This window comes from Peromyscus maniculatus, chromosome 7, assembly GCF_049852395.1.
Source record: "Peromyscus maniculatus bairdii isolate BWxNUB_F1_BW_parent chromosome 7, HU_Pman_BW_mat_3.1, whole genome shotgun sequence".
NCBI classification, from domain to species: domain Eukaryota; kingdom Metazoa; phylum Chordata; class Mammalia; order Rodentia; family Cricetidae; genus Peromyscus; species Peromyscus maniculatus.
The window spans coordinates 6,308,611-6,380,699 of record NC_134858.1 but is presented as its reverse complement, the minus strand read 5'-3'; the positions used below and the strand labels follow the sequence as shown (position 1 = coordinate 6,380,699).

The 72,089-nt window shown below is 44.0% G+C and overlaps 1 protein-coding gene and 2 long non-coding RNA genes across 7 annotated transcripts in view; all 3 read left to right on the top strand.

The window, feature by feature from the left end:
- Nucleotides 1–26,148: 26,148 nt before the first annotated feature.
- Nucleotides 26,149–46,094, top strand: LOC143274177 (uncharacterized). 3 transcript variants are annotated; one of them, XR_013052602.1, is made up of 5 exons: nucleotides 36,819–37,262; nucleotides 38,413–38,622; nucleotides 43,924–44,099; nucleotides 45,205–45,436; nucleotides 45,530–46,094. It is a non-coding gene; the product is annotated as an uncharacterized LOC143274177 (long non-coding RNA). The 3 variants fall into 3 exon arrangements; XR_013052604.1 differs by lacking the exons at nucleotides 36,819–37,262; nucleotides 38,413–38,622 and adding an exon at nucleotides 26,149–26,266; XR_013052603.1 differs by lacking the exon at nucleotides 38,413–38,622.
- Nucleotides 46,095–59,226: 13,132 nt separating this feature from the next.
- The window catches only part of Arhgap42 (Rho GTPase activating protein 42), a 219,443-nt gene continuing 206,580 nt past the window's right edge, over nucleotides 59,227–72,089 (top strand). For 2 of the 3 annotated variants that reach the window (XM_042280384.2, XM_006983781.4), the window contains exon 1: nucleotides 59,227–59,747. In XM_042280384.2, coding sequence (XP_042136318.1) covers nucleotides 59,594–59,747 — 154 coding nt within the window. In that variant the 5' untranslated portion in view covers nucleotides 59,227–59,593. The remainder of the gene's footprint in view (nucleotides 59,748–72,089) is intronic. The other variant, XM_042280385.2, reaches the window with a different exon arrangement.
- LOC143274176 (uncharacterized) lies at nucleotides 60,851–70,872 on the top strand. The gene is made up of 2 exons (XR_013052601.1): nucleotides 60,851–65,817; nucleotides 65,994–70,872. It is a non-coding gene; the product is annotated as an uncharacterized LOC143274176 (long non-coding RNA).

Below are 72,089 nucleotides of genomic sequence, written 5' to 3'. Positions count from 1 at the left end.
GTTCAAATCCAATATTTTAACTAAGCTTAAAGTTCTAGTAATCCATCATCCATGGGGAGACATATATGCATAAGTATCTGTTTCTCCTAGTGCAAAATTGGGAAAACCTGAATATTATCTAATTGAGACCTTGATTAATGAAACATACACAGCCATTCAATGGATATATTAGGATCTGAGGATGCTGGTCAGTTGGTAGACTATGTAGCATGCATAAAGCCCTGGGTTTGATCCCTAGCACCTCATAAACTAGCATGGTAGTGCATGCCTGTAATCCCAGCTACTGGGAGGCAGAAGCAGGAGAGTATCTCTGAGTTTGAAGTCAACTTGTCTATATAAGTCAGTTATAGGCTAGCCAGGGCTGCATAGTGAGAACCTATCTCAAAAGTAGAAAAAATAAAACTCACGCTCTAGCTGGTGAGATGACGTCTTAGAGTTGTAATACTATGAAGAGACACCATGACCACAACAACTCTTATAAAAGGAATCATTTAATTGGGGCTGTGCTGTGGATGATTGATTGATAAATAAAACACTGATTGGCCAGTAGCCAGGCAGGAAGTATAGGTAGGACTAGCAGAGAGGAGAATTAAGAGAACAGGAAGGTGGAGAGGAGGAGATGCCAGCCTGCTGTCCAGGTAGCATGTAAAGGCAGCAGGTAAAGCCACAGAACACGTGGTGACATATAGATTAACAGAAATGGGCTGAGTATAAGAGTAAGAGCTAGACAATGGTAGGCCTGAGCTAATGGCCGAGAAGTTTAAATAATATAAGCATCTGTATGTTTATTTTATAAGTGGGCTACAGGACTGCCAGGGCTTGGCGGGACCTGGAGAGAAAAACTAAAGCTACAGGGCTAGCTTACAGTTTCAGAGATTTAGTCCATTATCATCATGATGGGAAACACATGGTGCTGAAGAAGGAGCTGAGAGTTCTACATCTTTATCTGCAGGTAGAAGGAGTGAGACACATTAGGCCTAGCTTGAGTAAATGACATCTCAAAGCCCGCCTCCACGGTGACACACTTCCTCCAACAAGGCCACACCTCCTAATAGTGCCACTCCCTCTGGGCCAAGTATCTGACACATGAGTCTATAGGGCCATTCCTATTCAAACCAGCACAGATGGTTCAATGGGGAAAAGTGCTTGTCGCTGATCCTGACATCTTATTTCTGGAACCCATGGTAGAAGGAGAAAATTGATTTCCAAAGTTGTCTTTTGACCTCCAAATGTATGCCCACACTCACACATACAACATATGTACACACAAACAACATTAATAAAAATAAAATATTCATATCATATTGTTACATTGAAATATGGTTTATATATTTTAATTTTATAGTTATAAAATATGTATTGAATATGAAGTAGCATCATGCATTGATAAAAGGCTGACTGGTATACACAAATAACACATACATGTAAGCACAGAATGGAAAAATAAAGGGGAGTGATTTGTGTGAAGAGCCAAGTGGAAGGTGGGGGAGGAGACCAGGGAAGGTAACGGGGGCTGACTGTGAGCACAGCACAACAAAGTGCCTGCATCAACAAGTCATAAAGAAACCCAATGTCTTGTACACACAAGAAAAGCCTGTCAGTAATGAATAGTCAAGAGCAACAAGAAATTATAACTGTATCCTGTGCATTCAGAGAAGGACTGGTTAACTTAACATGTGAGTGTGATACACAGTTGTGTTATGTGGATTGTATTTATACCTAAGGAAAATGTTCTTTCATTCATACATACATCAACAATGCATACACAGAATATTTGGGCTGAGATTGGCCAACAGGTTACAGTGCTGTCTCTGGGAAGTGGAATTTCAGAGTTTGTTTTGGGCCTTCTTGTTTGGTTGGCTTAGTGTTCCCTCTATGTTGTGGAATCCACATCTAACCCACCAACCATAGACCAAAATTACTTGAGAAAAGACTGCAGCTCTCTTAACATGCACAGACACTATAACAACCACTCACAGGGCATTTGTACTGAATTAAGTACTTTAAATAACAGAGGATATTTGTAAATACAGGAAGACATGTGGGTTGTATGAAAATATACCATTTTACATAATTAACTTTATATTTAATTTTTAGTTTTTAAAAGTTGTTTCTCTCCCCACCCCACACCCTATGTATGTTGCATGCAGGTATGTGAGTCCCACCATGGATATGTGGGTGTCAGGGAACAGCTTTCGGGAGCCGTCTTTATCGTGTGTTCCTGAGACCAAACTCAGGGCATCGTTCTTGCGTAGCAAACACCCACTGAACCACTTGACCACTTAAGACACTTTATCAATCAGAGATTTTGGAATCATCATACAAGGTGAAGATCTTGGGAAAAGTTTCCCCAGGGAATCTGAGAAATAAAAAACATTTTTAAAGTCAGGCAATGGTGGCACACACCCTCAATCCCAGCATTCAGGAAACAGAGGTGGGCAGATCTCTGAGTTTGAAGCCAAAACAAAACAAGAACATTTTTAAAATGCATTTTAAGAAAAATGAAGATTATGATACATAACCTTTATGGTCATTTATGGAGAAGAAGGGGATGCTGAGATGAAACCATATATACATAGCCAAGAAGAATGGACAGCTGAATTAAAAAAAACGTCAACAATTTCCAGAATTTAAAATCCTGAATCATGACAGGACACTAGTGGAATTCAAATTCAGGTGTTTCTGGTACATGGACTGCTCTCACCCAATGTGAGGTTGAACTGTTGACCTTGCATACATCCTACTTCACAAATGAGTCTGTCAGATACGCTAAGCCTATAGGCTGAAGATGATGCCCCAACACTGCAGAGAAACCTCAGGTGACTGTCCAGGCAGCTGGCTGTTTCTGTCAACTCACAAATTTTTTGGAAGTTGCTTGCATGCACTTTCTCTTTTTATTTTTGTTAGCTAATATTATTTCTTTCTTGGGTCTCTGAGGAAGTTGAAGCTTAGTTAGTTATAGTTGAAGATTAATTAGGATAGAAAGTGAATTAGATACATTTTGGACTTACCAAAATAGGATAGATAATGGAATTATTCTCTGATTTGTCAAATACAAATGGACTAGACATTGTTTAGGTATTTGTTACTTGTATATTGTATATACAATTGTATATAGTAATTGTACTTTTGTATATAGTTTTTCTCATGTTAGTTATAACCTTTTGCTTTTTTTTCTTTTTATTAAAATAGAAAAGGGGAAATATGGTGGCATTTTATTTGTACTGAAATGTGATTTTAATTGTATGTTAATGAATAAAGTTGCCCAGGGGTCAGAGCTATTAGAGCCATAAAAAGAACGTGGCAGTGGTGGCGCACACCTTTAATCCCATAGATCTCTGTGTGTTCAGGGATATAGCCAGCATTGGAGACATACACCTTTAAGACCTGGAGGGCTGTACTTAAAGGCAGTGATGAGGCAGTTATGTGTTTGGGTTTACAACCAATGAGAAGGCAGAACAGAAAGACTATTTAAAGACATACACATAGAAAGTAGGTCTCTTTCAGGGAGCTAGGAGCACTGCAGGAGGAAGGGTAAGATTTTAACTCTGAGCTCTGACCTCTCAGCTTTCTCTTTTACATTGGTTCTGTGTTTCTTGTTTAATAAGACCGGTTGGTTACATCTACACATTTGGAAACAGGATCCTGGATGTTAAAACTAGAGCTGAAGGAATAAGAATGGCAATAAGGACTGTGCCCTAGACACTGAGGAAGAAGCATGGCCCTGCTCAGTGCCATTATGGACTGAGTGGGACAGAGATTTACATGCAGGCCCTGGGAACTCTGTCTTGGGCACAGAGGAGGAAACAGGGGCCGGCTAGTGCCTGGTGGTGGCACCGGCAGAGGGGCACTATTATGGTGAGAAAACATATGGTGGTGTATGGGAGAGAGAGAGAGACAATGGTTCTGTCCTTTGGACAGAGGAATGTCTGAAGAGGAGAGAGCAGTGAGGAGTGGGCTGAGGTGCGTGGCTTGATTGCCACCCAGGGCCATGTTGATGTCTGGGCCTGGGCTACTGCTGGGGCCCATGTCTGGGTTCATGACCCTGATGCTGCCTTGGTCTATGCTGATGTCCGAGGCTCCTGATATCACTGAAGGTGGAGAGAAAACTACAGAGTTGGCCCCACCCCTCACTGGCTACAACACTAGGGAGAGTGGGTCCTACACCCCATCTGGGTAGCACATTAGAGCTGACCCTGTTCACAGGGGCATGGGTGAGCTGGCCCTGAGGGCATGAGAATGGGTGAGTGGGTCCCACCATCCTCATCTGCCATGCAGTGGTGTGGGTAAGGGGAAGATGCCCTCCTCCCCATTGCTCCTCACCACCTGCAGCTGGCAGGGAACTGACCCAACCCCTCACCAGCTGCAGCACTAAGCAGAACGGGCCCAGCACCTCGCCCAGGCAGTACCTCGCCAAGGCTGCACCTCTACACAGGAGAGCTGACCTGTAGACTGGGGTTTAGGTGAGCAGGCCCTGAGGGTGTGAGAGTGGAATTGCCACCACCACCCACTCCATCTGAGGTGTGGTGGTGAGGGCAGGGGAACAATTCCCTCCTGTCCCCTCCTTCATCCCAGCCACCTGCAGCAGACAAGGGGGACCCTTCCCTTCACCAGCTGCTGCACTCGGGAAAATGGCCTCCATCAGCAACACAGCAGAGCTGCTGAACTTGCTGACAGGAATGTGGGTGAGCCAGCCCTGAGAATGTGAGTGTGGGAGATCTAGTCCCACCCCTCATCTGCCATCTGGTGGGAGGTAGAGATGCACCCTCTTACCCCACGGTAGTAGGGAGAGCTGGCAGTGAGGTCATAAGAGCAGGAGAGCTGTCCCTGCCCCTCAGTAGCTACAGCATTCAGGAGAGTAACCCCTGCACCTTGCCTGAGCAACACAGTAGAGCTGGTCCTAGTGATGTAGGTGTGGGTGAGCCAGCTCTGAGGGCATTAAAAAAGAGAACCAGCCCCACCCCTTGCTCCATGCTGCATAGGATGAACTAGTAGGGGCAATGCTGGAGAACTCATCTTGGTGGTGAAGTTGGGGGAGAGCTGGTGGGCTGAACAACCCTTCAGCCACCCAGGCCCAGAACCAGGGTTATGAGTTGGCCCACCCCAGCATCCACCCATCTATGATCTGCTGGAGCATGTGAAAGGGCAAGTCCTGCAGACCCAAAGCTGCAGGATCTCCACGACACAGGGCAACAGCAGGTGACTCCTTGCAATGAACACTTGTAAGTAAAGATATTTGATAGAAGAGTATACTATGTGACTCACTATGTCACATTACAGCTTGCATTATGAGATTTTTCTTTTTTTTTTTTCTTTTCTTAAATTTTATTTTGGCCAGGATGTTGTAAGGGCAGAGGGCAGATATGAAGGGAAATGAATGGGATCTAAATGTATGATGTGAAAGACACAAAAAGAATAAATAAAAAGAAAGTTAAAAATGGAAATAAGGATGAAATGTGACAGACACAGAACTTAGATGTCAGAAAATGTGAAAAATCAGTTGGAGCATAAGCATTGGCTTAAGGGTAATTAATGCAGTACATTGGCTTCTGAACATAGTGGGTTTGTTTTGTGTGTGTGTGTGTGTGTGTGTGTGTGTGTGTGTGTGCGTGCGCGCGCGCGCGCTTTGTTTTTGTTTTTATGACAGAATCCAGAGGAAATGCATAAAAGGTAATTTGGTCAAATGCTGTAGACTGGAGATGCAGCTCACAAATATTAAAAATAATATGTCAATAAAGATTAATAATAGACACCCAAGATAGAGCTGAAAAAGCTGGGTACTAGGGAGTGGCCTAATGTATGAAGGTTTACAGAGTTCTCAGCCTGTGGGTCACAAACCCTTTGGGGGTCACAATACAGATATCCTGAAAATCAGATATTTACTTTATGATTCATAACAGTAGCAAAATTACAGTTATGAAGTAACAATGAAATAATTTTGTGGTTGGGAGTCACCACAACATATGGAACTGTATTAAAGGATTGCAGCAATTGGAAGGTTGAGAACTACTTGTTTTGAAGCTATTAGGAGCAAAGGATTGGTGGGTAAGTGAGTTAATTCATAAAGCAGTAACCCAGAGCAGGGGAAAGTTCAGTGTTTGGCATGTGGTACGCCAGAGAAATGTCACTGTCTCCAGCATCATAGTCTATGATCAGGTGAGACGCACTTTGGCTGTTGGCCACTCCCTCTACCTTTAAACTTGGCATCGAGGGTAAACTTTGTGAAGCATCAGGACTTACATGACATCTGTTCTCAGGAATGTCATGCTGGTTGGCTTGGGATCAAGGATGATGTATTTATACCACAGAAATTGTTGTATGACCTCAGACAGGGTTGTTTATGTCTTAAGTCTGGTTAAACATTTAGTGACATACTGCTCTCCTGTGCATGGAAATTAATTGCATGTCGACCTCAAGGGTAGCAGATCTTTGGTGTGGCCACTGATCCACTGGCTCACAAGCACTAAGGATGAGTCCAGTGAGTCATGCAAAGGCCTCATGGCTTGGACAGAACTCAAGAGTCTGCCTTGATGACTCAGCCTTACCATGGTCTCCTGTGAGCAAAGGTGACCCTGGGGGCTAGGGAGACAGCTTCACTGATAAAGTTGTTGCCTCACAAGCACAAAGTCCTGAGTTCTGTCCCCCAGAATTCACTGAAAAAGGCCAGATATAGTGTTGAAGCCCACTAGGTTTCCTAGTGGTTGTACCCAGCAGGACTGTATGGGAGGTTGATTGGACCACCGGCCTGGGTACCCAGTGTTTGTAAGGGTCTAACCAGCAAGGGGGAGGTCTTTTGCTCCACCTCTTGGCATTGTTATAAATAGACCTTTGGAGTGAAGTTCTGGGCCCACCCGATCTATCCTGTGTTTTCTCTCTCCTTATTTCTAAGTCTCTTATCCCTCATTCCTCAAGAGTTCCTGGAATAAATAAGTGTAGGGCTGGTTTCCCACACTGTAATGGCATATTTGCAGTCCTAGCACTGAGGAGAAAGCTCTAGCCCATTAAAAGACCCTGTCTCAAAAAATAAAGTGCATGGGCCAGACATGGTGTGACCCATTCCATTCCTAGCACTCTAGAGGTAGAAGTAGATAGATCAAAGGCAACCTATGAAACAAGTTTGGTGGGAAGGCAAGGCTTAAAGAGAGTTCTTTCTTTCTTTCTTCCTTCCTTCCTTCCTTCCTTCCTTCCTTCCTTCCTTCCTTCCTTCCTCCCTTCCTTCCTTCCTTCTTTTCTTCCTTCCTTCCTTCCTCTTCCTTTCTCTCTTTCTTTCTTTCCTTCTTTCTTTCTTCTCATCACCATCACCATGTGTGCACACATGTGTGAATGCCAATGCATGCACCCATTTGCATCTCATTTCAAATTTGGAGGTCAGAGTACAACTTTGTGGGCATTGGTTCCACCTTTACATGGGTCCCAGGTTGGAACTCAGGTCTTCAGACTTGATGTCAAGTGTCTTTAATGGCTAAGCCAACTCATCAGTCTCTGCAAAGAATCTTTTAAGAAAAAGGGAAAGGTCTCAAGCCAGGAGAAGGGAGATGAGAGCAGATTAAGCAGCATGGATGACTATGTAGACGTGGGGCTTCACTTTACTGTGCAAACTGCCAGTACACAAAGCTCCTACAGAAGGATGAAGACACTCTAGTTAGGAAGGACTGGGCTGGGCATAGCCATGAATGCACCAAACATCACGGTCAGGAGTGGAGGACCACTAGGGATGCTGTTGTTTAAGTAGTGACTACATAAACTACGTTTTTTGTTTCTATGACAAGACACAATTTAAAGGGGGATTTATTTGACTTTCAGTTTGAAGGTAGAATCCATCATGGTGGTGGTTTTTGGGAGCATGTAGGAAAGGACATGAGGCCACATTTTACATTTCCTGTACAGCCAGGAAGCAGAGAGTGAACAAGAATGGGGGTGGGGGGCGGGGAGATAGGTTCCTAACCTCAAGGCCTTCCCCTTTCCTCTGGCAAAGTTCCACTTTCCAAGAATTCCAGCAGCCCAAACTATTATGAGTGGGGCCATTCCTAGGCTTGTGGTCCTGGGTTCTATAAGAAAGTAGGCTGTACAAGCCATAGGGAGCAAGCCAGTAGGCAGCACCCTTCCATGGCCTCTGCATCAGCTCCTGCCTCCAAGTTTCTTCCCCATTGGAGTTCCTGTTGTGATTGCCTTCAGTGATGAACATGTGATGTAAAAGTATAAGCCAAATAAGTCATTTTGTCTCCAAGTTGTTGTGGGTCATGGTGTTTAGTCACAGCAGTAGAAAAGTAACTACAATAAATTGGTACTGGGAGTGGCGCATTGCTGTGACAGACCTGACTGTGTTGGTTTGGGAGGATTGTGGAAGGACTTTGGAACAATGGCTAGAAAAGCCATTGAGTGTTCAAAGCCTGGTGAGCTGTTCTATAGGGGATTGGAAGATAAGAGAGCTGGCTTGAGACATTCCAGAGGGAAATTTAAGTCATTTAAAAACTCTATCAGGGACTTCATATATTTTAGTAAAGATCTGTGTTTCTGGTTAGCTGGGACTAAAAAATCGGCAGTAATCAACAAGATACCAAAACCACTAAGTGAAAACTTAGCTTTGCTGGGACACTTAATGCTGGTCAACTGGAGCTGAGAAATTAGTGGTGATTCAGAAGAGGCCCAACACTACTAAAGTTAAATCTGGGAAGTGTTTCATCAGAAGCAGCACACAGAAGCCATGTTCCAGAGGCCATTAAGGTTGTATCTCATACTGGCAGCCAGGCCTGGTCATGTGCAAGCATCACCCAGGTAGTACTGGTTTTAAAGGCATGAAGGGGTCATGGAGAACAGCTGAGGTTTGGCACTGTAAGAACCCAGGAGAGCCATTGCAGAAGTCGCAGGCCCAGTAGCAGTTGAAGCCGCAGTACCGAAGAGGTCATGAACAGAATTTGAGGCTTGGTGCTGTGAAGAGAGCCCAGAGAAGCTACCGGTGAAAGTGCAGTCAGGTAGCAGCAGAGACCCCGGCATTTTGGAGTTATCAGTACCGTGTGGTGACCCAAGAGAACAGGAGCCGTGGAGGAGTGGAGGCTGCCCAAGATTAGAAGACAAGCTGTGTGTGCTGCAGAGGGCAGAGGTGGAGAAGTGACCCCAGCCCCGTGGAGAAGCGCAGAAGATCGTGAGTGAATCTCCGATGTTGGGCATTGGCTTATTTACACTGTTGGGAGTTTGGTTTTGCTTTGTTTGGGGTATGACTATGCCCTGGTTTTTCTCTTAAAATAAGAAAGTATTTAATTGATTTTTTTATTTTATAGGGGCCCATAGTTGAAAAACTTTAAACTTTTAAAAAGGAGATTTTTGGAGTTTTACAGAGACTTTGGATCTTAAAAGAGGCTGGATATTTTTAAATTTCTTTAAAAATTTAAAACACTCTAATGTTTGCATTTGTAAGGATGTGGGACCTTTTAAATTTGTAAAAAGTTTTATGTTATGATGTGGCTATTAATGTATAATCTTGGGGATGAACAAGAAAGGAAAGTTTATAGCTTAACAGTGATGTGTTTGTGTGTCAAGTTGACAAGGGGTCAATTATGCTGGCTAATTTTATGTCAACTTGACACAAGCTAAAGTCATCTGAGAGGAGGGCACATCAGTTGAGAAAATGCCCCCATCAGATCTAGATGTAGCCACGCCTATAGTGTATTTTCTTAGTTAATAGTTGAGGGGGGAGGCCCAGACCACTGTGGGTGGTACCACCTCTGGGCTGGTGGTCCTGGGATCTTTAAAAAAGCAGAGCCTGGCAGTGGCAATGCACACCTTAATCCCAGCACTCAGGAGGCAGAGACAGAGGGATCTCTGTGAGTTCAAAGCCAGCCTAGTCTGCAGAGCAAGTTCCAGGACAGGCTCCAAAGCTACACAGAGAAACCCTGTCTCGAAGGAAGAAAGAAAGAAAGAAAGAAAGAAAGAAAGAAAGAAAGAAAGAAAGAAAGAAAGAAAGAAAGAAGGAAGGAAGGAAGGAAGGAAGGAAGGAAGGAAGGAAGGAAGGAAGGAAGGAAGGAAGGAAGGAAGGAAGGAAGGAAAGAAGGAGGGAGGGAGGGAGGGAGGGAGGGAGGAAGGAAGGAAGGAAGGAAGGAAGGAAGGAAGGAAGGAAGGAAGGAAGGAAGGAAGGAAGGAAGGAAGGAAAGAAGGAAGGAAGGAAGGAAGGAAGGAAGGAGGCTTGAGAAAGGGGAACAAGCCAGTAAGCAGCTCTTTCCATGGCCTCTGCATCAGCTCCTGCCTCCAGGTTCCTACCCTGTTGGAGTTCCTGTCCTGACTTCCTTCAGTGATCAACAGTGATGTGGAAGTATAAGCCAAATAAGCCCTTTCCTCTCCAGGTTGCTTTAGTCATGGTGCTTAATCGCATCAGTAGAAAAGTAACCAAGACAGTAGGGAACGGAGACAACAAGCAACAAGAAAAAAAGAGCATGTGAGTGTAACCAGGCAATGGCCTCTATAAGTAACAGGTAAGGCATACAGAAACCCCACACAGAAAATCACCAGTCACCTTTGAGTTAAGGGCCACAGATGTGTTCTGAGTAAGACCATGGCTAACCCACTACCCCAACCCTCCCTCTGATAGTCCCTAATTGCTGCAGTCCTCCAGGGTACCTCTTTCTATTCATCTCATGACTAAATGAACATCTCCTGGCTGTTGCCCAGAATTCTCCCCTTTCCGGGCTATTTTCACCCATCTGGAGCAGCAGAGTTCCAAGAGATTTGTAACGGGGACAGGCAGGCTGGGAACAGTCTCCAGCAGGTGTTCCAGCAGGTGGTTGAGCCTGGGCAATGGATCCGAAGAGGGTGACATATCATTGTGTCCCACACAATAAACTCTGAGCAGAACTTTAAGAATGAGCCAATTTTCATCAGCAGTGAGCAAAGTTGGGAGTGCTTAGAGAGCTTTCAGAAGGCGTGGGAAGAATCATTTAAAACCAGCACACGCCAGCCAATAGCAAAGCTAACCAATGTGAGTTTCCCCTGGTTCCTTCTTTTATTCATGCACACACTCTGTGAACATTTATTGAATATTAAATGCCACCCCCAGAACACAAGTCATATAGAATAACTAAAATTAGAGTGCTGCCGGAAGCTGTACTCCTCCGACTTCCTTCTGGCAGGGAGAAATCATAAATCATAAACCTATTTGTAAAGTCTCTCATATATTCCAAGGATTGCATCCCTGTTGAGATACATGGAGGATGTAATGAATGTTAAAATATAAAGTGCATTTCAACAGACTGACAGCATTTGGTGATGCGGTCAGGTGGTGCAGTCATCTGCAGCTGCTGCATGAAGTCTGCTGTGAGTGAGTTAGGAACAGCGCAGCCTGTGAAACCGTGGGAAATTTCTAGGAGAGGAAGTTGTATGTCCTGATGAACATAAAAGGTTCAAGATGCAGATTCAAAACAGAACAAAAAATGAGTCACAGCACTGGACTCTCTGCTGCTTTGTAAGGGACAGCCTAACTTTTTAGACAGTGAGTTCTCTTGTACATGCTCAGTCTTCAGATTTGTCAAGTAAACCAAGCAAGGAAATATCAGTGCATCCCATGACATAAATCTTAAGGAGCTCGTTTGCAACTGAGGAAAAAGAAACAACTAGAACTCTAAACTGATCAAGTTGATTACTAGAGACAATTAGGCTTTCAATATTAGATGTGTGTGTGTGTGTGTGTGTGTGTGTGTGTGTGTGTGTGTGTGTGTGTGTGTGTTTGGGCATAAACAAAATGGCTTAGTGGGTAAAAAGTGTGTCACCAAGCCTGGCAACCTGACTTCAGTCCCCAAGAACTACATGGTGGAAGGAGACACTGAACTCTGAAAGTGGTCCTTTGACCTAAACACATACACACACACACACACACACACACAAATAAATGTAATTTTTAACATTGATTGTATTTCTCCGTGTCCTGACTTGTGGGACTGATCTTCACAGACATTTTAACCTGCTACAATACTTTTGTATATTAATATATATATATATATGGCTTCCTTTTTTTCCTTTTTGGTTTTTTGAGACAAGGTATAATATAGCCCGGGCTAGCCTTGAGTTCACCACATATCCAAGGATGATCCTGAATTCCTGACCTCCTATCTCCCCCTCCCAAATGCTCCCTCATGGCTGGTGCTCCCTCATGGCTAGTGCTCCCACATGGCTAGTGCTCCTGTGTACAGTTCAGCTGGTCTTCATGGAAGCTCTGCAAGGAAGAGTGGCAGGTGTTTTCATTACGACTATTTGAGAGAAAACAGACCAAAGCTGAAGATTCTACAGAGGCCAAACCCAGAACTCTGTCCACTCTCCTAGTTAGCCCCTACTTTTCCTCTTCTTGGCCACCTCCTCCGGAACCCCCTCAGCTCCCCCTCTGGGTCTCTGCGTGCTTTGCTTTATTTTGGCTCCTTACCAAGGGTCCCTCTGTTGTAAATGTAAGAAGTCATATCTGTGAGCCACTTTGGAACCTTAGGGTCACAGCCCAAAGGGAGGGCAGGATGCACTAGGGCACTGGGGGCTGGAGAAGCACTAAACCTAACTGTGGGCACTAACGACAGAGTGAACTGTCCTTGGTTCTATCTGCTGTCTGTGTCCACGGAGACTCATTCTGGCGTGTAGACCAGAATGGTGGCAGCATCTCCAGGAGAGGGTGGATGGAAGCCACACCAGCTGCAGCAGCAGACTTTCTAAGTGCTGTCTGCTGGAAGCGGGCACCCAGCCAGAGCCAGAAACCAGGAATATGCAGACTCTAAACCAGCCATGGAGGAGAGCTGGCAGAGCTTGGCATGCTGTCAGACTCAGATGAATGAAAAGGTATTCAGAATAGTGTGCCAGCCAAACCTGGTACAAAGGAGAAAACAAAGGATGGGACTGTGCCCACTCAGTGAGTGCCTGAAGCCAACGGCCACTCCAGGAACACACGACACAGAAACCAGGTTCCAACATGTACAAGAGTTGATTAAAATACACAGGAAAAAGGGAAACAGAACAAATACTGAAAAGATAGGGAATTCAGATGAGCAAAACATAAGGCAAGAGCTCTTGTGCCAAAAAAGGAGTAATTAAGGGCTTTGAATGGGCTTTTTGATAGAGTGATAGCCTAGCATGTGCACAGCCCTGGGTTCATTTCCCAACACTGCAGAAAGAAGGAGGGAGGTGAGGAAGGAGAAAAGGAGGGAGGGGAGGGGAGAGGAAGGGAGATCTAAGCTCAAGGTCAGCCTAGCCTAAATACCAATCCCAAAGTTCCAAGCAAGCTGGAGATACACAGTGAGATCCTATTTGAGAAGGAGCCGGTGGGGGAGGGAGAGGGAGGAAAGACAAGTGCTCATTTAGACATACAAAGTTGAATCCCAGAAGAAAACAAAAAGCAGCTACCTCAACGGAGTGGAACTGGACGATGGAAAGGTACTTTCAGGCCAGTGTGATGGTTTAGGAGGCAAAGCGTTTGCCTTTGGGGGCCTGGGGACCTGAGTTCCAATCCCAGATGGAAGGTGGAAGAAAAATCCCAGTTCCCCAGAGTTTTCCCCTGAGCAACACATATATACCACTGCATGCATACGACTGCGTGTACACACATGTGTAATGGTGGTGGTGGTGGTGATATAAATATTTAAAGGTACTTAGAAAACTGCTAGGTTTTATGTATTATGTTCTTATGGAACTATTTTTGGTAGTAATAACATTTGAGGAACTAACTATAGCATAAAATTTTCCCACGATCACTGTGTTTAAGTGTCCAGCTGAGTATGAAAAGCATATTTACAATATTTTTGAAATACAGCTTCGTTCAGCCCAGGCTTGTCTCACTTTCACCAAGTCACCTAGTATGACTTTGAACTTCTGATCCTCCTGCCTCCACATCCCAAATGCTGGGATTACAGGCTAGCACCAACATATTCAATTTTATATGGTGCTAGGGAGCAAAGCCAGGGGTTCCTGCATGCTAAGTCAGCATTCTGCAAACTGAACTGCACACCAGCCCACCGTCACAATCTTCTTTTAAAGCAGCTTTTAATTTTTATTTTTAAATGAGTGTGTGTGTGTGTGTGTGTGTGTGTGTGTGTGTGTGTGTGTGTGTGTGTCACAGGAGCGCAGTGCCTGAGAAGGCCAGAAGATGTCAGATCCCCTGGAGCTAGAGTTGTGCAGTCTTCTGGAAGACTAACAGAAACTCTCAGCTACTGAGCCTTCTCCCAAGCCAACAGTTACAATCCTGGATAACCTTTCATCACTGTATGTTTCTGAACTATGCTCATCATCTCAAACAAACTCAAAGCAAAACAAAATCAGCCTCCCCACCTCCTTCCCCAATCCCAGATAGCCTTCCACTTTCCATCTTTATCTCACCAGGAAACTGGAAGGACAGATGTTGGAGAAGAAACCTGGTATAAAGGCCGGCTTCGTTAGGGAGTCCAGAGGAAAGCCTTGGAGTGTGTTTCCCCTGCAGTGGGACTGAGGGTGCTCTGCACAATTGAGACGCAGACTCAAAGTGGACCCTGACAGAGGGCTGAAGAGGTAATGACACCAAGATTGCTGTAAAGCTGTAGAGCAGCCTCAGAAGACCTTATCAGTCACAGATGTCTGGGCTTCTGGGTGAGATGACTGACATATCAGAAACTGACTGATTACAGTCCGGGAATTAAAGAGACAAGGAATATTTTATCACCCCACCAGGTAGTTCTGCTCCAGAGTCAACTTGATCAACATTCCAACAAATTTCTTCTGCTATCAGGCCATGAACTCCCCTCGCATGGAAAAAGTCATAGGACGTCTGTGAATAGAGAGGCTAACAGGGAACTGCAACAGGTGTTCATGAGAGTGAAGGAAAGTCTCCAGCCACTGACAGCAACTGGGAAGCAAATAAAGGACCCTATAACATACATTGGGTGTGAGCATTGGATTCATTATTCACCTTTGCTGATGGTGAGCTGGAAGTCTCATTACTGAAGGTTGAGGATTAAGTGACTTAAGTCCCACCCCACATGCTCAATCTTGCATCTATTCCAGTCTTTCAAGACCTATCAATGCTGCTGACAAGGTCCCCAGTAACCTGTATCTCTAAGTGCTAGTTGACTGCACAGATCTTTTCATTATCCAAAGAAAGCTTCAATTCTTGATAAAGTGTGACTTTGCTTTCTGTGTACCAAAGCTTGATGGGGGTACTCTGGTCCCTTACCATAGCAAGCACTAAATGTGGGTTTTATTGATAATGCTATTTGGAGAGCCATGATAAAACATCACCAAACCCAGCTACAAATTCCAGACCTTTTCCTTCTTCCAAGGCACACATCACTAGGATTGTGTTTAGGTCACGATGGCATCAGATCACAGTCCCCTCAAGTGCCTTTGACTTCTCCCTCATCCTAGACTCCCACCAGCAGGCTATTCCCCGTCAGAGTCAGACTACCAAAGGTAATGCAGTGTGATTCGTCAATGCCCCCATCTCCATGAGCACTGCCGCATCTAGCAGAGTTTACATCTGCACATCCAGGGACCTTTTAGTTAACACATGATCAACAACTGCATTCTACCCTTCAGTGCCCAGAAAACCTGTTCACTGAGTAAATCATCCTCCTCCTCCTGGCCTCTTCAACCATTGGTATGTATATGTAGTTCTCTCCAGTCTATCGGTCAATCTCAGGTTTGGAGACTCTGCATCTGCATACCAAGCTGCAATGCCATGGCCTTCCTACAGAAAGATCTAGAAGAGGTCACAAGTAAGTGAGTGCCAAGGAAAAGCAGCAGCATAGGCCAGACAAGTGGGATGGGGGGATCTGTGGAGTATGACTGTCTCCCTGGGAGAGTCAGGGGGAAATCTGGGGGGATGACTGTCTCCCTGGGGGTGTCAGGGGAGAATCTGTGGAGGATGACTGTCTCCCTGGGGGTGTCAGGGGAGAATCTGGGAGGACGCTTGTCTCCTTGGGGGCGTCAGGGGAGAATCTGGGAGGACGCTTGTCTCCCTGGGGTTGTCAGGGGGGAATCTGGGAGGACACTTGTCTTCCTGGAGGTGTCAGGGGAGAATCTGTGGAGGATGCTTGTCTTCCTGGAGGTGTGGGAGGAGCTCTTTGCTATCTGCGGGTTTCTTAGAGTGTCTTGGGGTTCCTCTTGTGAAAAGAATTCAGAATTGTGAGCACCAAGCTAAAGAAGCAGTCTGGGTTGGGGGACCCACATGACTGGCGAGAACAGTTGCTAAACAGAAATGGGAAGACTCCAGGACAGCACTGAGCAAGCTGTGTGACTCCAGGCATGGCTCCTAGCTGCCTGGCTGGCAGACTGCTCTTGTTTAAAAAGGTCAGGCTTTGAAGTACATTGTCTATGAAGTCTCCTCAAGCCCGGAGTCCCTGGTGTCTCCAGGAACACTTTGGCCCCTTGAAGCTGAGTTCCCATGTGTATGCAAGGCTCCTCTTGCTCTGCCCTTGCCTCATCCCGTCCCCCACCTGACACCATCTGTTTTCTTACATGTCCTGATAGCCCAGGAATGTGCTTTTACATCGGAAGGTCCTCCTGTGTAAGACGAGGCTCTGCAAAGGAAAGATGCATTGATAATAAAACAACACAAATACATTCGTTCTATCCTGACATTTTTCTGCCAGCTGGGTCTTCATTTGGGGCCAGTTACATGGCTCAGAGGGTAGAGGTGCCTGCTGCAAAGCCTGAGGCGATGAGTTCTATCCCTCGAACCCACACTGTGGGAAAATAGCTGACTTCTGCCAACTGTTCTCTGACTTTCACACATACATTATGGTATAAGCACATGTTCTTACACACACACACACACAATAAATAAATAAGTAAAAATGTAATAAATTTTAATTTCAAATTATCTTTTTAAAGTATCCATGATATTAGAAATAAGTACATTTATCTATTTTAGAAAGGTTAAAAATTACCTGTAAATCCCCTCCCAAAACACTTTTTTTCTTTTTTCTTTTCTTTTATCTTTTTTTTTTTTTTTTTTTTTTTTTTTTTTTTTTTTTTTTTTGGTTTTTTGAGACAGGGTTTCTCTCTGTAGCTTTGTGCCTTTCCTCGATCTCGTTCTGTAGACCAGGCCAGCCTCGAACTCACAGAGTTCTGCATGGCTCTGCCTCCCGAGTGCTGGGATTAAAGGCGTGTACCACTACCACACGGCAGCAAAACACTTTTACATAAATCTCACTGAGTACTAGAAGAGTATCTTTTATTTTCTAATTTTTAAAAAATCTGTTGAGGCAATTGCATTCATTGTAAGATGTCTTGCATCTGAGAAGCAGTAAGAAGAGGTAAAAAGGAAAAAATAAATTGAGGCAAGGTCTTACTATGTAGCCCTGGTTGACCTGGAACTAGCTATTTAGAACAAGCTAACAAGTTAAATCATAGAGATCTACCTGCCTCTGCCTCTCAGCTGCTAGGATTAAAGGCGTGCACCCAGCTTTAAGAGAAAAGAATATATATATTGCAGTATGTACACGTAGATAGAAACGGTAATCTTTTATAAAATTGTTTCCCAAGTCAATACATCATATTTGGCCATAGAAACGTGTGCCTTGCATGGTTGTGAAAAACAAATGCAGACTTCACAGTCATTTTGCATACGCACCTGATCCTGTAAGGCACATGAAATTCAATGTAGAACCAATCTCATTGACCATCAGAACCTTGAGGAGCTGCCCAACCTGTTCACTTCATAGCATTTTATAGATCTCAAAGAGAAATCCAACATTCTATTCCCTTCATTGTTACCTCATGTTATCATAACTTCTGTGACTGCTACTGATGCATTCATAAGGACCAATTCCACCCCAGTCTCACAGAATCCAAGAGAGCTGTGTACATGTATGTCTGAGAAACTCCCAGTGCTTACAAGAGAGGTGTTAAGTAAACACATTCTTTAGTTGGGCCTGGAAATGTGTTTACATACAAACTTTCTACACAATCCTGACTGCCTCCCAGGGAGCAAGCTCCCTTCATCACAGCCAGGGCTCTCTGTAGGGCCTGCCCGCTCTTGTTTTCCAGGTCTCTAGACATGTGACTCGTTCCCTAGGAAGCTTGTTTATTTATGCTGTGATACATCATCTGTTTTCCCACTGCAAAGACTGTCTCCACTCTCATGTGAATCCAGGCTAGTTGAACTGCCCCTGACCTAGAGGTCCGTAGCTGCCCAATCCCCAGCATCTTCCAGCCACACATCTGCTTCTGCCATCTCTCATTTCCTGCCTCCCATCCTTCCCTATGTTCTAAATTCCCCGACTGCTTCTCTTGACTTTATTCCTACTATTAGTAAGTGCTTTCTTAGCACATATTAATTAATTATGGGTTTCGTTGGGACGTATTATACTGTATAACACACTTTGATCATATTCTCCCTAGATTCCTCCCTCTCTTGCCCCCTCCCACTCATGATTTCCTTCCTCTTCATTACTAATTCCCCTTTTAATTTCATGCCTTTTACTGTGAGATATTGAGTTTAATTAGGATTACTTACAGGCACATGGTGAGGGCTTATTTATAGGAGCATGAGCAACTTACCAGTGGATACATCATGAAGACAATGTCTCTCCACACCCTAAAAGCACTAACTGCCTGTACGTCCTTAGCGATGTGTGGCTCAGGTATATATTTGTGATGTTATTTTGACATATTTACATATATGAAATGGTTACTATAGCCAAACAAATTACATCCATCATCTCACAGTGAACCTTCCATCGTGTCTGAGATAAGAGTTCTTAAGATCTGTCCAGAAAATCAATGTCCAGTCCACACGTATACAGTCATCTGTAACTAGTCAGGGTCCTGAGACCACCCCTTCTTCGCTGTCAGTCAGAGAAACTCTCCCAGCCTCCCAAACCAAATGGAGAAACAAGATTGTTAAGGTCCTGCCACGGGGGGGGGGGGGGGGGGGGCACAGGAACAAAGAACAAGTCTTGCCCAATGCTCCCAGAAGCTCTCTCCATAGCCACTTGCAAGTACTGACTTTTAGGTTTAATTAGTTCTGGGACTGAGTTGGAGGCGTTGATTTGGCCGGACAATAAAGTTCACAATAAACTAGACAATACAGATTGCAATCTGGTCTCTACAGCTCTGCTCTTTCATTACAACATCACATTTGCATGCGATGAGCCATCTCTTGGACCCTGTTGCTGAGAACAGACTTACGTACACTAAGACAATCAAGAATGTGAAGTTCTTTCCTGGATTCACAATCCCCTGCTGGTTGATTATTTATGATACCCTTGATATCAAAAATATAGAACTGGGCATAGTGAAACATACCTGTGATCCCAACACCAAAGAAACTATGGCAGAAATACCACTGAGAGTTTGGAATCATCCTTGGCCATGTAATGAGATTTAGGCCAATTTGGGCTACAGAAAGAGACTCAGCCTCAAAAACATAAAAAACAAACCAAATTCTAAAATTATGATGAATTTTATCATTGGTACATGTATTTAATGGGAGAGTGTTGGATTTTCACCTCAGGCATTAGAAGTGGTTTACACAGATCACCAACACGGACTTTAGGCTTCAGGGCATCAAAGCCGAGCCTTCCTTCCCTCACGTTTCACTCCACACAAAGAAGAACAGTCATGAGCGAAGCACGGTAGTGCACACTTGTCATCCCGGCACTTGGGAGGGGGAGGCAGAAAGACAGAAATTCAGCATCATCCTCAGCTACATGGGGAGTGTGAGGCCAGAGTAGACTATAGGTGATGCTGAACATAATGAAGTAAATCTCTGCATTATGAGATATTCAAGGACACATTTTCTGCTTAGCGCTACCCGCTGTTTCAGCATTTTCTAACTTTCCAAAGTGTTTCTATATACTGAAGGAGACTTGCCAGGTCAAATTCTTTCTAAAGCTGCATTTAACATGCTATTTGAGTTAGGGGCTGAGCAGATACCAGCAGCAGCAAACTGACCTGCGAGGTTGAAACTAACTCAGCTCCAGTCCTTACCTTCTGCTTGTCATCTTCTAGAGCATCATTGAGATGACCAGCAGCCCAGAGTAAATGCAGTTGTGGAGGCTCCATCCCACCTCTTACTGATACGAAACAGCTATGTAGCGGCCAGAATCTTAAACATGGTGTCAGCGTTTTCCAGTGACTTTTCCTCTGTCTGAAGAAAGGCACATACTAAAAAGCATATATCTGGGCTGGAGAGATGTCTCAGTGATTAAGAGAGCTGGCTGCTCCTGCAGAGAACCTGGATTTGGTTCCCAGTACCCTCTTGCCTGTTGATTATTGCCTGTAAATCCAGTTCCAGGGGATCTGATAGCCTCTTCTGGTCTTTGCTGGCACTGTCTGCACATGGTGTACATACATACTCAGACATGGGCAGACACACACACACACACACACACACACACACACACACACAAGAGTATATAAATAAATATTTTAAGTTAAAAATAAAGATAATAAAAATGAATGAGTGAAAAGCAGCAATCGTCTAACACAAATCGTTGCTAAAGGATGACATGAAAATGAGAAAAGAGACATGACAGGAACTAAGCAAGAATCAATGCTGGGACATGAGGGAAATAAAGAGCACAAATCACTATTAATTAAAGCAAATTACCAAGGCAATGAAGTCATTCTTCATGGTGATGATTTGTGCTAAAGCTTTTAAAAATAGCTTTATTGAGCTGTATTACCCTTTTAAAGATGTATTTTTATTCTAATTATATGTATTCAGTTGATGCTGGTGGAATATGTGTACATGTTGGTACTCATGGAGTCTAGAAAAGGGCATTGGGTGGCGTGGAGCTGAAATTGCAGGTGGCTGAGTCACTGCATGAGTGCTGGGAATGAAATTGGGTTCCCTCCAAGAGCAGCAAGCACTCTTTGCTACCGAGCCTTCTTCTCTCCAGCCTGTTCTTTTCCTTTGAAAGTATAAACGTCAGTGATCTCAGTATATGCAGTTATGCGAGTTTCACCACTGTCTAATTTTAGAATAGTCTCATTGCCCCCCAAAGAAACCCAATATAAGAATCACTATCAATTCCCTCCCACTCCTGGAAACCACTCATTTATTTTCTGTCTCTGTGAATTAGTCTGTTTTGGACAGTTCATATAACATGTGGTCTTTTGTGACTAACTCATTTCATTAAGCATAATGTTTTCAGCATTTGTCTGTGGTAAGGCACATTCTTCACTTAACAATTCATTTCTTTTCATAGCTCCAGCAAACTTATGTCAATGTTGTGGCAAAACTGAAATTCCCAAACTTATTCCTGAGGCATTGTATTAAGTTTTTTAAATTCTGTCTAGGACAAAAATTTGGTAATTCACTGAAAAACCTTATAAAACTACAGAACTTGTCACTTGGAAATTCCATTTTCAAGAAATGATCTCAAAGAAGTAATCAGGGGAATGCTAATGAATTGGCTTTCAAGGATGGTGCTTGTAGTGTGGTACCTAATAATGAGACATTTGGAGCAAGGTGGTGCTCAGTTATCTAGGACATGTTATACAGACGATGCTGTGTCTTACTGTGGAATACTGTGCTTCCATTTGAAGTTATGTGGGAGAATGTTGTGCAGCACTTTCCTCCTAATTGAAGTGCCCCTAAGATTCTAAAGAGTCATGGTGACTCCGGAAGTAAACAACCTATAAGTCTCAGGATGTCCCTGAAATTTACCAGATGCCCAAAGCTCTTCCCTGCCCAAGTTATGTATGGAGTAAGGACTGCTGAGCAGAGGAGAGTGTCCAGGCTGGTGAGCATGTTGCGTGGAGAGCTCCAGGATGCAGGTTTCATTAGTTAACATACACCATTTCTTTGCCTATCCTTGGTCTCCACTCTTTAATGAGTATGTTAACACCACATCTCCCCAGGAAAACATACTGTAAAACTTGTACCCCTGCACTGGGGTCACAGGATTACCATAGTATGGACTATAGTCTCCTTTTCTAACAGATAATTATACACTTTCAAACTCAAATGCAAAATCTGACTACACAACAGATGTGTTTAAAAAAGTAATTCTCCAACAAATCTCACAGAGGAAAATTTAAAGTTTTGATCAGTCATGATACAGTATCTACTAACAAAAGCAACTTAGCACACAGTACATGAAATTGGATGTCAATTCCTTTAAGATCTATTTATGTGTATGTGTGTACGGACATGAGCTTATATGCACCATGCATGCTCAGGTGTCCTTGGAGGCCAGAAGATGTGGTCAGACTCCCTGGAATTGGAATTACAGGCAGTTGGGAGCTACCTGGTGTGGGTGCTGGAACCAAATCTTTGTCCACTGCAAGAGCAGCACATGCTTTTAACTGCTAAGCAATCTCTCAGCTCTGTTTCATTTTTAGAACTGAGTATTAAGAAAAAAATTTGTGTATGTAAAGAAACTGGGGAAATATATCAAGTATATGTTTATATTTAGTTTCTCTGTACTTTCTAGAACATGTTTATGATTTTAATTTTGATAAGAAAAAAATAGTACTTCAACTATTTTTTCAACTTTGTAATTCAAGAAGTGCACATTCTGCTTCTTTTAAAACCTCGTCTCTGGTCTGTAAATACAGCTTCCTAGAGAGTTAACTGTCCTTGGGATCTTTCCACTTAGAACTGACTAGCTGTACTTTTCTGTATTTCCATCCGGACTAGGCTTGTGGCTCAGCGGTAAAGGGCTTGTTTGACGTATGAGGTTCCTTCTCCCAAATGCATAAATTAAATAAAATTTTACACAGTGGGATTAAAAAACGAAAGACTCTTTTCCTCTGGGTCTCAAAAAAGTTAATACTCCCATCTTCCTAGGAGTTTGGATTTGCAGAACTTAGAGCTGTGACTTGTGGATTAACAAAATCTCATAAGTTTGTTTTATCTTTGAGTCATAGTCCCACTATGTTGGCCTCACATACATAACTCCTCTGCCTCGACCTCCCAAGTGCTGGATTACAGGCCTGAGCTACCACACCTAACCTTTTTAATCTTTTCTAAGAGTGAAGGCCTTCTAAAGCCATGCCTTCCTCTGAGAAGATGAAAGTTCAGGCATGTCTTATTTAAGCAGACAGACTGACTGCTCTGTTAAGGTAAAAACATGGGTTATAGTATTTTTCCCAGAAGATAAAGAGTTCAGCAGGATCTCGCTAAATATCATAGTATATGACTATTTTAGCCCTTTCTCTCACAGCAGGGCAACGAAGACCATTCATTAAATTATAGACTAATATCAACCACTGCAAACAGTTTGAAGAGAAGCAAGTGACTCCTTTCTATGGGACAGGACAGGTGGGGGTGGGGACGGGAGCTACACATACTTATAAAAACTCAAAATTATACTCATTCCAATTACAATTAAATGCAGTTTTTAAAAAAGATTTATTTGTTTTTATTTTATGTGCATGAGTGTTTGCCTGCATGTATAGCTGGTGGTATCCAGGAAGGCTAGAAGAGGGTGTCAGATCCCCTGGAACTATAGTTACAGGCAGTTCTGAGTCACCATGTAGATGACAGGAACCAAACTCTGGTCCTCTGGAAAAGCAGGCAGTGCTCTTAACCACTGAGCAATCTCTCCAGCACCTCAAGTCATAATTAAATAATAAATTGCCAGGCATGGTGGGCAATGCCTGTAATCTCAGCTGTGGCAAGAAGGATCTTGGCTTTCAAGGTTAAAGCGAGCCTGGGCTCCACATCAAGATCCTGTCCCAAAATAACAAAGAAATATGTAAATAAATAGAATACATTCCCTTCTTCTTCCAAAGCTTATACAAAGCAAATGTTTCCTACTGACATTTAGCTGAGAAAACCACAGTCAAGAGAGTTAAAACCAGAAAATGCATGTGGGTAATGGAAGTCAAAGACTTCAGACTCTGACTTGGGGATAAAAGCTGATGGATCTGGCCAGTAAGATGTCTCCGTGGATAAAGGCGCTTGCTCCCAAGCCTGATGACCAGAGTTTGATCCCGAGATCCACATGGTCTCTCACAAGTTGTCCTCTGGGACACATGCACACATGTGTGCAGACAGACACACTCTTAATTAATTTTAAATAGAGAAAGAGAGAGAAGTAGCTAGAGAGACGGCTCAGCGTTCCAGGGCACTTGCTGCTGGTCAAGAGGACCATAGTTCAGTTCCCAGAACCCACGTCAGTCAGCTCACAATCACCTCTAACTCCAGCTCCAGGGGATCTGACACCCCTTCTGGTCTCTGCAGTCACCCATACATGTGGCATACATTCACACAGATAATTACACATCAGTAAAAATAAATTAAATCTTTTTAAAATTAGTTCATGGATTTGAATCTATAATTCTTACTGCTGGTGTCCGGTGCTGCTGCAGCACTGTTTACAAGAATCCGCTGTGCAGTCTGAGCGTACACCATCTACAGACAAGAAAAAGCGCAATGTCTCGTCCACACAGAGATCACTTTTAAAGACAACGGCAATTATTTATAAAAACCTCTGTGAAATTATGTCTGTTTTGGGGTGACACTTTTTTTAGGGGGTTAAGTTATTGTGACTCTTTGATTTAGGCAGTAAATTACCAAAAGCAGATACACAATATAATGTGTTTTTAATGATTATACAAATGGAAAGTTCAATGACATTCAAGGAGATTATTGTGAACTCTTTCTTTCCCATTTCTTTTCTTAGCACTGAGAACTTAGCTGAGCTGCTTGAAAATACAAGCACTCAGAAGGCATGCCATCATGTGTCTACCCATCACGTGACTGTTATGAATGACACAGCCCAATGCTTCACACCAACACAGACATGAGGATAACGTCTAGTGCTAGGGAGTTTAGCATTTATCAAGGAGGTAAAGGTCCATCCAGAGTCCACACAGGCAGAGCTCGATGTACTGTGGTAGTAACTCTAAGAACGACAGGCACAGTGCTATGAGAATTAAGAGCAGGGCTTCCTGTTGTCTGTGAAGGTCAGGGGTGGCTTCCTGGAAGAGGTGATGTTTGATCTGATGTGGGAAAACAGAAAGGATGAAATTAGTCTGAGGGCCGCAATGTCGAGAAGAAGCCATGGTCCTAAGAGATGGAACAGCGTGTTTTATGGATGTTGGATCAAAGACACAGAGGAAAACAGATGAAGCTGAGAAATATTTGAGAGTGAAATCCAGAGGAGGAAGTCATGGATCAGATCAGCATGAAAAACAAAAATAAACTGTCAAAGGGTGAGTCCTTACATCCAGCAGACACCAAAGTCAGTCTCATCCACAGGGAAGTGATTGACAGCACACGATACACTGAGAGCAGAACGTTTCTTCTGTGATATTCCTCTCAGAATCTAACCAAGAGGAAAATATCAAAAACTGTAGTCAACTTGAGAAATGACTTCAAGTGGGAAGCCTCACACTTCCAAATTCCAAAACACTACAAAAGCAGCAGTTGATGAAACGGAGCGGAAGTTCCGTGTGGTGCTAAAAGGAAAACTGTAGAGAACTGCAACAGACTAGAGAGCCAGAAAGAAACCTGTGTGTGTGATCACGTGTGTTTCTATTTCCTTCCCACTTCCCCTCCTGGAGGAAGAGGGGAGACGTAGACTCAGGAAGCCCAGGAAATGTATAAGGCACAGGAAGCTCATGCAAGCTACAGGATTCACAAAGTCCTTCCTCGGGGTTATAAAAGCAGTGAACAATTGAAGAGTTACAACTCAGAAAAGTATAACTTTTTTTAATCTCCTTTTTTGTGGAGAAAGGGAGATATTGTCCAAAGCATAAGCATGCTTTCCCTGGCATTCTGGGCTTTCTCACTCCTAAAGCCCACCTCTGCCTTGTGGACTCCATGGCAATCAGGATGGCTTTCTCTCTTTCCATATCCCTTTTCCAGGCAACTGTCAAGATTTACAGCTTGCCTGTGAATGAAAAAAAGAAATAAAAAGGAAGACAAGACTGCTCCCAGGTATGGTGGAGAAGAAGGTTTATTGTAGATAAAGGGGAGAGCATAATCAGCGGCATCTGGAAGGATCCAGAGTGAACATGACCCTGAGCCCGGTCGTGTGAGGAGGGGTGGGGAGGGGAGAGTAAAGGATAGATGAAAGGGCAGGGTAACTATTAATCACACCAGTCAAGAAAAAGATCACTAGCAAGCTTCCATTAAATATTGGCCAGGAGGATGGACTCTGCCCAGGCCCATCTCTGGGTTCCCAGAAAATGGCCATGTTTTGAAAGGGCTTAAAAAGACAGCCCCACAATTCACCACATTTTCTATCAGGTCCAATCAGGGGCAAGCACACATCCTGACGTATTTCCTGCCTGTGGCCCTCCTGCCCACAGGTGATCAAGCACATCCGTTGCAGATGGGTCAGACACACACAGGACAAACAGGAACTTAAGCGTAAGTGCAAACCGAACTCTTAACCTGCAAGGTCAATGTTTCCTGTCTTCATCTCTCATAACCAAAATGGCTGGATTATCTAGAGAAGGACATGTCGGGGAAGAGCTGCCCAGTCCCTGGGCTGGAGAAGTTTAGGGTAAGGGAGAGGGTATGCCAGTCATGCCCTGTTACAGGTAGGGACTGAGGGATGCTGGGAGAAGCTGGTGGCCAGGTTCGCTTTGGTATGTTAAATAGTCATCTCAGCCCTTTGTGCTGACTTTGAGACCTGGCAATCTGACTTCTTGTTTTTCTCTTAAAGTCTAACAAAATTGGCCTTCAACTTAAAAAGAAAAAGAAAAAGAAAACCACCCTGTGCCTAACTTCTTTTGTTATGGAGACTAAGAAACTCCCCCTAAAGAACCTCAGTTTCCCCACTAACAAAACATCCATAGACAAATGGGTAAAGAAATTCCGATCTAACAAAGCCTATGGTTTAAACGTCTTCAGAAGTTTGTGTGCCGCAGTGACCTTGTGTGTGGGAGGGGAGGTAAAGCTGGAACTGGCTCAGGATGGCTGTTGTCCTTCTGGAGGAAAGGGTCATGGGGGCTTGACCATAAAGGCCAGCTTTCCCAGGTAAGTGTCCTGCCCACTTCCACATCCATACCGTGTCCTCCCACCCTGTTATGACTTATACATAGCAAAAGGGAACTCTTAGATTTCCCTGGCATGCATGCACAAAATCCCAAGGTAGTCTTACTACATGCTACAACACTGATCAACTCGAAAGCATCATACTGAGTGAAATAAATCAGTCACAGAAGGAAAGTATTGTGAAGGGCATCTGATTTCCTGGAACTTGAGTTACAGGCAGTTGTGAGCTGTCATGAGGGTTCTGGGTTCATAGCCCCTGAGACATCCCTCTAGTCCAATAAACAGAAGTCTTTAAAATAAATGTTGAAGATGATGTGAAGGTTGGTGTCAAATGTCAACATGACAGGATCTGGAATAATCCAGAAGACAAGTCTCCAGGTGCACCAGTAAGGGACTATATGAGGGTTCTTGATGTAGAAAGGAAGTAGGTGGGACCGTTTCCCAAGCAGGGACCTGAGACCATAACAAAGGGAGAGAATGAGCCGAGCACAAATGTGCACAGCATTCTGATCAGTTCTCCCAACCTCCTCCCAGAAGCTGGACCAAATGCATCTTTCTTTCCTAATTGCTCCTGTCAGAGTGTTTTCTCACAGCAACTGGCCCAGAACGCACAGGGGCCCGCCTGTCTCTGCTTTTGGGATGCTGAGATTAACATTGTGCCTCATCAAACACAGCAGAGAAATTTTATTTTTTGTCACAACCACAAACAACAACAAAATATTTTAAGCCAGGTAGTGGTGGCACACACCTTTAATCCCAGCACCCGGGAGGTAGAGGCAGGCAGATCTCTGTGAGTTTGAGGCCATCCTGGTCTGCCCAGAGAGTTCTAGGACAGCCAAGGCTACACAGAGAAACCCTGTCAATAGACCAAACAAACAAAACTTTAAAACATTTTTAAACCAGCTCTCTTTCCAGAGTGATTACAGATTTTTTTAGTAATATAAAATTTTGATGTGATGATTTCCCCATCACCATTATATTTATATATCAGAAATATTAACAATTTAAATTAATATCAGCATACCCCTTACTAGTTACAATTTTTATTTATGATATATATTTAAGCAGAGTCATATATAATTAGCACAACCCCTGTGAAACCTCCAGTGATTATGTAAAAAGAAAGTGACTTAAGTTTATAAAAAAATTTTTTTAAGTCTTCAAAAAATTTTTCATTTTTTTAAAAAAAACATTGCCAAGTCAAAACCAGTATTTAGGAGGCAGAGGCAGGGGAATCAAGAGTTTGAATCTAGCTTTGGATACAGAATAAGTTCCAGGCCAGTCTGGGTAACCCTAACTAACCAATCCTACACAGTGATTCGTAGCCAGCACTGCTGGACAAAGAGAGAGTGTAGAAAAGATTTGCAACCAGAGCTTGGAGAGATGGCCCCACAAAGGAAGCTTCATCTCTGAGGAAGGAAACCTGCCCAGCTGCTAGGGATGCTTTAGGACTGCAGTGGAGTGGCCTCAAGAGGCGACAATAATGTCCTCATCTGTGTAGGGTTCCTACGTGGATTAGATGAAATCACAAGTGTGACTCTCTCAGCTGCAGTCATTGCTTCAGGGTGACGTCAGCCCAGAGTCAAGTGCACAACCCAGACTTTAATGGCCTGAGGTTACACCCCACCTCTAAGAATACCAGCAGTGTCTCAGGAAATCTCCTTGCCTTGTTTGCCTAGCAACTCTAAATCGCTTAGAAGTCAGTCTTATGAGAGCAGCAAACCAAACCATTTGTGATAAAACACTTCACAACAGTCAATCTCAATGTGTTGTTTTTATTTTTCCATCTCATGACTTAGAAAAGTGAACACATACACTCAGGCAGTTTTCCCAGACATAAAGCTTGTAAGTGTTAGAGCCTGTATGGACATAGGATCCACCATGAAGTATGTCACCATTATACCATCTGTAGCAGACTGCCACTCACTGGGTGACTCCGAGTGAGCAGAAATGCATTCTTGTGTCTGAAAGTCCACAAAATTGAGTATGAAGGCATGGGCAGATCCGTGGTTCTGATTCCAAGACGGCCCGTTGAATGCTTCATCTACCCATGTTCAAGCCAGAAGAACAAAGAAACCAAAGGTCCAAGCTCCCTTTTGTAACAGAGGTAATCTCACAGCCTCCTAACACTTGCATCAGTTAGGTCTCATTAGGGACCAAATACCTGAGGAGAAGGAACTTAAAGAAGGAAGGATTTGTTTTAGCTCAGAGCTTGAGGATACACTCTGCTGTGGAGTGACAGTGGTGTGGCTCATGGTCGTGTCAGCAGGCATGTGAAGCTGTTCATTCACATGTCAGTGGGTCAGCAACAGAAAGATATGTGTAGACACATATACACGTATGTTATTTTTATATACATATACAAACAGGTTATGTTTATGTATGTGTAACCACATGTCTCAAAGTGGGAGAGCTGTGTGTGATATAACACCAAGACCCTTCCTCAGTTACCAGCATCCCCCAGCGGCCCTCCCACCTAGGCCCCCACAGCCTTCTAAAACAGCTCTGGTTGCTGGGGGCCAAGGGCTCAAACACGTGAGACTGTGGGGGACGTTTCACACTTAAACTGTAACAAATGTCTCAACGTTTAACACTCTAGTAATGTCAACACAATACCGGGTGTGGAAGCCACACACTTGTAATCCTAGCACTTAGCAGTTTGAGGTATGGGAATTTCTCTGAATGTTAGGCCACCCCATCCCATACTACATAGAGTGCATCCAAAGACAGGCAAGGCTGTCTAGCAAGACCCTGTCTTTTAGTGTTTGCACCAAAACCAGCTACATTGGTGTGTGCTTGTAATCTTAGCACTTGGGAGACAGAAGGTGAGGAATCATGAGTTCAAGGCCAGCCTCAGCAACATAGAGTATTCCAGGCCAGTCTGAGCACAGAATGAGACCCTGTCTCAAAAAGACAAACAAACAAAGGACCAAACATTTGGTGTGGGCATGGTGGTGTATATCTGTAATCCTAGCACTTAGGAGGCAGAGGCCATTGGATCTCACCTAGCCTTTATAAGCAGCTTCAGGCCGGTCAGGGCTCCATAATGAGACACTGTCTCAAAAGAAAAACAAACAAAACAAGAAATTAAAAAATTGCAACATGAATTTTGGTGGAGACTGTTATTCAAGTCATAGTAAATCATTCAAAACAAATTCAAAACAGTAATCTATAATCATATCATAGATTTCTGCTTACCACCCAGGTGTTAGACTGCACATTTCATAAAAAACACCATTCTTCCCCTTGTTTATTTATTTACATATTGTTATATTCCAAACCTACCCAACATTTCCCCCTCTGTCTTTTTTGAGACAGAACCTCACTATGCCTGGGCTGGCCTTGACCATGTAATCTTTCTGCCTCAGCCTCCCTGGTGCTGGGATTAGAGGCATGTGTCACCAAAACTTTTAAATAGACTGGTACAAAACAGGCCTTTGATATTTCTTGAAAATGTATGAATCAAGCAGGTCTTCTAAAAATGAACTTTGCATGCTCTTGGCTTTACATTTTCTTGATTTACTTTTTGGGGTAAGGTGTCACTGTGCAGCTCTGGCTGGCATGGAGTTTCAAGCCTTACTCAAACTATTATTGTTTTACTGAGGCTGGACCTTACACAGCTCAGGCTAGCCATGAGGTTGTTTTGTAGTTGAACCCTGATCCTCCAGCCTCCACCTCCCCAGTGCAAGGATTACGGGCATCCACCACACAACTGGCCCTGAGTCAGAATTAACTAGTTAAATTTCTCCAGTTATTTTCAGAAATCATGAGTGATAAATCATTTGAAAACCATAGGAAAAGATAAAAACAAGTCAGCTTCACTTATCCAAGATAGCAGCGAGAATTATAATCATTATTTAACTATTCAAAGACTTCAAAGCAGCCTTTAGAGAAATGAGGGGTGAGCGCATCATAGCCACTCTGCTCACAGGGCTTTGTAAACCTCAATTAATTAGTGTTTATACCCCACCATGAGGTCATTGCATAATAGTAGATAATAATAATTATGTGTTATTATCTCACAAAATGCACTATTACATTGAAACACTCATGAGAATTGTTAAAATTAAAAGGTGCCATCTGGCCAAACCCATAAAAATGATTTTTGTTAAAGAAATGAGTATGGCTCCTTCAATCTGAATCCAGAATGTGATTTGAAGTTGGTGCGGCGCCAGGAAAAGTGGAAGGGTTTTGTTTTCTAGTTTTGTGTTTTAAGGCTGGGGACGGGGTCTGAGAAGAGATTCGGGGCACACACACACACCGGGACACAGCACTGTTTGCCTGTGACCCAAAGGATCCTCACTGCAGCAAGAGCCACGTGCTCTACAGCAGGAGGAAGGGAGTCTGGAGTTGCTGGCCCTCCGCCGATGGTGCACTGTGTGCCTTCTTGTAAAACCGCTTAGGAAGACAGCCAGCGCTACTGGTGGAAGAGTCCCAGTCGCTCTGAGTCGTCAGCGCTGTCTCAAGTGCAAATCAATGCCAGGGTCAGCACGTTCGTTTAGGAGCTGTAAGCCTGAATGGTTTTCCAGTTTTACACAATTAAGTGCAATCTTAGGTAGCTCTGAGTTGTATTATACACTACATAGGGATAATACAGGTCACACAATCTGCTCCTTTCTTCTCTCCCATTCCATAACCCATTGAGGTCCATTAGTGTTACCCACATAAGCATGAGTGTGGGTCCATCTGCTAGAGCCTAGGGAACCTATCCGTGACCATCCTCCCAAGGAAAAATGACTCTCTTCTTCCAACAGCCATCAATCAATAGCTCTTCTGCTACAAATGAGGCCTCCTCAGTCCCTTCCCCACACATGCTGAAAATGTTTCTTTGCTTGATCCTCTCCAGGTTTTATGTAGGTAACCACAGCTGCATGGCAATGGCCATGTCCTGTCCAGTGCAAACAACAGCATTCACAGCTCTTCTCCTTATCCCTGGCTCTCACATATTTTCTGCCCCCTCTTCTGTGATATGCCCTGAGCCCTGTGTGGGATGGAGGGGGTGAATGATGTAGATGTGCCTTTTAGTGCTCAGCATTCAGTCACTTATTCTCAGTGCTTTGACCAGTCATGCCTGTCTATATTAAAGGCTGACCACTGTTTGCATTTTGTTTTGATGACAGGATCTCTCATGTAGCACAGGCTGGCCTTGAACTCATGACTCTACTATCTCTGCCTGCCAAAAATGGAGAGTGCAGGTTTGTGCCAGGATGCTTACCTCCTCTCTTGCAATAAATTCTCTTTAAATGTCTGAGAAAATAAAAAAAAAGTTTCCTTGTTACCAAACAGGCAATTTTTCAGGAGCCTAAGAAAGTCTGTTTTAACTGTCCTTAGTGACGTTTATGAACAGATATGAAAGAGTTGGGGTTGGATATCTTACTGAATGCATGGAACTCGGTGCCTTGAGATTTGTAAACAGAAGTGACTCATGGAGGAGCCTATGAGCAGGGTCAGGATCTCTGTCTGCTCTGTTCCCTCAGGCTCTTCCAGACCCAGCACTTCTGGGGATTTGTCAGTCAACACCTAGATTCCTGACTGACTAGTGTGGCTTTAGGCAGCCAGTCAGTCAGTCACTCTCCAGCTGTAACAGAACTCGAGTACCCAAGGATAATGTGATAGAGCTTTTAGGGTTGTGAAGATGGCTTATCAGGTAAAGCCATCTACTTGTCACATCTGATGGCCTGAGTTTGACCCCTAGGACTGATATGATAGAAGAAGGGAACAGAGTCCCCTAAGTCATCCAATGACCTATTTTAAAATGTACTTAAATCTCCAACATTGAGTTTTCATCATTCTGCTCTTGAAAACAAAAACTCACTGCAGACTCACACTTACAGCCTAATAAATTGTAGATAATCAGATATATTGTAGAAAGGCAGGTGATGATAAAATAAGCCAAATTAGTATAAAATGTTCACTCTTTATTTAAAGTCATTGTATTCATAGCATATCTGAAAATGTTTAAATCAGTATTTTAGCTAGTATATATATATTGTCTATATGCTATAGACATTGTCAAATCTGCAGAATATATAGGATCAGCATATGTTTTCAAAACCACATTCTGAGAATACCATGTAGTTATTTTATACACTGAGCATATTTTAATTCTCATAGGACCATTTTCTCTTACACCAAAAGCATTATCCCATCTTTAGAAGAAAAAAGCCACAAGACTATTTTAAGCACTGAACTATCATTTTGAAATGCCTCTTAATTATGTGGCTTAGATGCTTCTATAATTTATGAAATATTCCTAAGTTATGGCCCTTTTTTCTTAATCAGACCCCAGGACACATGATATGTGAATTTGTTTCTCCGCAGCTGTGTGCTTTCAATCCCTCTTGAGTTGTTGATTTTAGTAAAGTCTCCATGACCTCCAGCTCCTCTCTTCAGATCAACATGGTCAACCTGCTTTGGGGATTGCATTTCCCCCCAGTCTTTCTGTTTAATCTGAAACTGAGATTTTTGTCTGTCATTTTTCTCTGCAAAGCTCTTTTAAAAAGATTTATTTTACTATTTTTATGTGTATGTGTATGCATAAATGTGTGTGTGCTGTTGGAGGCCAGGAGAGAGCAACAGATCCATTGGATTGGAGTTACAGGTGGTTGTGAGCTGCTCCATGTGGTACCAGAACCTAAATCCAGGTCCTCTGCAAAAGCAGCAAGCGCTCTTAACCACAGAGCTGTCTGTCCAGCCCCTTCGTCACAAAACTTCCCTTAATGACTTTTTCGTTTTCACTCTGTGACTTCTGATCAAGCTTCCTGAGGAGACAATTTAATGTTCCTGAAGTGTGTTAGGAAATAAAACAGCAAAGGTAATGGCAAAACTGTACAGCAGGCAAAGAGTTAACCTGGAAAGCGTCAGCGGCTTTTGATCTGTACCTTATGGATGTCAGGAACTTGTAGAATATTGTTTTAAGGAGTGTTACTTTGTTTATGTTGCATTCGTTTAACTCTGTGAAACTGTGATACTTTGCCTGTCTAAAACACCTGATGATGTAATAAAAACTGAATGGCCAATAGTGAGGCAGGAAAAAGGACAGGTGGGGCTGGCAGACAGAGAGGATGTACAGAAGGAGAGATCTGGGAGGAGAGATCTAGTAGCCAGAGAAGGGGTGGACATCAGGGGCCAGCCGCTCAGCCACACAGCAAGCCACAGAGTAAGAGGAAGATTTACAGAACAGGAAAAGCCCAGAGGCAAAAGGTAGACGTGATAATTTAAGAAAAGCTGGCAAGAAACAAGCCAAGCTAAGGCTGGACATTTGTAAGAATAAGCCTCCATGTGTGATTTATTTGGGAGCTGGATGGGAGGCCCCCAAAAGAATAAAAACAAATAACAATAGTAACTATCACCCAGCTTTATGGTACAGGCCTGTAATCCTAGCTACTCAGGAGGCTGAGGCATCATGAGTTCAAGGCCAGCCTGGGCAAATTGGGCAGCCCCTGTTGTCTTTGTCAATCTTCTGCTGCTGTGACAAAATACCCTGACAACGGCAACTGAGGAAATGATGGGTTGAGCCTGGGTTCTCAAGACAGCTGGCAGGAAGATATCCGTGGTCTATCTGATGCCACATGGCTCAGATGGGTGCAGGCCACCCAAAGGCCAGCCTGGGTCATCAAGACCTGGGCAGGCAAGAAGACATCCATGACTCATCTGATGCCATCCAGGTCAGATGGCTACAAGCCACCCTACAATGCTGGGCTGGTGGGTCCCGTTATAATGAATAAGTATGCAGTGGAGAAATGGGAGAGAATGAGATGCTGAATGGTTCATGTGCTGTGGAAAGAGGCAGAATGGAAGAAGTTAAGGTGGTGAGGAGTAGGTTGATATCAGTGGGAGGTCTGTTTGCCACCTGGGCCATGGTAATGTCCAGGTCCAGCTCGTTACCAAAGGCTATGTCTGGGTCTGTGGTCCTACCATAGCCAGGGTCTGTGTGGCTATCCATGGTCCATGTTGCCACCAAAGGCCACAAGGATGCCCAGTGTATGGGGCTGCCACTGGTGGCTATGTAGGTGTCCAAGAGCCATGCTGCCACCAGAGCCACTCGGATCTTGGTGTCCTATGCTGTGATCAGAGGCCATGATGTTGTCCAGGCTAAAGCTGATGCTGAAGGCCATGTCTGAGTCGACATCTGTGAGTCCTATTGCAACTGAGGACTGTGCATGTTGTTGCCCAGGGCCATGCTGCATCTGGGACCATACAGATCTAAATGACACATACTGCTATCCAATGCCATGGTGACATCTGAGCCAGGGCTGCAGCTGGGGACCATGTCTTGGTCCATGGCCCTACTGCAGCCAGGATCTGTGTTGATGTCCGTGGTTCTTGTTGCCATGAGGGCCATGTGGATTTCTGGGGTTTGGGCCACCACTTGGGGCTATGTTGGTGTCCACGGGTCACACTACCACTGGGGCCATGCCAATCTGTGTGCCCTGTGGTGCCACCTGGGGCCACGGTGATATCCAGACCCACAAAGGACCATGTCTGGGTCTGTGGTCCTACCACAGTCAGGGTCTGTGTTGAAGTCCATGACCCATGTGTGTTGTGGGATGTCCATCTGTACACTGTGAATATGTGTCTCTGTCATTGGTTGATAATAAAATTGTTTTGGCCTATAGCCAGGCAGAATAGGGCTGGGTGGGAAGGCCAAATGGAGACACAAGGAGGGCAGAGCAGGGCAGACTCCAGCCGGCCTCTGAGAAAGCAAGATGTGTAGAAAATGAGGTGATGAGCCACGAACCATTTGACAAAACATAGGTAAGAGATACGGGTTAATTTAAATGTAAGAGCTAGCTAGAAATAAGTGTCACTCATTTGCCAAACATGTGTAATTACTATAAGCCTCTGAGAGATTATTTGGGAATTGGTGGTCAGGAGAGAACCATCCGTTTACACATGTGACCACCAAGGGCTGCTCAGAGGCCTGGGTCTGGGCTACAACTTGTGGCCTTGTTGGAGTCTGGGGGCTATACACATCTGAGTGGCCTGCGATACCACTAGGGGCCATGGTGTTGGCTGAGGCCTGGGTTGCTGGTGAGGGCCATGTCTGAGTCCATGGCTCTACTGCAGCTAGGGTCTCTGTTGAAGTCAATGGCCCATGTTGCCATTGAAGGTGGTGTGTGTGGATGATGTTATTTATTTGTCGGCATTATTTGCCAGGCACGAGAAAACACAAGGTACAACAGAACCCACTTTAAGAGTTTTTGTTAGGGAAGGAAATGGTGGAGGAGAGTAAGCCTACTTTAAAAAAAGGTGCAGAGGGTGGAGGGAAGAGGGGGAAGAGAGAGAGAGAGAGAGAGAGAGAGAGAGAGAGAGAGAGAGAGAGAGAGAGAGATGCACACTGCCTCTGGTGAGAGGGAGAGAAAGCAGGGAGTGGGTAGAGTCTGCTTTCATAGGTCACCTCGGCATGTGTTTATGGGCTTACATAGCTACGCCACACATACACATAGATTATGGGATCATGCTGTGTGCAGATTACATGACCATGCTGCACATGGATCACATAGGACATAAGGCCCTGGAGTGACTAAGTGTTTTGCCTGACTGCTGACAGTGTATGCGTGGTCATGTGACTCCAGAATAATAACAGATGACCAGGGTCAGGTCAGCCACCTGCGTCCATGTTGGTGGCACAGGGCCATGCTGAAGCTGGGACCACACAGATCTGAGTAGCCTGTGCTGCCACCCAATGCCATGGTGTTGTTTAGGGCAGAGCTGCTGCTGAGGGCCACATCTGGGTCTGTGGTACTGCTGCAGCTGTGGCCCATGTCTCCTTAGGTAGTCATGGGCACCATGTATGATGGAATCAGAAGGCCATGCTGAGCCAGCCCTGTCCTTCGCTTGGACTGCCCCTTGCTGGTCACTGCAGTTGGAGAACTGGTCCTGACCCTCATGGGAGAGCCGTCCCCTGACACTAGGGAGAGATGGTCCCACCCCTCACCAGGGGCATGGGAGAGCTGACCCTGTGGTGAGGGGTGGGACAGCTGACCCTGATGACATGGGCATAGGGAACTGGCTCCACGTCTTACCTGAGGGAGGCAACCATGGTGGCTTGGACTGACCAGCTCCACTACCACCCAGGCCCACAGCCAGGCCTAGGGTTGGCCCACCTTAATATCTACCCCATCTAGGACCTGCTGGAGCTGGTAAAGAAACTGGACCTATAGAAGGACAACCACAGAATCTCCTAGACTAGGGGTAGCCAAGGGATATCTGAGAGGAGCTTCAGTGAGGATCCTGAGATGATGGTGTACCAGAAATCAGAGGCCTTGAACCAGACCAGTGACTCACTGCAATGAACATTTGCTAGTAAAGTAGATAGGACAAAAGGGTACACTGTGTGACACACTGCTCCCAGTGCCACCAGGTAAAAGGAAAAGATGTTGGAGAGGCGGGAAAGATGGAGGAGGGAAGAGGTTCTTCTGCTGTTTTTTTTTGTTTTGTTTTGTTTTTGTTCTTTGGGGCTTTTGTTTGTTCTTTGTTTTTCTTTTTGTTTTGTTTTTTTCTTTTCAGCTTTCATTTGGGGGGCCACTGCAGTGGGCGGGGGAAGGAAATGGAGGGACTGGGATATAAGTGGAATTGGGATGCATGATGTAAAATTCCCAAAGATTCAATAAAGAAATTATGTTAAAAAAAAAAAGAAAGAAATGAAGGGTCAATGTTGGCTCACAGTTTGAGGGTGCAATGTCCTGGCAGGGAAGTCAAGGCAGCCACAGCTTGAAGAGGCACCTCACCTGGTCACACTGCATCCAGCTGGGAAGAGGAGAGAGATGAACAGTCTAGCTCAGCTCATTTTTATGCAGTGTTCCACCAGATCCCAGGGAACTGAACCATTCACTGATCATGTGGGTCATTCCACCTCAAAGAACCTGGTCAAGAGGTGCCTAAAGGCTTGTCTCCAAGGTGATTCCTGCAAGTTGACAATGAATATTAACAATAATACCTATCTTACATGTTTAAAAGGACCCAGGCTGTAGCTCAGAGGCAGAGCACTAGTCCAGTGTTTGTGAGGCCTCAGGTCCAGGCTCCAGTACCACACACACCTGTGCATTGCCATGGGTTCAGCTTCGTTTTAGGAATATAAATTAGGCGGGCACACCCAGCTTTCCAGCAGGTATTCCTGGGACTCCTTCACTTCCTGCCTCTCCCCACTCATGTCTTCACTTTCTCTGACAACGGCCCATGGGAAACCACACTTCTGAAGAGGCTGCTTGCTTTCCCTGGGTCTCTCCATCATTCTGTCCAAATTCTCCCTACCATCCAATCTTGATGTTCTAGAAAAAATTTTAAGGAGAGGTTCATCAGTATTTTTTTCTTTTCTTTCTTTCTTCTTTTCTTTTTTGGCTATTTGAGACAGGGTTTCTCTGTGTATCCCTGGCTGTCCTGGAACTCTGTAGACCATGCCGGCCTTGAACTCAGAGATCCTCCTGCCTCTGCCTCAGTTCTGAGATTAAAGGTTAAAGGTTTGTGGCACCTCGCCTGGCTCTATATCATATTTTTAAATTTTTCTCTTTTAGTTTCTTCTCTCATTGTTGTGACAGAATATATAATAGAAGTAACTCAAAGAAAGGAGAATTGATGTTGGCTCATGGTTTGAGAAGGAACCATTCACCATGGTGAGGAAGACACGGAAGAGTTCATGTTTACAGGGCTGTGTGGCCGAGATTCCTCACACCTTTGCAGACCAAGGGCTGAAAACAGATGAGAATTGCTGGACAAAAAATGAGGTGGCTCATTTTCTCTAGTTAAGATCTACTCCTGAACATGCCCTCTCCCCCACAAAACAGCACGACCAATTTGGACAAGTACTCAAAGCCATGAGCCTAAGAGGGCATTTGACTCTCAAATCACAGTATTTAATATCCCAATGGCAATGACATTGTAGTTCATTAACATATGAACTGAGGTTTTGCTGTTCCTAAGTGCTCTAATTTTGAAACTTACTTTTTAAATGGTACTAACTGCAAAGCTTGATAATAACTTTTGTGCCAAACATTATTTCCAACTGGGAAAAAATGTTGCAGATTTTTTATGTGTGCATATTGATATTTCTTTTTACAAAAGAATATATTTAAAGCAATGTTAGGATATATTTAAAGCAATGTTTTCTTATTGTTTGCAACCACTTGCAAAATATTTCAGATTTCTTTTTAGGTCATAAAATGTGCCAAATTGTTTTTACTTTGAGAAGGAAATTTAGATGCCTATTTATATATCCCTTCTGTTCAGAAAACAGAAAAAAATGTTTTTGAGGCAAGGTCTCATGGATCTCTAGGCAGCCTTGAGTTCAGTCTGTGGTTGAGGATAGCCTTGAACTACTGATCCTCTTGTCTCCACTTTCCAAGTGCTGTGATTACAGCTGTGTGCTACTGTGCCTGGTGAAAACAGACTTGTAAAGTACCTAATGTGTGCCAGTAGAGTGGCACTCAAGGTTTAAGGATGGTCGCTGCCGAGCTGAGGACCTGAGTTTGATCCCAAGGACCCACATGGTGCAAAGAGAGAATGGATTCCTGAAAGCTGTCCTCTGGCCTTCACTTTGTACCCCAACACATACATATACACACACATAAAATAAATACATTTCATTTACTATTTTTCAAAAAAGCAAAAACTAAAGTAGCTCTCCAACTTAAACACCAACAAAAAATTGTTAGAAGAGTTAGTCTCGCTAACTGCTGAGAATGTTGGCAAAGCCATCTCTTTGAGCCCATAAAATTGGACAAGCAATACTGCAGGTGCTTATGATAGCACAGTGGCCATCTGTCACTGTCAGGTCTTCAGCAATTCCACTTCCTTACAGAAGGTTCACCTCTCTGCCTACTTCAGTTCTGCTACAGTGGTTAATTCTGAGGGCCCTGCCCCCTCCAGACCACAAGGTGTACCAAATGACCCAAATGGGCAGTTGGAGTACTGTACTGTCTCTTTGCTGAGAGAGTGGCATGGCATATTCTAGTTACTGTGAAGAGACATCATGATCAAGGCAACTTATAGAAGAAAGAGTTTATAGTGGTTACAGTTCCAGAGGGCTAGAGTCCATGACCTTCATGGCAGAGAGCATGGCAGCAGGCAGGTGGTCATGGTGTTGGAGCAGTAGCTGAGCGCTCACAACCTTATCTGTAAGTAGGAGGCAGAGAGAGAGCTAACTGGGAATGGCAGGGACTTTTGAAACCTCAAAGCTAACCCTCAGTAACACACTCTTTCCAACAAGGCCACATCTCCTAATCTTTCCAAACAGTTTCACCAACTTGGGACCAAGTATTCAAATATGTGAGCCTATGGGGGCCATTCTCATTCAAACCATCACAGGACACATGGACCTCAGAGAGCCAGCAGTTCTCCTTTAACTTTGCTCTATGTTCTCTGGAACAGCAAGACTCAAATATAGGTAGCTTTGGAGTTGATTGTCCGACCTATTATAAGAGAGAAAACCGCAATTAAAAGTTAAAGCTAGAGTTAGGCATAGAGAAGCTTTCAACGGTGCCATATGTAAAGTCAGATGTGCCGCTGACTTTCCATTAAGTACATCTTTCCCCTTTAAAAGGTCCCCTTGGATGGGACTGTGAGCCCCACCCTACCTGAGCAATTGGTGGCTTCTGGAGGATGGAGAGTCAGCTCCTGCTCTATCACCCTGCTCCAGTATCTGGAGGATGGAGAGTCGGCTCCTGTTCTGTCACCCTGCTCCAGTATCTGTAGGATGGAGAGTTGGCTCCTGCTCTGTCACCCTGCTCCAGTATCTGGCCCTACACCCAAGTATATGAGCAGTGCAAATTGGACTCAGTGGGTTAAAAAAAGACACAGAGAGAAAAAAATTGGGAGGAACTGGAAGGAGTGGGTGGACCTGGAAAGAGTTAGGGGAGGAGTAAGGAATGAATATGATGAAAACACATTGAATGCACATGTGAAATTCTCAAAGTACCAATAAAAATGTTATATTAAAACAACAACAGGGCAGGCATGGTGGCACGCACCTTTAATCCCGGGACTCGGAAGGCAGAGACAGGAAGATCTCTGTGGCTTTGAGGCCAGCCTGGCCTACAGAGCGAGCTCCAGGACAGCCAGGACCACAGAGAGAGACCCTGTCCCAAAAGAAGAAAAACAGACAGTAACAGCAAAGTTGTGGAGCCAACACTGTTCAAGTCCATTTGGTCACAACTGACTGATTTCCGACTAATAGAAAGAGTTGAATGCGATGGCATGAGAAATGGAAAGACCTGTACAAGTAAAGGGTTAAGAGTCTGTCTTAAGGAATGCCACATCATCTCTGCAGAAAAATATACGATAAATATCATGAGACAGAGTGACCTTTAGGAAATTGTAGTCAAGACTGTGCCAGGGCTGGAGAGCGCTGATAAGAGTTCACACTGCTCTTCCAGAGGACTGCAGTTTGGCTTCTGTACCCATAGGAGGCAGGTGACAATTCTCTGTGACTCCAGCTCCTGAGGATCCATTGCCCTCTTCCATCCTCCAGAAGCCCCTGCATACATGTGACACACGCTCACAGACACACACATGCATACACATAAATGAAAATGAAAACAATCTTTAAAAAAAAAGGCAGTACCATGTGGGGTCCCTTGACAAACACATTTATAATCATAATATAGTCTTTATTTATATCTCATATGGTTTTTAACCAAAAGTAAAGAGGGCACTCCATTCTAGGAAGGAAATTTTTGTGCAAGACAAATGACTGATATCCTAGACGGAACAACATGTGTATTAAAGACCATCCTACACGACAGTGTCAAGAGCTGCACAGAGAACTGGAGAGACAGCTCGACAGGCAAGAGCCATTGCTGCTCTTCCAGAGGGCCTGGGTCGAAAGCACAGCACCCACTTGGTGGCTCCCAACCATCTGTGACTCTAGCTCCTGAAGACATAATGCCCTCTTCTGACTTCCACAAGCACAAGGCACACACGCGCACAGACACACATGCAGGTAGAACATCCATATACATAAAATAAAAAAATAGATAAATCTAAAGAAAAGATTTTTAGAGTTTCCTATAAATGTTCACCATGGAGCCAGTTCATTGCCTGAAGTGCTGGTTACACAAGATGAGGATCTGAGTTCAGATCTCTAGCTCCCCCCAAAACGCCAGGCATGTCTATGTGTGCCTGTAGTCCCTAAGCTAGAAGGCTGAGCCATGAGGATGGGTAGGCATTCCAGCTGATCAGTGAGCTCCAGAACAACGAGAGGGCTTGTATCAAACAATAAGGTAGAGAAGACACCCAGAATCAGCCTCTGGCCTCCACACATGCACACCCACACACAGACTCACACCTCACATCCATCATTTGGCTGTGGTCTGCCACAACATTGTTCCCATTCCTTTATATAATGTACGAACTGTGTTTGCCTCTTCAAAGTGAACATTCGAAGAACAGACTGCTATGATAGTTTGTGTTTTGGTCTCTTGTATGATGATAGCTTCCCCTGTCCACCCTTCCTCCACCCGTACTAAACTAGATCGCTACCTTAAAAGGCAAGGGACAGTGACAGTGTTTGTCGCTGTTGGAATGAACTAACCAAACAGCTGTGGTTAGTGTGCAGACATTTAAGATGCTCGGAAGGCAGATTGTCTGGATATCCCAGGACAGAACTCCATTTAGAACTCAGTGCACAGGCAAAGTGAAAACCTCAAAGACGAAACCTGGAGGCCTGGCTGACCTTTGTAAGTACAGCTCGAGGCCAGGCAAGGAGAGCAGAAACTGTGAATAGGCCCCGTCGATGTGTGGGCAGATGATTTATTTACACATCAGAAAATAAATAGGAAAAATCTGTTTTTAGTCTGTGTACTTTCCTCTTTACCAAATGGAAAGGCCTTGTGATTTTGCTGAACATCCGTCCAGGCCTGTCTTCAGTCTCCCTGTGTAGCCACGGCCAACCTTCAACTCCTGATCTTCCTCTACCTCCTGAGTGTTGTGATTTCAGGTGTGCAGTACCATACCCAAACAATGCTATGTTTAATTACTGAATATAATGACTATTTGAGCACACACTCTATAGGACAGGGAAAGAGAGTGGCAGACAGGAAAATTAAATACTGTTTCCAAGTGGAGAAGTCAAATGTGGATGTCCAACCTATAAAGGGAATCATAGAGAAATTCATCTACTTGGCTGGATGAAAAAGGAGGGTTTAAAACCTTGCAGTTGGGGCTAGAAAGATTACTCAGGAGTTAAGAGCCCTGGCTGCTCTTCCAGAGAACCTGGATTTGATTCACAGCACAGGAATGGTGGTTCACAACCGTCTGTAACACCAGCTACAGGAAGTCTGATACCTTCTGGCCTCCATAGGCACTGTATGCACAGGACACACAGACAAGATATATTCGGGCAAAGCATGCATATGTATAACATTAAGAAGAACAACAGCAAACCTCACGGCTGGGCTCCTCATTAGCCACTGTCCTACTGATTTAAGAAGTCTGCATTTACCTTACTATAACGAGTCTTTCTCTGTCCCTCCAGTCAGCTGGCAAATAATGACACAGAGACTTCTTATTAATTATGAAACTCAGCCTATAGCTTAGGTTTGTTCCTAACTAGATCTTATAACTTAAATTAACCCATTTATATTAAGCTGTGTTCTACCATGTGGTGTTAGCTCTCTTCCATTGTGTGCCTCTTGTCTCCTCTCCGTGTCTCCTGTGCATCTCGATTCGTCCTCCTCTTTATTTCTCTCCCTGGAAATCCCACTTATACCTCCTGCCTAGCTATTGACTGTTCAGGGTTTTATTACACCAATCACAGCAATAAATCTTTACACAGTGTACAAATATCCCACCACACTTACTTACTGGTTTCTGTTGGGATCAGATCAACCAATAATGTGTGTGTGTGTGTGTGTGTGTGTGTGTGTGTGTGTGTGTGTGTGTGTGTAAGTAATACTCTGTGAAGCCAGGAGACACAAGACAAGGCTAGAGGAGACAATTTTGTTGGGGATGACTGGGGAAGGCTTCCAAAGGAATCAGGGTCTCTGTAAGACTTCAAAAATGATGGCTTTTTTCTTTTTTTCTTTGTGTAGGCATGAATACTCATAAGAAAATCATGGGTGTGACATTGTACACCTGTCATCTCAGCACTGAGGAGGCAAGGTCAGGAGATCAATGTCATCCTCAGATACATAATGAGTTTGAGACAAGCCTGAGCTACATGAAACAAAACAGAACAGAAGCTGGTGATGATCTTGGAATGCTACCAGTAAGTAAAATCAGGAACTCTATAGATGCTAAAAGACATATAGCCCTCTTCAAGTGTTTACTGTAGTTTAAGAAGAAAAAGGCTTGTTTGAAGCTGGAATATGAGTTATCCTCTCAAACCACCGAGGTGTACAAGTTGCCATGGCCTCTAGGGTCAAGAAACACTTGTTCTGATAATGAAATGTAAACAACTAAGAACAAGAAATACAAATCTAAGTGTGCACTTGGGCTGCCTGGCTTTGTTTCGTAAAGTCGGTCTTTCACTTGCCACTCCCTCCAGTCATATTTAGTGGCTAGTTGAAGCAGGGGTTACAGATGCTTACTGTTCTTGCAGAAATCCAGACTCAGTTCCTAGCACCCACATCAGGCTGCTCAAAGTCACCTGTGTGTAACTCCAGTTCCAGGGAATCTGATGCTCTTCTCTGACCTTCGGGTATCTGCACACACTATGCACATAAACACATGCAGTTATACATACTTGCATGAACAGAAATAAGTGAACATATAAAATTATATTTACACATGGGGGACAGAATTAAACCAAACATATTTTCTGTCTGTCACTCTTCATCCCAGTCCTAACAGGTGATTCTGTATCATCTCATATCCTCGTAGTTTGCATTTTACATGTAGGCCAGAAAATTAGTCTCATAAATAAAACCAAATGTTGTATTTAAGGCTTTGTCCTGTTTTCACAGGTAAATGGAACCCAATCACATATACCCTCTCTCTTATAGTCCCAGAAAAAACGATAGCCAAAACCAAGTAACGGAGCCCTAATGAATGACAGCGTTGGGTGTGCTGTCACATGCCTGCGATCTCAGAATTCAGGAGGGAGAGGCAGAAGACTCAGGAGTGCATTGTTACCCTAGGCTACACAAGTTTGAAGCTAACCTGGTTGTCTTAAAAACATGTTTTAAAAAACAAAAACTCCTGGTAAAGCCAGAACTGGGAAGTTGAGTCCAGGAGATTCTGTGGGCTTCAGACCCTGTCCTGCATGGTTGAAAGATGAATGCCAGCCACAATTCCAGCTCATCCGTATTCTTTAACCATGCTTTGGATGGAGGTTCCAGTAACAGTTTTCCATCTTTCTGTTCTATTTTTAGTTCTGATGATGCATCAACCAAAATGTAATCACCAGGTTCCTTTTGCCTTATTGGAAAACTACACTTTAACTTCAGCAAAGTTCCAGAAAGTGAGGGCAAACACATTTTCTGGAAGATTCCCTGGTGGACAAGTAATACCTTTGAAATATAACACTGGAATCAAATTACATGAAGAAGAGGAATATTACAATTACTCTATACTTTTGTTTTTTCTTCACCCTATGAGAGCAAGGTGGGTTCAGGGTACCCACCTTGGTAAGGGATAAATGTTTTTTTCTGGGCCAAGAAGGACAAAACCCAATTTTACTTCCATTTCTTCCTTCAGGAGATGTTTGTTGATACTGTCTGATGTTTAAAGCAGTTATGAGCAAGATGAACAAGATGATGTGTTTCTTTGATTTAAAGAGAGTCAATAATGTGAGCAAAGATGTGCATTCAAATGTGTAGAGAACGTCACAGCTGAGTGTAATGGCGCACGCTCCTAGCACATGGGAGGCAGATCTCTGCATTTGAGCTCAGCCTGGTGTATATGGTGAGTTCTAGGCTATGGAGACTTTATCTAAAAATGAGAGATTTGAACTCTTGCCAGATCTGTATTCATTCAGCAAGTTGTGACATCATTTCAACTTCATCTGTAATGAGTGTGTCATTGAAAATATCTCACAGGGGCAGGAGAGATGGCTCGGTGGTTAAGAGCCCTGATGCTCCTGTAGAGGACTCAGATACAGTTTACAACACCCACATGGGATGGCTCAAAACTTCCTGTAACTCCAGCTCCATGGTATCTGATCTCCTCTTCTGGCCTCCAAGGGCACCTTCATTCATATGCTCATTCACAAACAAACATACACACACACACACACACACACACACACACACACACACACACACCATTAAAGAAGTGAAATAAAAAAAAATTGTCTGTCTCTCTTATTCTTTAGCCAATAACAATGAGATGACTTTTGTGGAGGCACCCAGAAGACAGTCATCGTTATAGACCTTTCTTAAAATGCGCTTCACAGGATAGCAGCACCATCATCACGCAGGACCCCATGGAATTCTCTTGGGCAACACAGCAGGACTTGCTGAGTAGGGAGGGCCATGAAACAAGCTCTCTAGCAGACCCCTCCGCATACCTCTGCACACTCTAGACTCACACTTGTGCTGATGACTCTCAACATGTTTTATGACTTGTAGAGACAATCCCCAAAGTTAACACTTAAAAAATAAAGCTTCTTGTTTTGATTTATTTTAGCCCAGGCTGACATGGAGCTATGTAGCCAAAAGCGAACTCCTGGCCCTCCTGGCCCCCACCTTGAAAGAGCAGGGATTACAGGCATGCGCCTCTGTACTCAGATGGGAATTCCTGGAGACCTCTCAGTTAGGATTCCTCTCACCAACCCATCAAGGCCTTTCAAGAAACAAAGCTTAACTGCAGCACTGTAGCAAAGTTCTCTGATCTCTTTGGCTATTAACTCTGTATTTGGCTCTGTGTTTCTTATTTAATTAGACTGTTTAGAAATTCGTCTACACAGCATAACCCCAGACAAAAGAGTTAAGACAATCAATAGGGCTGGAGAGATAACAGACAGTGGGTGGCACACCCAGGAGTTTGGATTCTATTATCAGTTGGTGAAGCCTCTGAAGGATTTCAAGCCCTGGAGAGAATTAGACTCGCTTGATGGGAATGTCTTTCTGTATGCTGTGAGAATGTATTCCTCTGATTGGTTGATAAATAAAGCTGTTTGGCCAATGGTGAGGCAGAATGAGGTTAGGTGGGACATTCTAACTAGAGAGAAAGGGAGGAGAAAGAGCAGGGAAACGCTGCCAGCCGCCACCATGAGAAGCAAGATGTGAAAGTACAGGTAAGCCACAAGCCATGTGGCAAAGTATAGATTTATAGGAATGAGTTAATTTAAGACGTAAGATCTAGATAACAAGAAGCCTGCCATGGCCATAGTTTAAAAATAGTATTAGCCTGTGTGTGTTCATTTGGGTCTGAGCAGCTGCAGGACCGTGAGCTCAGGTAGGCACAAAAAACCTTTCAGCTACAATGGCACCCAATGTGGATTTTACTAGGTTAAAGTTAAAGCCTTCCTTTTGTTTAGACAGAAAAGGGGAAGTGATGGGGGAATGTCTTTCTGTACACTGCGAATATGTGTTGCTCTGACTGGTTGATAAATAAAGCCATTTGAGGCAGGCAGGAAATTCAAAAGGAGAGACAGGAGTAAGGCGGGGGTGGGGGGAGGCCAGTGAGTCGATATATAGATTAATAGTTATGGGCTAATTTAAGATGTAAGAGCTAGCTAGCAAAAGGCTTGAGCCATGGTCATGCAGTTATAATTAATATAAGCTTCTGTGTGTTTACTTGGGGACACAAGGAGGAGAGACTTGTCCTGACCACTTGCAGGCCAGGACACAGAAAAGCTCCAACTATACTTGCTTTTCAGAAAGATATGTCCATCTTTAACCACTGCTAAAGAATGGCTGGACATGAGTCACGAGCTTATTTTAATGTCCAGGCACGGAGGGCCAATGCATTGCTGAAGCCAGGGTTAGAAGGGAAGAAAGCTGACCCCAGAGACAGCAAGGTGGCTGGCAAATCATGTTCCTCCCTCAGCCGACCAGGGGCATGGGGAATAAGAGTGCAGTTAGAAGAGCAGGTAGAGGAAGAGGCTGGGGTAGAGAAGGGTCCCTGCTGGGTCCCTGCTGGGTCCCTGGGATGCCACTGTGGAGACACCACTGCTAGGAGCTTCACAGAGAAACAGCTCAGTGTAGTGACTGCAGCTGCCAAAGGAATCTCCAGGAAGCGCCACTTCTGAAGGAGAGGAACAATGTTCAGTTATCATAATTTAATCTGCACACTTAAATGGGTGGTTAGTGTGCAATGCTTGTTTGTTTGCTTTGAGATAGGATCGTAGTATACAGCTCAAGCTGGCCGAAAATGAACAGTCCTACCTCCACCTTCCTACTTCTGGGATTACAGGCATGGACCACCACACCTGGGTAAGGAGAGAGGAGTTTTTGTTGTTGCTTTTCTGTGTGTGTGTGTGTGTGTGTGTGTGTGTGTGTGTGTGTGTGTGTGTGTGTGTTCATATGTGTGTGGTTGCACATGTGGATGACAAGGTTGGTGTCAGTTGTCTTCTTAGACTGCTGTCCATCCTACTCAGTGAGGTAGGGTATCTTGCTGAACCCAGAGCTAGCCATTTGAGACAGTCTAGCTAGGCACTTGCTTTTTGAAATCCCTTCTCAACCCCGACTCACAGGGACTGCAGGCAGCCACACCCTCCTGGCTTTTGTGTGATTTGGGGAACTGGACTCTAGTCCTCGCGCTTGCTTAGCAGGTGCTTTATCTACCAAGTCCCCCGCGCTAACCTAGTACTAGTCTAATGTGAACGCACTTGGTCTTATTTTAGAGAACACGAGTGGACCACAGTTTCCTCCTTACCTGTGACTCCTTAGCTACCTCACAGTTTCTGGAATGGCAGAAAGAAACTATTTCAGGAACCAAACCTCACCAACAATCACGTGGCATGCCATTGCTTTGCAAGGGTGGGCCAGCTAGTTCATTCTTCTTGGTTTGTTTGGTTTGTTTGGTTTGGTTTGGCAGTCGCTCTGTGTAGCCCTGGCTGTCCTGGAACACATCAGGTAGACCAAGCTGACCTCAGACTCACAGAGCTCCTCCTCCCTCTGCTTCCCAAGTTCTGGGATCAAAGGTGTGAGCCACCATGCCCGACTAGTTCCTTCTTCCTAAATTTCTGTGAGTATCCAGGAGCCACGCAGCTGGATACTAGGTTATCCTTGGAAACCCCTCCTCCCCCTTCTCCCTCTCCTCTCTCGTCCTCCCTCTCTCCCTCTGTCTTCTCTTCTCCCTCTTCTTCCCCTCCCTATCAGCTGAGCTCCTTCACTATTTATATCCTTGTTTCTGTTCTCCTCCTTTCTCCATTCCTGACATGAAAGGAAAAGTCAGATGGTGAGTCACCTTAAGTCTTCAGACAGCAGGACCTGTAAGACAAGTTTCCAACACACCTGTGCCTGAGACACTGGTTTCTAACCCTGCCACCAGGAGCCACTGTGCTCATATCTCTCCCAAGAGAAGGGTCTCCTAGGGCAGGAAAGGGACCCATCTGTCACTCATTTACATCTGGCACACCGACTCAAGCACATCACTCCTTCCGGTTTGAAGTTGAACCCAGTGTCTAGGATGAAACGAAGTTTTTTTTTTTTTCTTTTTTCCATTATACTTTTAACAGTATTTGCCTAGCATACATGAAGTGCTGGATTTAATCTCCAACACCACATAAAACCAGGCATTGTGGGGCACGCCTGTATGCTTAGCAATGAAGAGTTAGAGGCAGGAGGATCAAAAGTTCATTATTATTCTCTACTACATAGTGAGATCACGTCCACCCTGGGACACACAAGACTCTGTCTCTAAAGAAAAAATAAAAGCAAACAAACCTGAACGTCCTTCCTGCAGCTGCCGGGCTCTGGTGCACTGAAACCTAGTTTACCCTGGATGAGGGCGAGAGCTGCAGACATAGAAACAGTGAAGGAGCGGTGTCAGTCTCTCGACACCCTGTCAGCTTTTATTTATCCAGCAAAACTAACACTTCCTTTCTGTAATCCACATCTTTCTCTCGGTTAAAGTTTAATAAACTGATGAAGAGAGGAAAAAATTACTAACAAATGTTAAAATATATAAAGTATAAAAATAGTACCTCTGCTCTTTACTGAAAAAAAAATGTTTTGTTTTGTCATTATTACAGCTGACTTTTAAAAGCCTTCTGACTGTATTGTCTGTCCACACTAACAGAATGGAAACCAGTGCACTTGAGGAGGGACACCCCCCCCCCCCATAAAGGAAGTGGCCACTGGGACTCCTATCAGATGCTCTTTCCCATCTGTTTTCTTCCAGTTGGACCTGCTCCAGCAGCAGGGACTGTGGGTCTACTCCTGTTAGGATCAAATCATTCATGGATGTGCAGCGCTCCACTGGGGACTTCTCTTTGCTAGATGTGGAGCTATTTGTTTGAATTAGCTTCTTTAAGCCACAGTGGGGCCTAATATTTTCCTCAAGATGTCCCTCCCTGCCTTTACCAGGGTCCGTGGCTGGTTGCCATACTTAGGGGCTGGAAGCAAATGGTGAGTGCCATCCTCTCTTTCCATGCCCAGTCAAGCTCGAGCAACAAGTGAGGTCCTTTGTGCCAAACAAGGTAGCTCCCCCCCCCCACCCCGCTTCTCTCCAAACATGCTCTAAGACATCTTCCCAACAGCAAAGAGGGACAAACATTCTGGAGAATTTTAGGGCATCCTATCTCCACAACATTATTTAGAACTCCTTAAGGCAATAATTCTCAACCTTCCTAATGTTGCGACCCATTAATACAGTTCCTCATGCTGTGGTGACCTCCAACCATAGAGTTATTTTTGTTGCTACTTCATAACTGTAATTTTGCTGCTGTTATCATAATGTAAATATCTGATATGTGATCCCTGTGGGGTTGCGACCCACATAGTTCAGAACTACTGCTTTAAAGAACAAGAGTTATGAAAATGGGGTTGAGGATGTAGTTCAGTTGGTAGAGGCCTTGCTTAAGATGCACAAGACCTTGGGATCTATTTCTAGAACCATATAAATCAAGTCTAGTGGGACATGTCTGTGACCCCAGCGTTGAAGAGGTAGAGGCAAGAAGTTCAGGTGTTCAAGGTTAACCCTTAGCTATATAGAACTTGAGGCCCAATTTGACTACATGAGACCCCAGATATTAAAGTATGAAAAAGTTTATAGCTCTTTTACAGTTGGGGAGAAGGCTTAGTCTGGAAGATACAATTGTGAACAGCAAGGGATGCTGTCTCAAACAAGATGGATGGTGAAGACTGTCACCTTTATGTCCTATACAACCTGTTCAACACAGGGTTGCAGCTAGGCCTGGGAATAGTCAATGGTATAGTCCTTGCCTAGCTCTTCAAGGCCCTGGGTCTAATGATGTATCATGTGAACTCTAAGAATCATACACTACACACAGAGGTACAAAGACATACCTCTTCTTTGAGTGCAATTAAAGTATCTTTTTAAAACGAGAATTCAAATGACTTTCTTTTGAGACATGGTCTCACTGGCCAGCTTGTAACTCTCTATGTAGACCATAGCTTTCAAATAACTTTAAAATACATATTTGAACCAGAGCTGGAAAGATGACTCAGTGGTTAAGCATGCTTGATACTCTTCCAGATGATCTGTGTTCAGTTCCCAGTATCCATGTCTATGGGCTCAGAACCATCAGTGATTCCAGTTCCAGGGTATCTGATGCCCTCTTCTGGCCTCCAAAGGCACCTTCACACATGTGGCATTCACACACAGAGAGAAATAAAAAATGAATCCATACTTGTGTGTGTGTGTGTGTGTGTGTGTGTGTGTGTGTGTGTGTGTGTGTGTGTATCTGATGGCCTTATCCTCTTTGCCTTTGTCATTAATGATTGACATAGTAAGATGAGACAGACAACACAAGAGCTACTGTATGACTTTTTGTCGGTGAGCAGACGACTTAGCATGAGAGAATAATACTATTTGGAAATCATAATTGATGCCTTCAGTCTTTGCTAATCAGTCACTTGAAGGCTAGCTAGTCTTAATCAATGAAAACCTTGAGTCAGATATCGAGGTAAATGCTGAAAGATCAGAGAAGCAAAGGAGCAGCCACTAGTGACTTCTTACCTCTCCAGAACCTCTGAATGGGCCTGAGATCCTGTCTCCACCCAACTTATATTTCTGTCTCCACCTCCTGATTGTGCTGGGATCAAAGAAGGTATGAGCCACCACCCCCTGGCCTCTATGGTTAACTAATGGCTAGCTCTGCCCTGTGATCTCTAGGCAAGCTTTAGTGGTCAGAACACAGACCAAATATCACACAACAGTTTGCCTCTTTCTCTCCCTCCCTCTGTCCCTCTTTCCCTCTGTCTCCCATTCTTCCTCTCCCATTCTACCTCCCTTCTGTCTTCTCAAAATAGTAGAAGTTGATGAAGATTTCACTTGGGCTCATTCTTCACCCAGTTCTCTGAGAACAGGCCAGCAGAGTATCAACCTTAGGTGATCAGCTACCTGAGCTGTTGGATCGTCACTGTGAAAACAGTCCATGATTTGCAGTCACTTCTGCTTGCTTACTTTGTGGTCTACGCTTGCTGCTGACATGGACCCCAACCCCACACCCCTCCCCCACATTTCCAGCCTCATCCCAGCTCCCTCACCCCATCCCCACCCCTCAAGAAGCAGTGTTGCTCTTCTCCCCAGAGAGCCCCATTTATCACACTGATTTCTTTCAAAGTTATTTTGGGTTCCCACTTCATCTCTCATGTCATTCAGTACTTTTCTTGCCCCTCTCTTGCCTCTGCTTGTTTCTTCCCCAGCCTTGTGTATGCCTCCTATGTCCAGGCTTTCTCTTTTCAGCTCTCATACAGTTAGTTGTATCTCTTTGGTTTTCTAACCATGACTCTTTAGTCTGTTAGAGCTCTTGGAACCTGGAGACTTATACAGTGCGGTCTATAATCTGGCTTACACTGCTGTGGGATAAGGCCCTTGTACACTGGTTTAATAGAATGCTGATTGGCCAGTAGCCAGACAGGAAGTATAGTATAGGCAGGATAAGCAGACAAGGAGAATTCTGGGAAGAGGAAGGCTGAGTCAGGAGTCACCAGCCAGACAAAGAGGAAGCAAGATGTGAAAGCAGAACTGAGAAAAGGTACCAAGCCACGTGGCTAAACATAGACAAGAATTATGGGTTAATTTAAGTGTAAGAGCTAGTCAGTAATAAGTCTGAGCTAATGGCCGAGCAGTTATAATTAATATAAGCCTCTGTGTGTTTACTTGGGGGATGCAAGTGGGAGAGATTTGTCCTGGCTTCAGCCAGCCAGGATACAGGAAAACATCTGACTACATTACCCTGTGGCACACTACTATTTATTATGCCCACACAAAGCCATTTTATCTCAATGCTGGCTGTATTTAGTATTTGATTGTTGATTGTGACAGTGAAGAAGGAGAGATGTATAGATTAGAAACAGACTGTGAGAACATTTTCTATCCACCAAAGATCCTGTAATTAAGTCACATGGTGATGCCATTCATCAACCAATCTGATGAGGAATGGTAGGGACAGAACATTGTGGGGATAAAACAACGATTGCAAAATTTTTTAGTGATTTGTTTTTTATTTGGTACAGTGGTGCAAGCTGCAGAAATATACAAAGTAGGATTTCAGCAGATTATGACAAGTTAAGACCTGGAAGAAGCCAAGGGCCTTCCAGAGGTCAAGCTGAGGCTCAAGGAGTCTTGGTGATATTTGCTTTTGATTGTTAGCCATTTCCTGCTATGAATTTCTTGTATGCTATTGTAGATTTTCTATCCTTTATTGAGCACCATTTCCCCTCTACCAAAGGAATATTTAGAAACCTTCTGCGCTGACAGCTATGCACAGCCAGAACCCTAACTCAAGCCTCCCTGTAATTATCATCATTAGCAGCATCCGACCAGGTTCTTCCCCAGACAGAGGAAAGTACCTTACAAGAGATACCTCTGTACTCTCTAAGAACAGACTTAAGCATCCAGGTTGCCAGTTTGAGAAGGCCTGGTGGATGTGCCAATTAAGCTTAATTTTCTCCTTTCCCAAATCTTACCTCTAGTTCCAGATCTCCCTTTAACTATCACCAGAGGCATCTATCTGTACACAGGTTGCCTAGCAACCAAGCACACTTTCCCCCACCCTGTAGAAAAAAACGGCAGATAGCTTGGACAGATAAAGGTCAAAGGGATAAAAAGGCAGTTTCATTTTCAGAGAAGGTAGATAAAACTTAGAGGTATGAGGAGATAGAGAGGAAGAGAGGAGTGGAGAACTTGAGGACGGAGAACTGAGAGGGAGAAGGAGGATTTTGACCAGAGAGAATGTGTGGATGAGATGGAAGATGAGGGAGAGCCATATGGGGAAGTACTAGCTGGGTAAGAGTGAGATGAGAAGGACCTAGATGAGGCAGAATTAAGACGAGAGAATTAAGATAGAAATTAGAGAGAGAAGTAGCTAAATATAGAGAGAAATCAGGCAAGGAGCTAAGCACGAGAACAAAACTGAAGCTGCGTAGACAGGATTTTATTCCAGAGAAATAAAAGCAAGTGAACTAAAGAGTTCAGTGTGCTGAGACTCTATTTCCCGAAAACAGTCTTTGCCATTGGTAGTTTTCTCTCCTGAGCCCCTGGGAAGTATAATATTAAGGCTGGTCCTTTAATATTATACAAGAGTGCAGTGTGTGTGTGTACTATTTATTTTATTTAAGTGCAGTGTGTGCGTGCATGTGTGTGTGTGTGTGTGTGTGTGTGTGTGTGTGTGTGTGTGTGTGTGTTCATTTGTGCCCACAGAAGCCAGAAGAGAGCATCTCATTCCCTGGAGCAGGAATTACCCAGGGTTATGAGCTCACCTGATGTAAGTGCTGAGGACCAAATTCCAGTCCTTTGGAAGAGCAGCATGTGCTCTTACCTGAGAAGTCACCTCCTCCATTTAAGTAATTTAAGTGATTTAAGTAAACATGATTAACAATACTTGCCACATTAGGGCCTAATCCCAGTATTCTTTTCTTGCTGGTAGAAGAGTCTATTAGAAACTTAATTGATCCAAACTGAATGTGGGGCTGGTGAGATAACCCAGTGGGTACCGGTGTTTACTGAAAAGCTTCAGGACCTGATTTCCATCCCTGGGACCCACATGGTAGAAAGATGTAACTAAGGCTTGCAAATCATCCTCTGACCTCCACACATGCTGTGGCAAATACATAAGTAGATACATAAACATTAATTAAAAACATACATGTTATAAAATACCTTTAAAAAACTGAATGCTGACTCAAATGACTTCAAAATGTGTCCTCTTTGTCTTTGGTGTCAATGACTGACCTAAGTAAAACAAAACAGATACAAAGCGGTCTCATGTGCTTCCTCTCATATGAGGAATCCAGGTTATTAAAGTCATACAGACAGAGGCGGAAAATGGAACAGTCACTGCCGGGCTGTGAGGAGCAGACAACAGGACTCAAGTTTCCGGAGTCTGAGTGGGTGAGGGTGAAAGGTTCTGAAATGAAAGATGGTGTCCATTGCCCACAAACGGGGATGTACTTAGTGGCAGGCGTGGCAAAGTCGGAAAACATTACAAATATCTAAACACAGTAAGCAGTTTTCAGAAAAGAATCATGCTGTGGTGGTTTGAATGAAAATGGCCCCATAGGCTCATAGGGACTGGCATTATTGGGATATGTAGTGTTGTTAGAGGAAGCGTGTAACTAGGGGCGGGTTTTGAGGTCTCAGAAGCTCAAGCCAGACCCATTGTGGCATTCTCTTCCTGCTTTCTTCAGATGCAGATGTAGAACTCTCAGCTCCTTCTCCAGCACCATGTCTGCATGCTGCCATGCTTCCTGCCATGACAATAATGGACTAAATCTCTCAGCCCTAATTAAATGTTTTCCTTTTTAAGAATTGCTATGGTCATGGTGTGTCTTCACAGCAATAAAACCCTAAAACACATGTGTTTGAAAAGTTATTATTATTATTATTATTAATTATTGACAGGGTCTCTCTATGTAGCCTTGACTGTCCCAAAACTCTTTATGCAGACCAGGCTGTCCTTGAACTGGTAAAGATTGCCTGACTCTGCCTCCAGATTGCTAGGATTAAAGGCATTTGCCACCTTGGCACATGTTTTTTGTTTGTTTTGTTTTGTTTTTGTTTTTCATTTGGGCATACTCAAGTTGGAAGTCACAGACATGATGTGAGGATGAAATGGGATTGTGTGAAACTTTACTCTGAGGGCATTCCTTTTAGAAAAGGCAATGCATAGCTGGGATGTCAACAGGGACAATATTCCTGCACTCTCCTTCAAAGAAAGGCTACAGAGTCTGTGGTTGCTCATAGTTTGCTGATTTTTGCCCAAACATCACTGTAAACCTAGAAGATTTGATTCTTGGAGGTGTACCTCTGTTCTCAAGGGCCAAGCAGATGGCTCAATGGTTAAGAGCATACACTGCTCTTGCAAAGGACCTGAGTTTGATTCCCAGATCATAGTGGCCTATGATTCCTGTTCCAGGAGATTCAACACCCTCTTCTGACCTCCAAGGACACCTGTCCACATGTTCCATGCTTATACACAGACACATACATATTCACTTTTACACATAAACACTAAAAATTAGTCTTAAGGAAAGGCCTGCTCCCAATAACTGCAAAATATACCTTCACAGGAACACTTTGGAGGCTTCTCCTCAGGAAAGAACAAGGTTTGGGGGGAGAGTACAACATTGCATCTGCTACTCCCCCCCCCCCCCACCTATTCACTGTGGAAGAGAAACACAAAGGTCCACTCATCACTAATTTATGAAGAAAACAAACAGACATTTCCTGTGCCAATATCCATGCCCCATGCCAGTGCCGGGGGTGTGTTCAGTCAATAATATCTGTGCAGCCAACAAATGCCACGTTCTGTGAAAGTGGAAGTCTCTGGAAAGCCTCCAATGAAATTAAACTTCATAAAAGACTTTACACTTGCAGATTCGGAGAGCTTTCATCTTGAAGCCTACCTCTAGCAAAGTATCAAGTTTAGTTATCATGGTCAAAGAACAATAGTGTGTGAACAATAGTTCAAAACTGTCAGTAAATTCATCTCCGAGTCGAACCATTTCTGGTGTCTCGGGTAGTTGGGTTAATGTGGCATGAGAGAAGGCTAGACTAGCAGGTATAATTAAAGCATGAATCACAGACTGAATCACGAGAACTCTGGAAGCACTACAAGAAAATGTCATTCATAACACACTGTACTTTAGATCCTCTTGGGTGCGGGGTAGGCAGAGAAGCCACAGTTCCACAGCAGTGGGCCAATGGCTCTAGTGGAAACACATTATTCTGAGGCACCTCATGAGGCTCTGGCATATCTAACTGCTTCAGGGTTTTCTCTCACTCACTCCTTCTCAGGATTTTCTTTCCTGAGAATCTCTCAGGGTCAAGCAGGATGCACCATTTCTTTATCTTCCCATATAAATCACTTTACCTGGGTGGCAGTGGTGTAGACAGTCAACATAAAATACACAATTAGCTATCCACATGAGGGAATGATAACCCAGGTCTTAGAATCTATACTACAGCTGCATCTAAGATTTTTGCAGAAAACTGAGCAACAGCCACCAACGTTGAAATTTGTTTATCAAAGCGTATGATGCATAGTTCACAGAACTGGTCTTAAGTTATGGGATGGAAGAAGCAGTTGTTCTGTTTTATGCTGTTTCAGACAGGTCCGTGGTGTTTAGGGGCTTGGAACGGGGACATGTTAGGTCTTACTGGGTTTCTGTCCTTCAGTTTGTCTGACAAATAGATGTGAAATCACAGTACATGAAAGACAGCCCCCTGACAGACAGCATCATTGTCTTCCCGCGTGCTTACAAATGAGGCATACGTGCAACTGACAGACAAGCTCCACACTCGGAAATTAAAATAACTGGGGCTGGCAGGATGGCTCAGCAGACAAAAGCGATTGCAGCCAGGCCTGGGAATCTCAGTTCAATCCCTGGTATCTACATGATGGGATGAGAGGACCAACTGCAGCAAAGTGTCCTCGGACTTCCACAGTGTCACAAGTGTATGCCCGCTCCCTATAAATAAATATAATAAAAATAAAATAAAGTGAATGTAATGATGATCACACTTTTTTTTTTTTTTTCAAATGTGAGCAGAGTAATAATGAAAATGTGAGCCGGGTGTGGTGGTACACACCTTTAATCCCAGCACTCAGTTGGCAGAGGCAGGCAAATCTCTGGGAGTTCAAGGCCAGTCTGGTCTTGAGAGTGAGTTTCAGAACAGCCAGGTCTGGTACATAGAGAAACTCAGTCTTGAAAAAACAAAACAAAACAAAACAAAAAGAAAGAAAGGAAGAAAAGGATATATGGATGTGAGCTTTTAAAAGAATAATTTAAAACATGCCATCAAGCATATTGTTTACATGATTTTGTCTGTTTTAAAGTATACATGCTATTTTTAATGTTATTGAATGCTTGAAAAAAACTGAAGCTAAAAGTTCCTGAAATTTAATTGGGAAAAAAAAATGTAAAGCACTTTGATGGATTTTTTTCCCATGATTTGTACATTTTTTTTTAAAACAGATGGCTCAAATGCACAAAGCAATGGAAATGTAGAAATGAAAAGCAGATCCTTAAGAAAAGTAACAGAGTTCTCAGAAATCCTACCCACGACGCAGGATGGGACAGTGGCCTCTCGTGCTGCCAGGATGTCAAGAGAACTCACACTTACTAGGTGAACCTCTGCTGCAGGGTAACTTCCGCTTTGCAGGAATTCTTTTTACCCCAGGGACAGGGTTTTGTTGTGTAGTCCATATTGACCTTGAACTCTCAGCAATTCTGTTTTCAGCCTCTTGAGTGAGGATATTGGTCACCACTACCACCAGAGAAGGAATTAACGATTCCTTTGAAAGGCTTGGTCAGGTCAACACTTTGAAAATCTCCGGGTTTGTAGGCCTGCCCACCCAGGTATCAATTTGAGACACTAAAACTGGGGTTTTAAAATATGTAAATTAAAAAACTTTCCCACCTTCTTACAGACTGGGGGTGGGGATGGGACACCCAGGACACCTCACTGCTGGTCAGGGCAGCGGGGCTGGGAAGCAGGCCGAACACCCTTTCACCTTGGACATATGGGCAGGATCCTGAAGTGAAACCTGAACGTGTCTGGGAAGTAGTTTATTCCAGCAGGCTTGAGGATACTGACTTTAGCCAGAGTTAACGTGGGCGTCTCTTCCCGTGTGCCTGGGAGGGACGCTGGGGGCTGGAGATGGTTTGGGGCGCACAGGGGCGGGCGGTCACAATGGGCCCCGAGGGGAACAGGTCGCGCTCGGGGCGAGGCTGCTGAGCAGTGCCGGGCGCCGGGAGCGAAGTGCGCACGGCGGGGACCGGGCGGGGACCGGGCGGGGACAGCGAGGGGCGGGGAGCGCGGAGGAGGGTCGGCCGGGCCGCGTGCACTCGGCACAGGGGGCGGGTTTCCCTGCGGGCCCGAGTCGCCGCGGGGCGCCGCCGGCTAAGTGCGCGCCACTGTCCCCACGGCCCGCGAGTGGCGCTGCCAGGAGGCTGTGCTCTGCGGCGCAGCCCGCAGCCTCGCTACCCCCACGCTGCGAGCGAGCGAGCTAGCGAGAGAGCGACGATGCACCCCGGTGACAGCGCCCTGAGCCTCCGCCCGGCCTCGGGGCAGCTGCACTGAGCCTTGCGCGCGGGGCCCGGTCCTCCGCGCTTCCCCGCGCTCCCCCGCGTTCGCAGTGTCCCCCACGCCCGCCGCTGCCGCGGCCGCCGCGCCTGGGCCATGGGGCTGCCCACTCTGGAGTTCAGCGACTCGTACTTGGACAGCCCGGATTTCAGGGAGAGACTTCAGTGTCACGAGATCGAGCTGGAGAGAACCAACAAGTTCATCAAAGAGCTGCTGAAGGATGGCTCTCTGCTCATCGGGGCGCTGAGGAGTGAGTGGCGGGCCCGGGGGTGTGCAGGGCCCCGCGGGGTGCGGGACCCTGGTTAAGAAGCCCAAACCGAGCTTCTTTTGTTTGAATGGATTGGGGACAAAAGCTGAAGGGCTCCCCTGCTGGTGGCCAACCAATTCTGTTACTGGTGGTTCCTATTTACTTCCCTGGCAACACCGGGAAGGGAAAGATCCCCAGACTACCCTCCAGAGCCAGCTCTTGTAGCCGAAAAGATGTGAAGACTTTCACTTTTGTTTGTTGTTGCCAAGGTTTCGGTGCCTGGCTGTGTTTTTGTTTTGTTTGTTTTTTCATTTTGTTGTTGTTTTGTTTTTCTTTTTAAACGTCCTAGAGAGTGCCAGGCATGGTGGTACACGCCCGCCCGTGGTGCCGGCACAGGCAAGGCTGAGGCAGGAGGAATGCTTGGAGTTTGAGGCTAGCCTGAATTAAGAATGAAATGACAGGTCAGCTTGTCTCAAAACAAACAAACAAAAACAACAAACAAACAAAAACTCCGGGGGAAGAGTGGACTCAAGAGCATGGTTTTCAGTGTTAAAAACGAAGCTAGCGAGTTTAGTAATATTTTAGAAAAGTAATTTCATACGACAATGACTCGTCATTGATTTGACTTTTAAAAAATACACGTGTGCAGTTTGGCCATTGACAGGTTGTTTGGACACCGTACAGTACCGGTGGATTTTATTTACAGCCCTCGAGAGTTTTCTGTGAGTACTACATTCTGGCCTGCATCACGTGTGGTGTTGGTCACTGGTGAGCGTTCGGGTCTAAGTTCAATTAGACTTAGGATAGATGTAGGTATCTGGATTCTGCTTCCTTTTCCACACCCCTCTCGACAGGATATTCTTTACTCATTTCTCCTCCAGAACTTACCCTTCGATTTTTACAACTTAAAAAAGTTTCTCACTCCAGACTTTCTCACACTGAGAACCAAGTGAATTACTACACGGCTAAAGCTTAACTATTGCCTTTCCTGGGGCCCATTTGTGTCTAAAACAGAAGCTTGGGAAGGCTTCGGCTTCAGAGGCGAAACTCTTGGTCTTTGGTTTTGATGAGGCACTAACGTTGTCTGGAGAGGCCTCTGGGTGCCTCTGGGTGCTGTCCATGCTCAGGTGGTGGAGGGAAGACTACATGAGTAGGGTTTGTGTTTGCCTGAAGCAGACTTAGCGCTCAGCCTCTGATCTATATTTGAACACTGTATTACTAGCAAGGATTTCTCTTAGAGAGATGTCTTGAAATTATTGCCTTCCAAATCACTTTTGGTTTTAGCAATACCCAGTGCTCAAATATTTATGCACCACATGTTATTTTTCCAGAATAAAGAAAATATGTTTATGCCCATTGTCAATTAATCTGAATTTGAGACTACTATGATAATAATTATTTACATGGTTTGTGAAAATATGGCTTCTTTGCAGTTCTTTGAGTGGTTGTCTACACAAATGTGAACTCCCTTTGTATCTGGTTCTGGTTTGAAATCTTGGTTGAGGTCTCAGAACCAATCTTATTGAGCACTGGGGAGCATGATTTCTCCTCAGAGGGGCCACCCCTTTCCCCAGTGTGCCAGGCCGACTCACGCTTTGCATGGTGGGTGATCTACATTTGATGTTTCACAAGGTGAAAATACTTCCTGACACGTATTTTATTTCACTGGTGATATTACATACTTTCTTGGGATTCTTCAGTCTAGCTTTGTGAATCAGATCATGTGTTTCTCGACCCTCTCTGGGGCTGTTCTCTCACATGTCCCTGAGGGCACCAGGAATGGCCAACCTTTTGAGGATGGGATCTGCGTTCACAGCTGTCCTGGGAAGAATGCAACCTGTGGGCAGGCCCTAGGTTGGACATGATGGTACCCTGCCTCTTGAATTCAGCCTTATGCCCTTGAATGTATAAACGTGCTATTGTTCTAGAATGTAGTACTGTAACTGACACACAGTTAGTACTCTTCTCATTGTGGAAGGAACTGTTTTATTTCTCATTCAATAAATTCCCAGGACTGGTGAGATTCCTCATTGGGTAAAAGTGTTTGCCACGCAAGCCTGACCACCTGAGTTCATAGCCTGCAACCCCTAGTGGGAGGAGATAAGTAACTCCCAAAAGTCACTTCAGTTGATCATAGGCATGCCAACACACACACACAACACATACACACACAGAGACACACATCAACTGTCAAATGGGGACTTTTGAAGCAAAAGATGTGTGAGATAGGAGAGTACTGCTGTTTGCTCACCAATCCACTTCTGTTCCCCGAAGAGGACACTCCAGGCCAAGCGGCGGCTGCTGGATGCCAGCACTCTGAGGCGGCTAGGTCTGAAGGACTTGCCCTATGCTTTCCCAGGCCCACCGAGGGAGCCCTCCTCCTCCAGTCTGGCTCTCCTGACTTTCCTCCTGCCGATCTGAGGAGGTCTTCAACTAGTTTAGTAGTTGTGTCCCTGATCCACTTTAGGTTTTTAATTAAACTTGTATTTCACTTACAATGATTTTCTAATATAACTGGTTTAACCAAAAATAGCAGTGTTTGATTTCTACTCTTAATGAGTAGAATTTTTCTGCATGCATTCCTGTGTATGTGTTTGTTTGATGCAGTCTTAGGCAGCCAAGACTGGCCTCGAGCTCTCTCTCTTCTTGTCTCTGCCTCTAGAGTCCCAGGTTTATTGGCACATGGCACTACACTCATGTGCATGCTCTCTTTTGGTTTATATGTACATGCCTGTCCCAGTAAAACTATGCATGTCTCCTGACCCAGGTTTCTTTAGTTGGTTGTATGGACGATTGCTTATTAATTGCATTAGATATTTTTATCTTGTAGGTTTTTAATTGTTGTTGATGTTGTTTCTTTGTATTTTGAGACAAAGTCTTACTATGCAGTTCAGGCTGGCCTTGAACTTGAAATCCAGCTGCTTCAGCTTCCTGAGTTTGGAATCACAGCATAGCATTACCATACTGAGCTGAACCACATTTAAATTTTATTTTATGTGTTTGCTTGCATGTATATGTCTGCAGTATATGTATGCATTGCCTATAGAGGCCAGAAGACGTATCAGATTCTCTGGGACTGAAGTTTATAGACAGCTGTGAGCTACCATGTGAGTGCTGAGAATCAAACTCAGGTCCTCTTGAAGAGCTGCAAGTGTTTCCATTTTTACTTATTTGTTTGTTTATTTTATGAGATGAGGTATCACTGTGTTGCCCAGGCTAGTCTTGAACGCCTTAGCTGGGTTGCTCTTCTTGCCTTTAGATTCCAGCATTCTTGGTTTGACAGGCTTACATGATTTCACTTTAAATGAGTCCATTCTATTTTTGTACCCACTCTGAGGAAAAGGGTGATGGTTTAACATATCCATCTTGACTCGAGTTTAAACTCCAAGTATGATAGCTGGCAAGCAGCTACAAGCATTATTACTCCTATGATTATCCGCTTATTTCATGACATACCTTATATCTGTAAATGATATTTGACAATGTTCTTGATAGTGCTGACTCAAGTTTGGTTCAATCCGAGTGACTCAGAAACTCCACCCTTATCAAATATTATGTTATGTGAACTTTATTCCTTTATCAGGTGCCAGTTTTAAAATCTTTAAATCACAGGTTTTTACTTATTTTTTCTTTTAAGGATCGCTCATATGTGATAAAATATTCCCGTATTATTCTCTTATTCTTTTCCATATACTTTTTTTTGTCTATGCTTTGCATTTAAAGAACCATTGAGAGCAAAATGGACTTTGTTCTTCAAGTAGAGGGTAAGAAGAGAAGTGGGGTGACATCGGGAGAGAACTGGATATTTACATTGCATTAGGCATTATGAGTAGTCCAGAGATGAAGTGCTGTGCGATGTGGCTGGGTTCTATGCCAACAATATGCCCTTCAATAGGCGCTGTTCTTGGATTTCAGTGGCTCCAGGGGTCTTGGAGCCATCGCGGTAGATACTGAAATTAGATGATAGGCAGACTAGATAACCCCTCTGTCAGTATTCTTCCCTCCAGCCTGCTCGGCACCATCCGGGCCAGTCCTGCTCCATTCTGGCTTTCCTCTCGGGCTTATGCTGGAATTGGCATTTGGTTTGCTCTTAACAGTTTTTTAAACCTGTGTTTGGGGTTATTTGAAACAGAGCAACTGTAACGGAGACTCATATATTCAGTTATGTATTGTGATTGTTAAGTATAGGTATGATAGCTAAGGCTGGTTGTCAATTTGACAAGACGTGGGAAGAGGGAACCTCAGTTGAGGGCTTGTCTCCATAGGAGTGGCCTGTGAAAAATTTTCTTGACTGGTTAATTGAGGTAAGAGGGCCCAGCTCACTGTGGACAGTATCATCTCTCAGAGCTGTTGGAAGGTAGCTCACTGTGAGATGGAGAGCCAGTAAACAGTGTTTCTCCATGATTTCTTCTTCAGTTTCTGCCCTCACTTTCCTCAGTGACAGAATGTGACCTGGAAGTATAAACTGAATGACCACCTGCGCAACCCTTGCTAATGGGGTTAATCCCAGCAATTCGAACTAGGCCAGTACGTAAGCTTGAAGCAAGTTCTGTCTATTACTTTCATACTATCTTAAAAGCAAATGAGTTTACAATTTTAATGTAAACAATACCGAAAAACCAACACAAAACTTGTCAACTCTGTATAATTAATTTAATGATGTTGTTTTGCTGAAACTAATTTTCCTCTCACAGAGATGGTTGATAACATCTATGGTGTTTGTGGCTTTTCCCAGTGGGGACTCCTTTGGCATTGATGCCTTGTTGATGGCCTAACCCCACTGCCCCAGTCATTCACTGGGCGTACTACAGGCCTTCTAGAAGCAGATGCTTATGACACTAGTGACCCAAGACCCCAAGAAGATGCATTGCGTTCATTCCAGTGGTTGGGATGAGGCACAAGCTGATGTTGTAGAATATGCTAGGGAGGTAAGTAGCATAGGTTAGTCCAGTTCCCTGTAGACATGTACTGTCATAGCCACAGACTTCAGTGTGAAGTTCACTGCTAACCATGCATTTGTGATCTGGAATGAGGTAGGTGTTAAAGGTAAACAGAAAATCCTGTGTCAGTAAACAGCCTACTGCTTGGGGGTGGGGGGGAGTGCAGGCAGGAGGATGAGGAGGAAGTTCATGGCTTGACTTGATAACTTGGCTATGTAGCAAGATGGAGGCCATCCTGGGCTACACAAGACCCTTCTAAAAAGACAGCAATAATGAAAAGGAGTTGTGGGAAAGATGATGGACCCCATCTCCCATCTGTTGCCTAAACTCAGCCTTGTCCATGGACTTTTCCTGAGCCAGTCTCTGCTTGGTATACTTAGGCATACTTCTGCATTCAGAAGTTTTGGTTGTGTAGGGAAAAATAATTAAGTGAAAAGAGGAAAGGGAAAATTCACAGCATTGGAGAGGCCATCCATGGTTCCCTCCTGTTTACACTGTCATTTGCAGATGCTCTGAGAAGTATCACCTGAGGCTCTTCGCGGTATCTGAAATGCAGTCAGGCTGTCTTCAGGTGAAGTGACGTCCATGGTGCTGTTTACTCTGGAGTGCTGTTGAGTGCTGTGCATTCCACTGAAGTGGTTTCACTTGCTGGATTGGGCAGCCCAGTCAAAAGTGTGAATGTGTAATTACCTCACCATTCATTTGCTCCTGATAGTCCTTAGAACCCAAAGTAAATGAGCAGACGCCTTTCAACCAAGCTGTAATTAATTTTAGGAGCTGGATTCAGACTATGGCTCTTTAAGGTCATTTCAGGGACTTGGTCCTCAGGAAGGCAATCGTACTTGTGCTAATTTCAACGGGTGCCTTGGTGCTCATCGGAGTGCAGCTGAGGCAGCCTGGCTGGTTATTCCAATCTACTTTCTTCACTGTGTGTTCCACAGCTTAGTAGGCATTCTAGAATGGTGTCTGTTTCTCCTGAGTTCCTTTGCAACAAGGTGGTCATTGAGGCACTTTTCTGGGTTAGAAGGTCAGAAAAACGGGTTGCAGTGAGAATGGAAAGGCAATGCCTTTGTGTTGGAAGGGACGTCTTAGCAGTAACTACTGTGTGCACAGCCTCCCGTCACTAGGGCTAGGCAGTTCTTTTTTTTTTTTTTTGGTTTTTCGAGACAGGGTTTCTCTGTGTAGCTTTGCGCCTTTCCTGGAACTCACTTGGTAGCCCAGGCTGGCCTCGAACTCACAGAGATCCGCCTGGCTCTGCCTCCCGAGTGCTGGGATTAAAGGCGTGCGCCACCACCGCCCGGCAGGCTAGGCAGTTCTTAGAGGGCAGAAAATTCTGAGTACTGAAAAGGTGCTCTCCAAAACATCCTTTCTTTTTTTTTGGGGGGGGGGTTTCGAGACAGGGTTTCTCTGTGTAGCTTTTCGCCTTTCCTGGAGCTCACTTGGTAGCCTAGGCTGGCCTCGAACTCACAGAGATCCGCCTGGCTTTGCCTCCCAAGTGCTGGGATTAAAAGCGTGCGCCACCAACGCCCGGCTCAAAACATCCTTTCAATCATTATTGCTTCTTAGACTGCAGAGTTAATTGAATGAAAAGTGATATTTAGGATTATGTAAAATAAGAGGAATACAGTTCACATTTAGCGTGTTTTGGTCTAGTAAAGTTTTATGTATTTCTAAGGAAAGTGGCGAATCTTTCCCCTAGATTTATAGGCAGAAGCAGGAGATTTGAGAGAGTGGAATATTACGCTGCAGTGAGTAAACAGTATGCAACAACAGAATGCTTGTGAGGGACAAATGAGGAAGGGGAAGGGAATGGGTTTGAATTTGAATTTCTTTCCTGAATCCTGCTTCTTGGCAGAGCTCTGGTTACAGTGCCAGCCATCTTGCTGCTTGCATCGCAATTCTGCCCACGTTAGCTTCTAAGCAGGTGCCATGTGCCACATCCCCAATTCCACCAGGCAAGTTCACCTTGCAACTCTGCCAATTTTTCCCCTTTCTTTGAGCTTGCCAGAACGCTATCCCAAATCTAATAATCTTTACAATGTATCCTCTGTAGACCAGGCCTCATCCACCGAGAGTGCATCTTCATGTTGAAGTTTCAGTTTGCCTCCTGTTGGGGATTGTGCCTTCAACTTCAGTCATGGCATATGCTAGCTCAAGGCAACCCAGTGTAATGCGGGGATTTAACAAGGCAATTCCATGTAGTTTATCTGGTAGTTAAAAGGAGGTTTATTTTGGGGTAACTTACAGCCAGTAAAGGGGTCAGTTCAGGATCCAGGAGAGGTGTGGTGCAGTCCAGAGGGGCTCTCTGGAGAACTCTGACGTGGTCTGCAGTCCAGCATCCAGGATCATGAGGAGCCAAGAGGGCTGGCACGTAGGGATCTCTGGTCTTAAGGGCTCCTGTCTCGGCCACGCCCCTGGGGCAGGTCATAGGTAGGCATGGCAGTTACCAGCTGCCTCACTGGGGTGGTGCTTCAAGGTCAAAGCTGGAACAGCTACCTACTGCAGCAGTTTATCCAAAGCATCTGGGTAAAAGACATGGGGAACGCGTGCTTCTCAGGTGAGCTTAGCATTGTCATTCACAGGTATGCCTGGCTAATAACATTTCATCTCTGATCATTAGAATATTTTAGCACTTGGTAGGTGCATGAAAGACGTAGTAGCATCAGCAGGAGCTAGTCCAGTTTAGTAGAAAGGGCCTGGGCTTTGGAGTGAGTAATGTGCCTTTTTAGTGCCACAGCTGTCGTTTGTAACTGTAGGCCTATCCTGCACTTCTCTTGTGACTTTACCCACTCCAGAGTAGTGAATAATGTTTACTTCACATGCACATGTTTCTTTGTATTGAATATATTTAAAATTTTTTATTTATATAATGTGCATGGGTATTTTGCCTGCACATATGTCTGTGTATCAAATGTGCACATGAATGGTGCCCTCACAGCCCAGGAAAGGGATCAGATCCCACAGAACAGGGGTTGTAGATGGTTGTCATCCATCATGTGGGTGCTAGGAATTGAACTTAGGTCCTCCTGAAAAAGCAGCTAGTGATCTTAATTGCTGAGCCATCTCTCCAGCTCTGTACTGGATTTGACATCTGCAGAGTATATAGTGCAATGGATGACACTTGATCTTCAATATTAATGTTCTCACCCTTTTCCTCTCCAGATAATATTGATGCTGGGAAGTGAATATGCTTATTAGATGGCCAGATAAAGAGATTGTGTCCACCTAATACCTGGAAACGCTGAAGTCAAAGGTTGCCATCAGACCACTTAATAGTGGGATTGATTCTAAAACTATGGGAAGAAAAATCATTGAGAAAAACTAGAATACTGTGGAACCTTACTACAATGAGATTAATTAGATTAGGCTTATTAAGAAATTGTTATTTGTGGGCTGGAGATATGACTCATTTGGCAGAGGGCTTGCCCAGGATGCAGGAGACTCCGGGCAATTCAGTTCCAGCACCACATAAACTGGCTGTGGTAGTGCATGCCTGCATCCCAGCACTTGGGGGATGGAGGTAGGAGGATCAGAAGTTCAAGGCTTTATAGTGAGTTTGAGGATAGCCTGGATACATGAAACTCGATCTCAAACAGGAAGGAAGGAAGGAAAGAAGGTGAAGGGAATAAACAAATCGACATTTGCATTAAAGAATCTTCTCCTGGGCCAGTGGGATGGTGCAAGCCTGATGGGTTTAGTTCAATCCCCAGAATCCATAGTGGAAGGAGAGAACAGACCCTGCAGTGACCCTTTGACCTCCACATTGTGCACTGTGGTACATGCACACCTGCATTCAGATACAAATATCACACCTATGCTCACACACATACACACATGTGCACACACACACAATTTAATAAAGGAACCTTTTGTTCAGCAACTATAATATTGTGTAGTGACTCAGATATATGAGGGATTGCTACAAAAGTGAAATTGAACAACTGATTATGACTTGCTGTTAAAATGCTGTATTAAGAATTACACAGCTTATTTTCAGGATACCATTTCAAAGGTTTTTTTTGTTTGTTTGTTTTTGACAAGGTCTCACAATGTAGCTCCGGCTAACTCTCTACATAGACCAGGCTGTCCTCATACTCATAGAAATCCACCTTCTTCCGCCCGAGAGTTGAGATTAAAGTTGTGTACCACAACACCGAACTCAAAGGGCTGATTTTTAATTTTCTGGGGATGCTTTCTTTAAATGCCATTCATTTTTTTTATGTTTTATTACTGCCATGAAACTCACCCTATTAAACATTCAGTGATTTTTTTTCATATACTTAGAGTTGTGCCTCATTACATTATTTTTAGAATTTTTTATCACCCTTGGTTAGCCCTCACATCTCATATTTTGATAAAGTAATAATGCTATTGCAATGCTCCAAAAGGAATCTTTTCTTGGTTGTTCTATGATGATAAACTTTATTTCACTTTTAATTTAGCCTTCTGTGTTGAAATGGATACACTTTAAATACATTATACATGAATAAATTATCGTACACACAGTATTCACACTGTTGTGTTAAATATTTTCATTCCATATGAGCATTTTTTTGTTAATCATACGAAGTCCACAGACTGAAGGTGCTATTTATGTGTAAGTAATTTAAAACACTCTACATACGAAATGTAAAGGGAACCAGAGCAGACTGCATTTATGTAAAGCAACATCTGTAGCGGGCTCGAATTCACTAAAAGGAAATTGGATCATGTATCTGCTAGGTGATTGAATATGACTTTCATCTTGTGAAGAATTTTTTCTGGAACGCCTCCGAGGCCTGTGGTGTTCAGGTTGTGATGAGGCATTTAGGAAGCCCTGACATGCTGGGGTGCTGGGGTGCTTGTGCTGGGTACAGCCACAGCCTCTGCTGGACTTTACTAGAAATAAGAAGCCATTTACACAGCCTCTTTAGCTCCCATGCTCAGACTGCTGGTTTTCACACAGGGTCTGCTGACGCCAGTCCCTGCATCTTTCTTTTTTTTCTTTTTTTATTTTTTTAAGTGTTAAGTGTCTTTTATTTTAAAAATAGATTTATTCATTTTAGTCTATGTGTGTTTTGCCTGTACATATATCTGTGCACCAAATGCCTAGTGACTCTGAGGTGTTTGTGGTAGCACTCGCCCTGGGTCACACCTTGGTTCTGAATACACAAGCAATGTGGAATGCACTGTGTACACCCTCATGCTGGACACACCAAAGACCACACAGCCTGAACGACCTCAGCCCCGATTCCAGACTGCCCTGTGCTAGGGCTTGTAGGGGTTTCTTGCTTTGTTTTGTGTCTGTGTATATAAACTTCTCTGTGCTTACAGAAACATAATGGCTGAATTATTGAAAACAATAACTTTTAGTATTTTCATACCATCCTTTTTCAGAATGTATCACATTAGTATATATCTGGAATCTGTATGTGTCAAAATGTTTTGTTTTTAAAAGTTGCTGCTTGAGTTAAGGAAGTGGCTCAGTGGTAAAAAGCACATATTACTCTTCCCGAGGACCCGAGTTCAGTTCCCAGCACCCATGTCAGGTGGTTTATAGCTGACCGTAACTCTGCTTCCAGCAGATCTGAGGCATTATGCCCTCAGATGGGTACCCACACACATGAGGCACACACACACACACACACACACACACACCCCTCCACACACACACTTAAGAAGAATAAAAATAAACAAATCTCCAACTAAAGAGATATAAGGGCTTTCAGCTATTTTAATACTGCACAGCACTGCAGTGCATTGGCTGTGATAACACTGTGCAATTTAGGAAGTGATCCCATGCTATGGAATTAAATTTACTTGTAATTGAAGATGATTAGGATTGGCAAGCAAGTGCTATTACAGTTTACTAAATTGATTGCTTTTCTATTAAATATAAATTTTATGATCTAAATTTGAGAGAAAAACTAAGGTATAGAATTGTTTACATATTATTGTCATTACATGAGGAAAATGTGCCCATGAAATAATATACTGAAAAGAAAAGCTATGTGTAGATGTGTAGGGGTCGGGTGGATGGGAGCTGTTATTAGGGAGATCCCAGCTTTGGCTTCTGTAGGAAGTTATGGAGACCTACTGGGAGGCTGAGGCAGGTTTGTCAAAGCCTTGCTCTACAGTTTTCCGTCATGTGCATTTGTGTGTGTGTGTGTGTGTGTGTGTGTGTGTGTGTGTGTGTGTGTGTGTGTATGTGTGTGTGTGTGAGACAAAGCACATAAAAAAGCAGTTGAAGGAAGGTGTTTTTTCTTTCTTACAATTTCATGATACAAAGGCCTGGCCAGGAGTCACACTGCTCCCCTTCAGGAAGCAGAGTAATGAGTGCCATTCAGGGGGCACCCAACCTGGAGAACTGTGCTCCTCACATTCAGGGGGCCCCCAACCTGGAGAATGGGGCTCTTCACATTCAGGGGAGTCTTTTCACTTAAATTAAACTTCTTTGACAATGCCTTCACAGACATTTGTGAATGCCCAGAGGTTTGTTTCTTAGGTGATTTTAAATTTTGCAAGTCGGCATCATTGAGGCTGGAGAGTGGCTCCTAAGAGCCCTTGTTGATCTTGCAGAGGACTCAGGTTCAGTTCCCAGCAGCCACAAGGTGGCTCATAACCATCGATAACTCCAACTCCAGGGGAGTTTATGCCTGCTTCTCTCCTTCAATTTCATCAGACACGCTTGTGGTGTAGACATATATACGGGCAAAATATCACACACATAAAATAATAAAAATATATGTAAAGTAGATTAAATATCAGTTTGTGTCTGCATGTTACTCTCTCCGTGTATGTAAACACACGTGCACACACACATCTGTTAACAGAGTGAATCATCACAGTATGTGTATATACTTGTACATGCAAGTGTCTTTGTGTATATATACATATACACGCGTATGTATTTGTGTGTGTGGTGGGGGGGCGGGCGTGAGTTTCAAAGCTCAAGCCTATAACTGTGAGTCAGTCTGAGAGACACAGCTTTCCAGACTTTACTCTTCACATCTTTTGTTTCTAATCCATGGAAGATTCTCTGTAAATTATTTGCAAGCAACTTTCATTTTGAACCTTCACCAACATTGCCTTCCTGCCTTTTTCCACCTCCAATTTCTGGTTATTTACTTTGTTTTTTCTCTTTATGCAATTCTGTCTGAGCAATGTTTTTCTGTCCTTTAGAAATGACATGCAGGCAATCCTGAAGGTACATAACCAGGTCTGGTCTGTTTTATTTGGCTGTGGTAAGCATACAGTTTTTATGGGCCAATTAATTATCCCAGGTGTTCCATGAAAATATAACCAGTTTCCCTAAGTAGGGTTCTCCTGAACTACAGACTCAGGTTTTAAGAATGTTGAGAATATACTGACAATGATTCCAGCACAGAGCCTAGAGTGACTTTAATTTATTTTGTAATTTTTTTTT